At 27.6% G+C, this 72,089-nt stretch overlaps 1 protein-coding gene across 1 annotated transcript; it reads right to left on the bottom strand.

Annotated features, from left to right (window-relative positions):
* Window positions 1-19,568: 19,568 nt before the first annotated feature.
* LOC122510022 (facilitated trehalose transporter Tret1-like) lies at window positions 19,569-32,041 on the bottom strand. The gene is made up of 3 exons (XM_043624409.1): window positions 31,622-32,041; window positions 29,089-29,239; window positions 19,569-22,016 (listed from the first exon to the last, which is right to left on the bottom strand). The coding sequence occupies exons 2-3, from the start codon at window positions 29,156-29,158 to the stop codon at window positions 20,707-20,709; spliced, it is 1,380 nt and encodes a 459-aa protein (XP_043480344.1). The 5' UTR covers window positions 29,159-29,239; window positions 31,622-32,041; the 3' UTR covers window positions 19,569-20,706.
* Between the last annotated feature and the right edge of the window lie 40,048 nt (window positions 32,042-72,089).

The raw sequence follows: 72,089 nt of genomic DNA on the forward strand, positions 1-72,089 counted from the left end.
CACAAATACGGATGAAATCGGTCGTTTATTAAGAGCTCGTTGACGATCGAGACGTTCACGGTCGAAGCGATATCGAGAAGTAGAAGGAGTGCGTGCGCACACGCCAGTGACGTAGAATCAACTACTGTTAGAGTCAAGCGAGATATTCGGCGCGAATATACAATATTCCAACACTCCCTCCCGAGATTGACTCGTTTACAATATAAATAAAAATTATCAATTTTACAAATTTCAAGCTAAAATAATGTATAAGTTTCTCAATTTATTTTAAATATAGTCGTTTCAAGTCCATCCTTTCTCAAATTGAATATTCTGGACACTTCAGCATTGTCGAATTTGATATATGGGTCAATCTCTAGAAATGAACAAATTCAGAATTGAAATTTCATTTTAAAAAAAGTTGAAAATTCACTTTTATTATTAGTCCTTTGGCAAAAGGAGGATCCTAATAAGCCTATAAAATACGTGGTTACAATCTTTATCAACATTATTATTAAAAATTAATGTTTTTTAATCAGAATTTTTGTTGAAAATTTCTCGCAGCTAAATGGGTTTCAAAATTGATGAAAATTAATTAAAACTCGTTACTCAGGGGTTTTAGGGGTCGCCGATTACGAATCCGATGTCAGTTTCTCAAAATCCAAAATGGTGGATCCAATATGGCAGACAATTTCTTCAAAAATTTAACGGATTTGCTTGAAACTCGTTACTCGGGGGTTTTCGGGGTCGCTGATTATGAATTTCAAGATAGTTTTTGAAAATTGAAAATGGCGGATCCAATATGGTGGACACTTTTTTCAAAAATTCATCGGGTATGCTTGAAACTCGTTATTCGGGAGTTTTCGGGGTTGCTGATTACGAATCCGATGTCAGTTTTTGAAAATTCAAAATCCCGAAATCCCCAGAGCGACAAGTTTTAAGCCAATCTAATTAATTATTCATACTAGATCAGCCATTTGCAATTTTCAAAAACAAACATCAAATTCGAATTCAGCGACCCCAAAAACCCCTGAGGAACGAATTTCTATCGAATAGCATCAATCTTCAAATTATCCGCCATATTGGATCCGCCATTTAAAATTTTTTTTAAACTGACCCAAAATTCGTAATCAGCGACCCCGAAAACCCCCTAATAACAAGTTTCAAGCAAATCCGATGAATTTTTCAAAAAGTGTCCGCCATGTTGGATCCGCCATTTTGAATTTTTAAAAACTAATAACAGATTCGTAATCAGCGACCCCGAAAACCACCAAGTAACAAATTTTATGCAAATCTGAGCAGTTTTGAAAAAAAATGTCGGCCATATTGGATCCGCCATTTTGAATTTTCAAAAACTGACATGAGATTCGTAATCAGCAACCCCGAAAACCCCCGAGTAACGAGTTTCAAGCAAATCCGATGAATGTTTTAAAAAATTGTCCGCCATGTTGGATCCGCCATTTTGAATTTTCAAAAATTATTATCATATTCGTAATCAGCAACTCTAAAAACCCCCGAGTAACGATTTTCAGGCGAATCCGATGATTAATAAAGTCTGTAATTTACGTGCTGTGTAATGGAAATATACCATGGGTAACGGAGGGGAGTTTTCTTCCATTATACAGCTTCAAAATGTTATGATTCTAATATAAAAGAAAATAAATATTATAAATAAATTAATGACAGCATTTGTTTTCTTTGTTTTTAAATAAAACAATGTTTTAAAGATTATTAAAAACTAGCAACATATACCTCACTCGCTAACGCTCGTTCGGTTGTATTTAAACTTATTAGTTTTTACTTATTTTTTTTTTTTTATTTGAACTAAGTAAATATTTACTGGACATAAATATTTTAATTTATGGTATCTATTAAATAGTTATTTGAACCAAATACAAATTACTTAAGTCAATTAAATAGAATAATTTAATTTAATAAATATTGCTTTAAATCAATTATAAAAATTACTTGATTAAATAATGCATAGTTTTTAATTAAAATAAATATTTATTTGCATCAATAAAATAATTTTTTTGAAATAACTAAACTTAGAAGGTTAGATTTTGAATGTTAGCCTGATTCTCTGAATAATTAGTAAGAAAAGGGCGAAGATACGTCCATTCTTTTCTTACTAATAGGATTTTCTGTAGGTAATGATCAGAGTGTTTTTTTGAAATTTTTACTGCACTATTCTTACGCATGTCACCGTCACCAATATTGTTACAATATATATTGTAACAATATTGTTACAACAAAGTCTAGACTTTGGGTTTTTGCAAGTCTAGACAATATAGTTGTATAATAATATAAATTTTTCTTTCTAAACCAGAATTTGAACATTTACAAAATTAAAACCTTATAGTGGTTAGAAAATGTAAAAAATTATTAATATTTATAAAAATATAAATTATTTTATTTAAAATCATTGTGTAATAAGACAAAAATTATGAAGTGACATTTACAAAAAATGTCATTGTACATTATACGAAATGTTATTTTTACGTATTCTCTTACTAAACCTTTCATTTTCGTCCGCTATCCTGGATTCGCCATTTTGTATTTTTAAAAAGTGACTTTGGATTCATAATCAGTGGAATTTTACTGAAAATCAGTTGAAAAGTACTAAAATATCAGTCATTCTTCACTGATTATTATTTTATTGTGATTTATTTATTAATATTGTAAATTTCTGTCAAACAAATAATTTTACTAAAAGTCAGTTGAAAATTACACTTACAGTAGTGTTTCATTCAAGCAACACGATCCGAGAAACGAACAAAAAACGATTTTCTTTTTGTTTTGATAACCAAGCTGTCATGTTCGCTCGTCTTATTGAAGTAAATTTTTATAAATGTTTATTTACATTATTCGAAGATAATTAAATCTTAAAAAATTACTATAAAAAAATTCTAATAATATTAGTTTTTAAAAATATTATAATGTTATTTTTCGAAAATAATTGAATTTCTTAAAATAATTCTTATATCCTAATTTACCTTTAAAAATTTTTTTTAAATTTTTGGTAATTCAATTATTTTCAAAATTTGCAATTAAAATTCTTCAAAAAATTGTAACAAAATACTTGAAATAAATTAATTATTTTCAATTAAATTTTGCACAATTTCAACTATTCAAAAAGGTTTCTATTGTAGACATATTTGAAAAATTTAATTGTGTTAAAAAATTATTCAAAGAAATCTAAGTATACTTATTTTTAATTATCTATAACTTAATCTATTGAATTTAGAAAAATTACATCAAGAGGACAAAACTTTGTTCTTTCGTCTACTTTTGAATAATGTTTAGAAAACTAAATTTTTATTAATGTTTATTAAAAAATTATTTTATACCTAAAAATGTTAAATTTTTTTAATTTAGGCATGATTACAATCACAGGCACACAAAAAAAAAGTTGTCTGTTCATTGAACAAGACCTACATGTCTTATAGTATTTTGGCCCCCTGAATACGAATATGAAGTCAGAATTGCTCCAGCACCCTCTGTTTTTTTAAATCGAAAAAACTACCCTTAAGTCTAAAATTCAAGAATTAAAGTAAAAAAAAAATAAAAACACGGCTTTCTTCGGAGTAGAAGAATATATTTGTGCGTTTTCTTCTTTCAACAACTCAAATAATGTCAAAATTGCTCCACCACCCCTGTTTTTTTAAATAGGAGAAACTACCCTTAAATCTAAAATTCAAGAACTAAAGTCAAAGAATGAAATAACCACTTTTTTGCGAAGTAGAAGAATATATTTATGCGTTTTCTTCCTTCAACCACTCAGAAATATTGTCAAAATTGCTCCACCACCCCTGTTTTTTTAAATGGGAGAAACTACCCTTAAATCTAAAATTCAAGAACTAAAGTAAAAAAATATGAAATAACCGGTTTTCTTAGGAGTAGAAGAATATATTTATGCGTTTTCTTCCTTTAACCTCTCAGAAATAATGTCAAAATTGCTCCACCACCCCTGTTTCTTTTAAATGGGAGAAACTACCCTTAAATCTAAAATTCAAGAACTAAAGTCAAAGAATGAAATAACCAGTTTTTTTGCGAAGTCGAAAAATATATTTATGCGTTTTTTTCTTTCAACAATTTAGAAATAATGACGAAATTGCTCCATCACCCTCTGCCCTTAAATCTAAAATTCAAGAATTATAGTAAAAAATGATATAACAGGTTTTTTCCAAAGTAGAAGAATATATTTATGTACTTTTTAAAAAAGCATCAGCATTGCTTCATCACCCTCTTATTGATTTATATTGAAAAAACTACCCCTTTAAGTATGAACCCAGAGTATACTAACAACAATAAAAACAATTAGTTTTAGACAAAAGCATACGTTCCTTTATTTTTGTTCTCATAACTAAAAAGCAGAATCAGAGTTAATTTATCATTATTTGTTGTTGAAAGAAGAAAACGCATAAATATATTCTTCTACTCCGAAGAAAACCGGTTATTTCATTTTTTTTCACTTTAGTTCTTGAATTTTAGATTTAAGGGTACTTTCTTCGATTTAAAAAAAAGTAGGGGTGGTGGAGCAATTTTGACATTATTTGAGTTGTTGAAAGAAGAAAACGCATAAATATATTCTTCTACTCCGAAGAAAGCCGTGTTTTTATTTTTTTTTTACTTTAATTCTTGAATTTTAGACTTAAGGGTAGTTTTTTCGATTTAAAAGAAAACAGAGGGTGATGGAGCAATTCTGACTTCATATTCGTATTCAGGGGGCCAAAATACTATAAGACATGTAGGTCTTGTTCAATGAACAGACAACTTTTTTTTTTTAATAATAAAAATTAAAAATAATTATTTTTAATTTTTATTATTTAAATACACAATTAAAAATAATAATAATACTCCGCAAAAAAGCCCAACTAATAGAAAAATAAAAAAGTAGGTTAATTTTAAATTTAGATCCAACTATTACAATGTTATAGATTTATTAAGTAATATATAACAAGTAATATTATATATATTTCTCTAAATAAAGATGTCTATTGACTTTTTAAAATTGATTTTCTTAAAAATTTCTTTATTAAAAGTATTAATATTTAAATTTTATAGTAATTGCTGTTTTAAAAAATCAATCCGGGAATATTTATTTTTGGTCCAGGAATTTAAAAATAATAATTCACTAGACACCTTGAATTAATTTTTAACTTGATATAATAATTTTAATTCACTAAAATGAATTTAATTTTAGTTTTTAATAGAATTAATAAAAAAGAATTTAAATGTTTTTGGATATCGATTTTTTTCAAAAAATAGGTTATTATTGTATTATTTTTAGTTGTCAGTTATGGGAAAGTCGAGAAGCAGTCGAGAAGTTCGGTCGATGACAATTAGAAAATTAGACGATACGATTTGACAATTAACAAAAGAATAAACAAGATGATCGTTTGAAAACCAAAGACGATAACCAAATAATCGCTCGAAAAAATGAAATTCGCGGATCGAAGTGAAACACTAACTTACAGAAATATAAGTCATTTTTCACTGATTATCCATTTAAAAAATTATTGTTGATGTCTGCCAAACAAATACAGGGTTGCCACGGACCTGGAAAACCTGGGAAACCCGGAATTGTCATGGAATTTTTTTTCAGTCATGGAAAACCTAAAAAATCTGGAATTGTCAGGGAATTTTATAAAGCCTGATACTAAAAGCTCAATTTTTTGTATTTGAGTCGTAAAAATTTCAAGTTTTCAAGTTGACATACAACTTTTTGATTTTAAATTTAGTGCTTACAATTGAAATCAATATGGCATTTCTAAATTTTAGTTTCTTTTGGTCTCTATCTTCCTTTAAATAATTTTTAAATTAATACATTTTAGAAACCCCAAAATGTTATGAAACTGAAGCTACCAACTTTTATGCAATGAAAATTTTTTCTTTTGCTAATTGTTTTTTAATGTAAGAAGCCCTTTAAAAAATTGCAATCGAAAAAAATTGCTTCTGAAGCAAGGAAATAATAATTTAGTTAAAATTTCGGGATATTTGGAAAATCTACGAAAAAATAATTAAAAATCACTAATTTCTAGAGTTGTGCAAAAAGCTCGAGGCTCGAGGCTCGAGCGAGCTTTTTCGAGCTTTTCATTTTTCGAGCCGAGCCGAGCCGAGCCTAATCAGTTCGAGCTCGAGCCGAGTTCGAGCCGAGTCGAGCTTTACAAAAAGCTCGAAAATTTTCGAGTACTCGAGTGACTTCGAGTACCCGAAAATTTCGAGTACTCGAAGTCAGTCGAGTACTCGAATTCAGTCGAGTACTCGAAATTTTCGAGTACTCGAATTCAATCGAGTACTCGACTGATTTCGAGTACTCGATTAAATTCGAGTACTCGTGTAAATTCGAGTGTAAATTAAATGTAAATATTCCAATGTATATAAATTCAGTTTTTCAGGCTGAATGACTACAATAATAGTAAGTAAGTTTTATTATTAAATTCTTAAGAAAAATTAATTAATAATTTTTACTGTACGATATTTCTGTTATTACTTAACATATTTTTCTAATGTTATACTGCGATCTTCACTTGTTTAAACAAATAAATGTTGCTATTTACTAACTCTCAACAAAAAGAACTTAGAACCTTGCAGTTTTTTTCTAATTTTGCAATTAACTAATACGATTGGTATGAAATGGAGATAATCTATGATTGCAACAATTTAGCGATTGTTTAAACAAATAAATGTTGCTATTTACTAACTCTCAACAAAAAGCACTTAGAACCTTGCAGTTTTTTTCTAATTTTGCAATTAACTAATACGATTGGTATGAAATGGATATAATCTATGATTGCAACAATTTAGCGATTGTTTAAACAATTAAATGTTGCTATTTACTGATTCTTGACACTATAACTACATAGAAAGTTTGCAGGATTTTTCTAAGTTTGCAGTTTATCAGGCTGAATGACAATAATAATTTTTTTAAAAAAATGTTTAATTGTTTATATCATAAAATATCTTCTTGCGTCATACTGCTTAGATTAGTTAATTGCAAAATATAAAAACTCCAAGTTTCTAAATGGTTTGTAATACGATTGGTATGAAATGAAGATAATCTATGATTGTAACAATTTTGTATTTCTTCAAACAAATAATTGTTGCTATTTACTTACTCTAACTATAACGGCATAGAATATTGCTGTTTTTCTATTTTAACAATTAAGTATGTAATACGAATGGTATGAAATGAAAGTAATTTATAATTTTAACAATTATTTAAAGAAATAATTGTTGTTATTTACTAAATCTTCACATGAACTACCTTCACAGTTGCAGTTTTTTTTCTATTTTTTCAGTTTATCAGACTTAATAACAACATTTATTTTGTAAAGAAATGCATATTTGTAAAAATCATAAAATATCTTCATTCCATTCTATTCAGCTTAGTAAGTTGCTAATTTTGAAAAAAGTACATGTTTTTAGATGGTTTGTGTTTCGAGTTAGTAAATAGCAACATTTATTTGTTTAAACAATCGCTAAATTGTTGCAATCATAGATTATCTCCATTTCATACCAATCGTATTAGTTAATTGCAAAATTAGAAAAAAACTGCAAGGTTCTAAGTGCTTTTTGTTGAGAGTTAGTAAATAGCAACATTTATTTGTTTAAACAATCGCTAAATTGTTGCAATCATAGATTATCTCCATTTCATACCAATCGTATTAGTTAATTGCAAAATTAGAAAAAAACTGCAAGGTTCTAAGTGCTTTTTGTTGAGAGATAGTAAATAGCAACATTTATTTGTTTAAACAATCGCTAAATTGTTGCAATCATAGATTATCTGCATTTCATACCAATCGTATTAGTTAAAATCCTTTAGAAAAAAAGACATGAGTGAGAAATCTCGAATTTAAATCGAAAATAATCGAAGGTACTCTCGCAGTTATAGCAATGAAAATGAAACATAGAAGGGCACACTCACATTTCCAAATCTAAAGAAATATTAGTACCTTAAAAACTCATACATAGTTAGAACATGGAGCTACAGTCGCTCTTTTCAATATCATTATGAAGTGTCAATTTTTATTTTATTAACTTAACTTTAGAGAAACTAAATAAAAATTTAGGTAATTTTAAATGAGTCACAATAAACAATTTAATATTAAATAAAAGGAACAATTTGAATAGAAAAAAAGAAGAAAGTAAAAAAGTCGACCGCGAAGCGGTCGACGAAGCGCTAGTTATACAAAATAATGCGAGTACTCGAAAAATTCGAGTACTCGACTAGATTCGAGTACTCGAAGTCACTCGAGTACTCGAATTTTTCGAGTACTCGATTTGGTTCGAGTACTCGAATTCACTCGAGTACTCGAAAAATTCGAGTACTCGATTAGATTCGAGTACTCGAAGTCACTCGAGTGCTCGAAAAATTCGAGTACTCGAGTGAATTCGAGTACTCGAACCAAGTCGAGTACTCGAAAAATTCGAGTACTCGACACTTCGAGCCGGCTCGGGCTCGGCTCGGCTCGGCTCGAAAAAATTGCGGCTCGGCTCGGCTCGAGTTTTCGAGCTTTTTGCACATCTCTACTAATTTCCTTGCCTTCCTTAGATCCTCTTACAATTTTTTTAAATGACTTGTCACATTAAAATAAATAATTTGTAAAAGAAAAAATTGCTTATGAGGTGAGGAAATAATAATTTTGTTTAAATAATATATGGATTTTTCGAAAATCTGTGTAAAAAATCAAAATTAATAATTTCCCCGACTTCGATCTTTTAAAATTTTTTAAAAGGCTTCTAACATTAAAATAAATAATTAGCAAAGAAAAAATTGTCATTGAATAAACGTAGGTAACTTCAGTTTCATAAAATGTTATTAAAATGCTTTTTAAAATACTGGAATAATAATTGTGAAAAATTCTAAACTTAACTAAATTTTTAAATTTAAAAAGATTTGCTCCTCATCTTTCTTCGGAGCGTATCTCAAATAACCTTACAAATTTTAACTTAATTTTTTGTTAATAATGAAATTAAAAATTAATAACTTATTTTGTTAACAATTTACTTAAAGGATTTTATACTTTTTGTCGTAATTAGCTAAAAACATACCAAAACAATTTTATTTCTGGTTTGGAATTTTTTAAGAAATGGTCTGGAAAACCTGGAAAAGTCATGGAATTTTAAAATCGATGTCTTGTGGCAACCCTGAAATAAATAAGTAAATACACAAGTAAATAAATAAGTTCCATTACAACACAGACAGCGCAGCATTAGCGAGTGAGGTATTTACGTATATTTAAAAAAATTTCAACAGACACTACGTGCATCAACGAACCTTAAAAAATTCAACAATTTATATTATCAATCGTTTATTAAATCTATACATATATGTGATTTGTGTATATGTAGGAGTTTATATCTGCATATGAGCAGTATACATGTGTATGTAATTTATGAACATGTGTGAGTATACATGTACATGTGATTAGTGTATATGTGTGAGTATACATGTGTGGGTGTTATGCGCGCATGCTTGATATTCATAGAACACTACTGCGCATGCCTGATATTCATAGAACACTACTGCGCATTCCTCACATTGATAGAACACTACTGCGCATGCCTGACATTCATAGAACAATAGTGCGCATGCCTGACATTGATAGAACACTACTGCGCATGCCTGATATTCATAGAACACTACTGCGCATGCCTGATATTTAAAGAACACTACTGCGCATGCGTAATATTGACAGAACACTACTGCGCATGCGTAATATTGACAGAACACTACTGCGCATGCCTAATATTGACAGAACACTACTGCGCATGCGTGGCACTAATAGAACACTACTGCGCATGTGTAATATTGTCAGAACACTACTGCGCATGTGTAATATTGACAGAACACTACTGCGCATGCGTAACAGTGATAGAACACTACTGCGCATGTGTAATATTGACAGAACACTACTGCGCATGCGTAACAGTGATAGAACACTACTGCGCATGCGTAACATTGACAGAACACTACTGCGCATGCGTAACATTGACAGAACACTACTGCGCATGCGTAACATTGACAGAACACTACTGCGCATGCGTAACAGTGATAGAACACTACTGCGCATGCGTAACATTGACAGAACACTACTGCGCATGCGTAACATTGACAGAACACTACTGCGCATGCGTAACATTGACAGAACACTACTGCGCATGCGTGACATTGTGAATATGTATACATTTGTGTTAATATTATTTTTAAAAGATATACATATATATATACGGCTAGGGTCGGTCGGTCGGTCGGTCGGTCGGTCGGTCGTTCTTCAACCTAATATAATAAGAGATTATTATTATTTACGTCCTAAAAACTAAATTTACTGCGGTAACGGAGGGGAGTTTTTATTGTGTCGATGAACACTGACAAACTAAAGATTCTTTTAAAACTATTTGTATTCATTTTGTTTCATCATTTTATGCAATAACCATAACTATACTGACACTACAAAGAGTTTTGATGTATTTATTTCTATTTTATCGTTTTTGTTTATATTTTATAATTATATTTGTGAGCGGTAACGGAGGGGAGTTTTATTTCTGCACAAAACTAATTTAATTCTAGGTAAAAATAACTAACAAATATTTTACTTTATTTTTCATGATTGAATTCGAAATAAAATAATAAGTAGATATTACCGGGCAAAAGATTTTTTTGTATTACAGAATTAATATAATACCTTTTCTATAAATGAAACTTACTTCATGAACGGTAACGGAGGGGAGTTTTTATGCTATATAAACACGTGTATCTTTAAATATTTCAAATTTTCGATTTATTTTTCATAGGATCCGATTAAATCATGATGAATGCTATTATTAGGACGTAAAGATTTTGAAAAATTATTATTATTTATTTTTAAAAATCTAATGTACGTGTCATGTGTCCCGATTGTGAGAATGACCCATATGTAATTTCTGTAAATCTTAGGACACCTTTCGAACAGCTCATCTACCAATCTACCAATCATTATGTCTGAGTTTCATTCAGTAACTGAAAATTATTCAAAATAATTAATTTCGTCATTTAAGTATATTTATTACCATCGTCACATATCGTATACTGTCGTGTATTTCAGTTGTTCATTTAAATTTTTCTTAGAAGAACTGTCGTTTAATAATTTGTTTATTTAAACTGTCTAGAAGAGAAACTGTCTCATATATATTTACACTATCGTACTTAACATATTATTTCATACTTTCTTGATGAACATCCGTCATGTCATATGCCTTAATTTATTTCGCCAATAGTTTTGTACATATCGTTGCAGCTTTATTATCATATTCAACTAGTCATTGTAAATAAAACTTTGTCAAACTTTTTCATCGGGAATTCACTTATCGTTATAATTTTGTTAAAATATTGACTTTCATCAATAGCAATATTCAATCTCAAATTTCAATAAACAATGTAAACTTGATTATTAGTATTTCTAGAGATAATGTCTTGAAAAAGTCGCATTACAAGAATCACATCTGAAAAACATTATTAATTTGTTATTAGCAAAAAACTTATGTTCAAATTATCAAACAGATAGTTTCGTCTACTTATGAAGTTCAAATATAATTTTAATTTCAGTCAAACGTTAAGTTATTCATTTGATCAAGTTCCACTCGTTTCCAGTAAGATTTTAATATAAATTTTATCTTAACTTATAGTTTTATCTACGTGATAGAAAACTAATCAATCGTTATTCTTTAAGAAATATCAAGAGCTTTTTCATAGAATTCTAAACTGTCATTTGTTTCCACGTTTCTTTTGTTCTTGATTTGATAACTGTTTTAATACATTTTTTGATTTTATAAAATTTATTAGCTGATCAGAATTTCGTTCACATCTGCTTCTTGTATAACTGTCATGCTTTTCGTCGTCTCTAAGTCGTATTTTCATATCTAACAGACATTCAGGTTCACATGAGTTTGATTAAGATCGTTATGTGTTATTGTTGTTAACACTGTTCGTATAAAAATTAATATTTAGATACTGTCGCATAAATTTATTTTAAATCATATAAATTTTTATGTTTTAAATACTGGAATTATTGACCTTGCTTTCAATTTAAGAGATCTTAAACTGTCGTATTTTCGATTGAAAAACTCATCTTAAATAAATATTTTGACTTTTTACTATTTTTAACTATCATTAGTTAATCTATTCCCGTGTAGAAATTGCCATGTTATGGCCTACACAATGATCCAAAGATCTGGCCCCTATTTGGGCCATGGTTAAATTTCTACGCGGGTTATAGAATATAATTTATACTTTGTCGTCAAATACAATTGGTTATTAATTCTTCTCAACCAATCGTTTTAATTTTTAGACTCTATCGTTTGTTTAACAGTCAACTGGTTTTCACTAATGTTAAATATAGATGTAAAATAAAATTTCTGTGTCTTATTTTCTGTTCTAATGAACTCGTCTTTTATATTAGATTCTTTAAAACAATCGTAAATTCAAAAAATTTAGTTTTTACTAATTTAAACTATTTTCTGACTATATGAGTCTCGTAATTTTCTCGTGTGAATTTAATATTTATTTATTTATACTTTTGTTCAATTCATCTCCCTTCGTTTCTAATAATAGTTTTTAAGGTTTAGTAAACTGTTCTTTATTTTATCTCCCTCCGTTTTTAATAATTCATCATTGTTTTTCTAAAAATTTACTGTCTTATCAATTTTATTTTAATGAACTAATCATTTAATGACAAATTCATTTATGGAATTGTTCTGCTTTAAGTATTTATTTTATCATCTCTTACTATGAACATTTTTTTTGTTATTGACAAATAATCTAAACATTTGAATCGTTTAATTTCATTTCGTTAAAATAATCGTTTATTATAAATTTACTTAGAGAAATTCGAAAGTTAATTTATTTATCGTATCATTTGGTTAAATCTTTCAAGGATTCTATTTGTCAAGAAATATCTAAATTATCAAACTGTCATATATATTTTTGTATTGTAAAAACTTTTTCGTATAAATTCTTACATATATGTATATATTACAATTTAGAAGACTGTCGTCGAAAATTATTTAGATTTTAGGCTTTTACTTTATTTCTATTATATTCCTCTAACTTTCGTAAATAACCAATAGTCATTTAATCAGTTTGTATACGCTACAATATAGCTTTATTTGTTTTAATAAAATCGTTATGAGAATAATTTAAATTCATCTAGAATATTGTTTATTTACGTTCGTTAATTTTCGCTTTATTATTGTAATGTAAAAATTTGAACTTTTGCAATTGCTGACATTTTGGAAACTTTCGTTAACCATTTTGTCATTGTCCTTTTGTAAAATTTGGCAAAAATGTCATTTTTAGAGTATTAATATAATTTTCAGTTGTTTTCATCAAGTTGTTTGTTGTACAATCGTTATTTCGGCTTTCACTTATTTTTGAGAATTTCGTTATTTTGATTCGCTTTTTTTTGTAATCTACAGTAGTGTCAAAAACAATACGAAGTATCTGAAGTGTTAAACCTATAAAGTTTTGTATATATAAGTTTGATGCAAACAATTCGTTCGTTTTAGGATTAAACTATTCACATAAATATCGTTTAAATAAATCGAAAAACCTGTCTAAAATAACAGTCGAAATGATTACTGTTTCTTTGAAAACAAATTCGTATACTTATATTTTTAAATCAATCTTGTGATTACTTTAGGACAAACTAATCGTTTATTATTATTTTTTTACTATCGAAATAATAAATATTATTTTCGAGACATATCGTTATAATTATTGCTGCATTTATAATCGGACTTTCCTATGGTTAAAGAAATAATTAAAAAAAAAAAGTTATTAATTTGTAAACCTGTGACATTTAAGTTTTTTATAATAATAATATATTTTAAATAAAATAATTAATTCTAAGCAAATCAGGTTTCTGAAAAATTTTAATTCTACTAACTAAGAATACTTCGATTTTTTAAAACCAATTTTGTTAAATAATTATCATGAATCTAATGAAAATAATTTAATTGGGTAAAGAATTTAATTAGAGGTTTAAAAATCGAATTTTTTGTAAATATGTAGATTTATTTAAAATTATTCATTTTTAGAATAACTTTCTCAAAGTAATGAATTATAATTAATTTAGAAAGAATTTTAGTTCAAAACTCAATTTTCAGAAATAATTCAAATTTCAGAAAGTTTTAAACTTTTATGAAAATTTCAATTGCTGTGAAAGAAATTAATAAGTAGGTAATAATTAATTACGTATTTTAAAAATTATTTAGTTTTAAATAAATTTATTGAAAATTTTGAAAAAAATAGATTTCTGAGAAATTTTACTTTAATTTTTTAAAGATAGATTTATTTTTTTTTAAATTTACTTATTACCTAAAAATTTATCAAAACCATCAAAATTTTTTGAAATTGACTTATAATTAAATTTGATAAAGAATAGGGGGAAGAGTGGGGCAAACCGACCCGGTGGGTAAACCCCCAGGTGTCAACATCTCCGAAATGGCGAAATTGTCAAAAGTGTTGTTTAGAAATTTGAAACAACCATGTGTAGTATACCTTATTTTTCAATTTGACATTTTTTACTTTTGTTTGTGCAACGCTGGGAACAAAGTTTTTTTTTAGTTTTTTCTACACTTTTACGAATTTTTTTTTAATTCTGAGAAAATCGTGTAATATTTCCAAATATTAGGTCTTAGGTTTTGAAGGTACACACCTCAGGAATATTTACCACCAAAAACTTTGATGAATTTGCAAAGCGTTTCTTTTTGACAAACATTTATTCTCAAAATGAGCCTGTGGGGCAAACCGGCCATAGGATATTTTCATTGTATCAGAGTTTCATGAAAATTATTATTAATTAGAATGTTTTTTTCATTAAAATATTTACTTTCAATGAAAAATAATTCTCTTCCAATGAGAATTCGACCCTTTAATATTGTTCCCCTGTTAATTTTAAACATTTTTGTTTTGTTATTAAAAAAATTATTTATTTAATTAAAATTCAATCCTGTATTATTATTTAGATTATTACAACCATTGTTCACATGATTCTTTATGTTTGATGTTATTGTAGATTATACAAATGCAATATTATAGATAAAAAACCTAGGTGGCCGGTTTACCCCAGGGGGTGGGTCAAACCGGCCAGGTTGCAAATTTTTTTAAAGTTAACACAGCAACTAAACAATAAAAGATAAAGTATAGGTGTCTCTAGGAAAAAGTTCAGCAATTAAATGATCTTTCGAACAAGCTATTGAAAAATGAAATCGGTTAATTCGTTTAGTCACAAGAGTAAGAAAACCGTTAGTATGGCCGGCTCGCCCCACTCTCCCCTACCTATAATTAGAAATTTTTAAATAATATTTAATTTTCAAAGAATTTTAATTTAATAATTGTTAAATAATTATTGAATTTTACAAAGAGATGAATTTTATTTAAAATTCTAAAAAATTAGATTTTTAAAATTTAAATATTTCAATTCCTTTTTGAAAATAACATTATCACATAGTAACTGGATTTTGATGTTAAAATAGACAACATTTAATTATTAAATTATATTTTTGCTTTTAAAAATTTTATTCTTTTTATAATATTAAAGTCCCATTGAATTCATTTTGCTTCCTCGTGAGGAAGCTTTGTAGTCGTTTAATTTACAAAATTTCTAAAAATCCTTTTAACAAATTTTCTTCTATATAGGACTATGTTATTTGAGACCCTGAACAATTGTCCGGATGTATGTATGGATGTGTGTATGTGTGTGTGTGTGGATCCCGATTTTTGTGAACACGATAACTCGAAGAGGTTTTAACGAATTTGGCTAAAATTTACCAGGTATATTTATCATAAAAATATCTCGAAATGGATTGATAGACTTTAAAAAATTCTCAGAAAAATTTTTTTTTTTTGACTTTTTTCTAAAAAATTTTTTTAAGTTGGTTATTGAAGTTAATATATAATAAAATCTTATTCTTTGCATCAAGACGAATCGATTGGTATATAAAAAGTATAAATTGTATGAGAATTTACAGAGTTAATCACAATTAAAGCTGAAAAATTCGCATTTTTATCAAAAAATGAGTTCTTTCCGCAAAATTATGTTGCCGTATAAGAAAATCTTACTTATTTATTTCTAAAATCTTATTCTTTACACCAAGACGGATCGATTGGTATATATAAAGTATACATTTTACTTAAATTTATAGAATTAAAACCAATTATAGACAAAAAATTTGCACTTTTAATAAAAATTCATTTTTTCTTAAAAATCATGTTGCTGTACAATAGAATGTTATTATTTATTAAAAAATAAATCAAAAATCTTATTCTTTGCATCAAGACGAATCGATTGATGTATATAAAGTATATATTCTATTGAAAATTATAGAATTAATTACAATCAAATTTGAAAAATTCACTTTTTTACTAAAAATTTTTTTGTTTATTTAGATTCATATTACTGTATAAGAAAATTTTATTTTTTTTATTAAGACGAATGCACTTTATTTTATAAATGTTAAATTGTATTAAAAATGATTTAAAAATGAAATATATTTATCGTTAATGCTTCCTCCACGAAGAAGCAAATTTTTTTTGCTGATCGTAAAGAGGAAGCAAAATGTTCATGTAATGAACGTCTGGATTTACAACTTGTTTATTATATAGTTAATCGGAAAAAGTCAAAATTCTGATAAGTCAGAAAAAGTCAAGGAAAAACAAAATCAAATTTATGTATGTCAACCCTGTCTAATTATTAAAAAAATACATTCTTTTATTTATTTAGAGGATTAATTTTACTTACACACGTAAATTCAAAATAATTTTCTAGTGGAGGAAAAATTTCCCTCATATTCATCATTGATCGTTATCATAATTTTGCCATTTTTTACCGACTATGGACTATATATGCGGCAAGTAAAGCGCACATTGTAAAAATATACTATATATAAGGGTGTAAAAATTCTCGTCAGACATTTCCTGTTAAAAAAAAGAATAATAAAAGTCAAACGAATTCATATTTTCTTCTGTTATTTTTTTTTCTATTTTTTTTAAAGAAGAACTTTATGGTCGCTTCGTGATTGCTGCTTTCATATATTTTAGAAAAATATGTTTTTGAACTATAAATGTGTTGAATCTTTTCCATGTGTTATTATTTATGTTTATGATGTCTTCGGTATATTTATGTATTTTGTGTATTTTTGCGCACTCAACCATCATGTTTCTTGTGATTTAGTTCTTCGAGGAGGATTTAAAAATTATTTTAATACTTTATTTTCGAGATTTCTACCTTTTGAAAATTTTCAATTGCAGTTTTTTTTACTTTTATATAAAGATTTTTTTTTTTAATTTTTAATTCAAATTTCTGTTGGGAAAAAATTTCTAACATTTTGTTTAATTTTTTCTTAAAAATTAAATATTAAAATGTTTAATAACTAAACTGTAGATATTTTCCCAAAAATACTGTAAATGAAATGGAAAATGTATTTTTTATGGAGTTTTCTTTCTTTTAATAAAATTGGAAGAAAAGATCCTTTTTAATAATCTAATTATACATTTGGTAAATAATTACTTCCCGGGTAGTTAGAGAAAAAAAGAAATGGTGAATCAATCGGAAGTGGAAGATGGTTGCAATGCGAAAACTGCATGCATCATCGATCCCACCGTCGCCATTACGTTTTATTCGGAAACTTACTCCTTGAAAATTTAGGTCATCCGTTTACATGTTCATTCACGTCAGTGATTCGCCGAAATTGTTATTTTCCAAAATTTATTTATTATTTTCTTTCTTTTACAATACATATGTAAGTAAATTTCACATTTTTCATTCTTTACGTTTTCACAAAATTTGATAAATTTAACCTTATAACAATTTTTTTATTCTTTTATATTTTATATTTGAGTCACGAACAAAGAGACCTAAGAAGAAAAATCTTACAACTTATGTTTGCTTTTTTTAGTGGTAATGCATTAAGAGGGTTAACTCTCAAATCAAACTAATTACCCGCGTGGTTTGACAAAATGTGTCAAAGTATTTCTAATTAGCGAATCCCATGGTTAAAGAATGGCAAAAATAAACATTGATTTTTCATTAAATTAACTAAAATAAACACAAAACCTTTCAATTTTTCTATTTTTGAACCAATTTGAGTTGGTAACAGTTTAACAGTTAAGTTAAGTTTAAATATAAAAAAAATATAATAATGAGGAAATAATATTAAAAAGTATAAAAAACTGTTACCAACTCCAATTGGAGTACAGGCTTAAAGCCTGTAATAATAAAATTGTTTACATTACAGAACAGTATGAAACTAGAATTCCTTATAAGTGACCCCCGAGTAACAAGTTTAAATTAAATTTGATCAAATTTGAAAATTTGTCCACCATATTTTATCCGCCATTTTTAATTTCTAAAAAGTGACTTCATATTCGTTAAAGAGTTAAATTAATGAGTCACAGAATAATTTACCTCGTTTCATGGGCCATAGTCTAAAAATATAAAAAAATAGTTTTTTTTCTTTCTATGTTTTGCCTTACTTTGCCCATGATTTGAAAATATAAAAAATAGCTTTTTTCTTCCTATGGTTCCCATACTTTGTCAAAAATAAAAAAAATGCAAAGTTCTCTCATTACAGGATGGCCACATGTCAGTAAAGTCAGGTAAATGTCAGTAAAACAAAATTTTTGTTAGTAAAGTCAGGGTAATGTCAGGAAAAAAATTTTTTGTCAGGGAAATTTAGAAAATTGAGATTTTTTCGACTTATTTTCAAAAATTCCGACTTTTTCTACTTTTCTTCCAAAAGATTGCAAGAAAATATATTTATTAGTATTAGGTATGTTTTCGTTGCCTGCACTAAGTGTAACTTTTACACCACCTCAAGAGTAGGTGCAGAAAGTGTAGCGAAATGTATGATAAAATTACGTCACATCTGGCAAAGAGAACATCATAGTGTAGGTTAGGTGTTAAAGTGTAAGAAGTTCAGGCAACGAAAACATACCTATTAAATGTAATTCATTTCGATTTTTATAGTGCGAAAAATAAGTATAAACAAATCTTTTAGAAAATAATTTTTGAATCATTTTTCTATTTAAATTTTTGAAATATATACAATTAAAAAGATTTTGAATTATTTAAATTTTGTAAAATTTAATTGAAAATAATTAATTTTTTTCAAGTATTTTGTTAGAATTTTTGAAAATCATCTTTTGAAGAATTTTAATTGCAAATTTTGAAATAAATGAATTATCAAAAATTTTAATGAAAAATCTTTAAACGTAAATTTAAAAATGAAAATAAATGAAAATTAGCTTCTAATTTTTTAAAATTTAGTACTTTCAATTACATATTTTCCAAAATTCAAATACATACAAAAAAATAACATTTTAGAATTATTTTAAACATTTTGGAGTAAAAAATATTACATTAAAATATTATTAAAAAATACTTAATTCTTAGAATTTTTTATCATAATTTTTTAAAATTTAATTATATTCGAATGAATTAAGCAAATAAAAATGTACTTTTTTGGACTTATTAAAATTTCGGAAAAATCATGGTCATATTTACAATTAAAATTCTTCAAAAACTTTTACAATAAAAGTAAGTGAGGTTATGTTATGTTTTTGTGTAAATTTGATATTTTTGTATTTTTATTTTAAAAACCTTGTAAAATTATTACTTCTTATTATAATGTAATTTTAAATCAAAATATCCACTTGACAACATTTGACATGTATTCATGAATGTTATTTTAAATGTAATTTGATTGTAAAAGTTTTTGAAAAACTGTTTACAGTTTTAGAATTTTTGCCTGATGAGGTCCATCGGTTATTAAATTTCATAAATTTTACTCATTTTCCGTAAACTTTTATATTTTCCTGTGAAAAGAATTTTGTCAGGGAAAATAATTTTAATGTTAGTAAATTGTCAGGGAAATTGATAATCTAAAACTTGTGACAACCCTGCATTAGCAATACTTTGACATACTTTGTCAAACTTACAATATTAGTGCCTTATTTCTCATAGTTTATCGCAGTTTAACATCTTTTACTCATACTTTCATTTACAGGCGGGATATGTTTAAATCTTGATTGGATTTAAGACTTGTAATAAAAATTATTTGTCATTTTATAAAATTAAAAAAGAATTATATGCAAGGTAAAAAGATAAAAATAACCTGTAAAATTTAGCTTTTTAGGTCCCTTTTTTCGTGATGAACACATTTTTTATCTTCTAGTATAAAAAAGCGAAAACTTTCTGAAAATTACACAATTTTACTTATACTTATCATAGATGTTAGTATGTTTTTAAAGTGATGCGACAGTTTTATGTAATTTATCAGTTGATGAGATGATGATGATGGTAAAAATTGTCGATGATGAACTATTTATTTAAAAAAACATGACGTCATTCATTGCAAGATTACGAATTATTAAAACTACACATATATTTTCTAATCACAAAAATTTTATGCAAATGTTTGTTCATCAAACACGCTATTATCGTCAATTATTATGATATTGCCTTGGAATATTTTTTTACAATTTTCTCGTTAAACTTGTGAAATTTAACGGTCGTCAATTCCTTAAAAATTAGTTAAGTATATGTAATTAGAAGTAAATTTAATTTACTTTCTAATTTACTTTTGTAAATAAGAAATTTTCTATTTTTTATTGTCAGAAATAGAAAATAATTTTTCCTGAAATGTTCTTGAATAATCTCTTCACTAGGTACTTTTGATTTGTGTTCATCTTTTCTCCAGTAATTCTTGAACCTCCTGCAGTGTTTTGCCCTTTGTTTCGGGAATGAAGAAGCAGTAGACAACTTGCAGGAACATTGTGATGGCGTAAAATCCGAAAACATATTCCGCTGGTAAAATATTCAAAAAGTCTTGATATGTTTTGCTTGATATGAAGGAAAATATTCCGGAAGTGACACTGGTAATTGATGCGGCATATCCTTTAATGTCGGGTGAGAATATTTCACTGATTATTGTACAAGGTACGGATATAATACCAATGCAGATGAAAATTTGAAATATAAAGACAGAAAGAATGGGTAACGATTGAATTTCTCTGGCTTCAAAACCATAATGAATTAGTGATGAATCGACGGAGAGTAAAATTAAAGATACACAAATTCCAGCACTCGAGACTCCTAATAGAATTCTTCTTCCGCATCTGTCTATAGCAAACATACCAAACCATCCGGCAACAATTCCAATACTGTTTACCATAATTACAATCGTTTTCGGCTCCATGATATCAACTTGTGCCTCTCGTAAAATAACTTCCATGTAGAAGGTAATCGTATAAAGTCCACTAATTTGCATGAAAGCGAATAATAAATTGGCTATTATCAATGCCTTCCTGTTTTTTGGTTTACTAAATTCGGCAACAATATTTTTGAAGCTATGCGAAATTTTTGTATTCAAAAATTGCTTAGTGTTCTCTAATTCCAAACTTGAATCAAGTTGTCTATGATACCATTTAATTGCACTCTCGGCCTGATCATAATTTCCCTTTTTCACCAAATAGTGAGGCGATTCGGGTAATAGTAAAAATGTCCCGACAAATATCACCGTTGGTATCATTGAAATAACCGATGTTTGCCACATGGGTAAATAGGCGCCCATTATATTGCCAATTAATGTTCCCAATGGTTGACAATTCATAATAAATGCAACAAGAGCGCCGCGAATTTTTGGATCTGACACCTCGCCAATGTAGAGGGGAAAGCAGACGAAAAAGAAGCCGAAAGAAATTCCTGATAGAAATCTTGAGATATAAATCATGAATACTGAATTTGCGACAGACAATAGTAGCCATCCGATTAATTGTGGAATACCAGCGAAAAAGGCCGTTTTTTTACTGCCGAATATTGCGACACCAATTGCGCCTAAAATTGCACCGAAAATACGACCTAAACTTAATAGAGCGACTATCCATGAACATTCATCGCGACTAGCCCAAAATGGTAAACCTTCCTCGCTTAATTGCGCTACGTAGGGCGATGTCCATCCGCTTATCAAACCAATTCCCAACGATAGTAGTCCAACTGTAAAGAGAAATATTTTTTCAGTAAATGCAAATTTTACAAAATAAAAATCAAATTTTCAAGAATTAATGTTGCTGAAGTCCGCAACGTTTTTAAAAACGAAAACGAGAAAATAATGGTATAGTTTTTTTCTTTTCTATTCTAAATAATGTTATTCTTTAATCATTTTATCTTAAGTAACAACTACTTTCTTAAAAATTAAGATAAAACTGAAAGATACCAACGAAGATTCAACGAAAAAATTTTTTAAAAAAATTTTTTCTAAAAAGTTTAGGATACAAATTTTTTTTTGTTTATATTTAACCCAAGTAAACCCTCCAAACCCTAAAATAAAAAAAAGGTGGGGAAACAGTTGTTCTTATTATTTTTCTTATAGATTTTTAAAAAATCACGAAATTTCAACTAAATTATTGTTTCCTCGCCTCGGTGGTAATTTTGTTCTTTTGATAATTACTTATTCTAATGTCAGAAGTTCTTTTAAAAAATGCAAAGGGTTCCGAGTCGGAAAAACCGTGATTTTGGTATTTTGTCACGGATTTTCCGAAAATCCGAGAATTTCAAGTAAATTAATAATTTCTCGCCTTGGTAGCAATGTTTTTCTTTTGATAATTATTTATTTAAATGTTAATTTAAATGGTCAATTAAAAAAAATTCTAAGTTCTTTTAATGTTAAAAGCCCTTTCAAAAAGATCCAAGTCGAGGAAAGCAGTGAGTTATTTATTTTAATATCAAAAGCCATTGAAAAAAAAATTTCAAGAGAATCCAAGGCGCAGAAAGGAGTGATTTTGATTTTTTTAAAATCAAAATCACTGTTTTCTCCGCCTTGGATCCTCATATAATTTTTTTAAGTGGCTTTTAATATTAAAATAAACAATTAGCAAAAGAAAAAAATTGCTTCCAAGTCGAAGAAACAATAATTTAGTTGAAATTTCGTAACTTTTGAAAACTCAGTGAAAAAAAATCAAAATTACTTCTTCCTCCGATTTGGATCATTTTGCAATTTTTTAAAGGGATTTTAACATTAAAATAAAAAAATAACAAAAAAAATGTCGTCGAATAAAAACATTGGTAACTTCAGTTTCATTACAAAATTATTATTTAAAATGGGTTGCTATAAAAATTTTATTTTTTCCCTGACTTCCAGATAAAATTTTGATACTTTTCGATCCTTTTTTCATCACATAAAACTACTTAGATACTATTTTTAAAAGTAAACAACTAATGGCAATTATTTTATTAAAAAAGCCACTAATAGTAGGGGAAGTGCGCCGGTTGTGGGCACCCCTACGTAAACTTCGACGGCAAGCATACTTTACTGATCTAAGTATTGCAAGTCGTGTTCGTTGACAATACGGACTTTTCGTATTGATAACGAAACAAATATATGCATTTGTGTAATAGCTGTGAGCATAATAAAGAAAATTTGCATTAAATTAATAAAAAAGTAATTTTGTATTGTTTTCGAAGAGCAACATATGGGTGTAGATTCGTTCAGAAAAAAAGGGTTTAATTTTTTTTTTTGCAGTGTTGTCATTATATTTTGTGATTTACCTTCGTGTTTAACCAAAATCCTGCATCACAAAATGTGTTGGTCTTTTTAAAAAATGACTGTCATTCCCGGTTGTGGGGACCTTTATGTTAAGGAGGCTCTACTATCTGACACTGATGTGGACTACTGTCTCATCTATCTAAACTTTCTGCCAAGGAATGTGACAGCCGCAAACTCCATTAAATGCGATGAATATAGTCGTTCAGTGCATTAGAAGTGCGTTATGGTATGCGTACTAGCTACTTCACATGCAAGCATTATGCTTTTGTTAGCGATGAGCATAGTGTGAAAACGTGTCATCATTTTTGTTCTTTATCCCGGCAAAGTCTCTTAAAATAAAGAAACTTTCATTTCTTCTTCATTTGTAATGGTTTCCTTTAATATTTTTTCATTTTTAGCGGATTTTTCAAGGGTGCCCACAACCGGGTACAAAAATTGTTTTGTCAAAAAATTTCTATTTCACTAAATTTCTAATAAAACTTTTTTATTTAAAGGAATCAATTTAATTCCTTCACTGACAGTCACCTTAGACCTCTAGCTTTAAATTCGTACACATATATTTGTATAATATGTACATGGACAAATGTTATGAGGCAAAAACAAAAGGGTGCCCACAACCGGATCACTTCCCTTACCATATTTCAACCCAGATTTTTAATATCAATTTATTTAGTAAGTAACTTAACCCTTAGACACAAAATCCTAAAAATATCGCAAATTACAGTAAAGGAAGAATCGAAATCCATTTATATATTATTATAAATATCAAACTATCTAGATGCAATATCTGATTATAAATAATTATAGAATTAAGAATATTGACGAACATTTTGAGTTAGTCTCTCCATGTTCTCAAGTGAAGAAATAGGACCACTATTTTATAAAAAAAAATTTGTTAATTAAAAAATGTTATTGTGAGAATAATTAAATTCAAAATTTCAGTGGAAACTTTGATCCAATCTTTAATTTACTATTAAAATGAAAAGAAATACTATTTTCGTAAAATTTATTTTTCTATAGAATTTAAAGAAAAATGTGTTTTAGATTTAGAGAATATAAGTTATATTCAATTTTCTTTAAATAATAAAAATGAAATGAAAAAAAAATTGAAAATAATAAATGAAATGTTTTAAAACCCAAATTTTGCAGAACTTTAAATGAAACCTTTCGAATAACTTTAATTTTTCAAAGGAATTTAAAAATTAAAGCTTTTTAAAATTAACTAATTAATAAAAATTTTAATTGTAAGTCTGAAATTAAATAATTTTAGATGCATTTTGGACCCTTTAATGTTGATTTGACACAAACAAACATGAAATCATTTAATTATTTTCCTTATTTTTTTCATAAATACATGAAAAAAATGACGAATCTCTACCGTTAAATTAAATTATAGCCCTCTGAGCAAAAGGATATCCCAGGGATATCCTAGAGATATCTCGCGGGATATTGAGATATCCCAGGGAGATCCCTGGGATATTTGTGACATCTCAGAGATATCCAAATTTCCATCCCATGGGAGACTCGCGCGGGATATCTAAATATTCTCCACACGGGATATGCTACGTGAGAAATAGTAATATGTTGAAAAATAATTAGAGCTTTAAAGAGTTGAAAAACCATTATTAAATTCTAACTAGAATGAGAAAAAAATTAGTTCAAAAATAAAAGATTATTTGACTAATATCAAAGTTATTTGTTTGTGATTTAATAAACATTAGTTGAATTCAATAAAATGTCTTTTTAACGCTAAACATTTATTGTGTGTGGGTTTAAAATAATTGAGGCTCCCAATTCAAGAACCGGTCGGACGCTCGGACGACACGCGCAACTGCCAGTCAGTGAGCAGTGAGCGCCTCTGGGCCACTCACTGCTACCCGACTGGTACTAGCGCGTGTCTTCCGAGCGTCCGACCGGTTCTTGAATTGGGAGCCTTAATTTTGGTCAATTCATATTGTCTATTACTGATAAATCATATGTAAGTTGTAAGCAATAGTTTCAGTTCCATACGAAAAGCAAATGGTGGATCACCGATTTTTCTTAAAGTTTGTAACTTTGTAGTACTTGGGGTACTAAATAACTGTGCCAAACAGTTTTACAAAAAAAAATTGTTTTGCAAGATATTTAGATTTGAAACATCAGAAACTAAAAAAAATGACTTTTTTGAGAATTTTTATTTTGAAAAGTATTGATTCTACAAGAAAAAGTCATTTATTCAAAATTGTAGAGAAAATGTCAATTTTTTATAATATTAAAAAAAAGTTAAGAAAAATCAATTTTTTAATAATTTGTTTAAACAATAATTTTTTATTGTTAAAAAAAGAGCAAAGGACATCATGGAATTTTCTAGAAAAATTATTTTCTCAAAATTTGAACCTTCTTTAATAAGTGGTTAAATTTTTAAAGAAGTGATTTTTGATGTTTTTGAGAAAAAAATTTTTGAAGTTTGCGCTACGAGTTTTTGTGCGTTGCGCTAACTAAGCAGCGCCTATGTCAGTGTATTTTAAAAGATGATTTGACCTTTACTGCTCGTCTCTAATACATTTATTAATTATATACGTATATATTATTATTATAAACAGTTTAACAATATATTTTTAACTTTTTTAAAAACATTATTTTCCTTTTTTAACCCATTAATGGTCATGGGCACAGGAACGCAGGTTTAAAAAGTAACTATTGGGATCCTGGCATATGGTCTAATAATAGTTTTTAACGTTAAAAATTAAAAAAAAAATTTCGGAACAATTTGTTATAAACAAATGGAGAAAAATTGATTTTCATAAAAAACTGATAGCGCCATTCGATTCGACGCAAAAACTACTACAAGAACGTATATAACATAGGTAATTTAAAAAAAAGACATATTATTGTAAAAATGTTATAAACAATTAGCCTGCATTTATACTGTATGAGGTAGAAGAATCGTTTCTTAGGTAAAAATTTTGTTTAAAAAATTTTTAACGTCAAAAACTCTCCTAATTAAACTAATTTTGTTTAAAAAAATTTTTAACTTAAAAAACGATCCTTCTATCTCATACAGTATAAATGCAGGCTAATTGTTTATAACATTTTTACAACAGTATGTCTTTTTTTCAAAATTATGTAATATACGATCTCGTAGTAGTTTTTTGCGTCGAATCGAATAGCGCTATCAGTTTTTTATGAAAATCAATTTTTCTTCATTTGTTTATAACAAATTGTTCCAAAATTTTTTTTTTAATTTTTAACGTTAAAAACTATTATTAGACCATATGCCAGGATCCCAATAGTTACTTTTTATATTATATGCGTTCCTGTGCCCATGACCATTAATGGGTTAAAAAAGGAAAATAATGTTTATAAAAAAGTTAAAAATATATTGTTGAACTGTTTATAATAATAATATATACGTATATAATTAATAAATGTATTAGAGACGAGCAGTAAAGGTCAAATCATCTTTTAAAATACACTGACATAGGCGCTGCTTAGTTAGCGCAACGCACAAAAACTCGTAGCGCAAACTTCAAAAATTTTTTTCTCAAAAACATCAAAAATCACTTCTTTAAAAATTTAACCACTTATTAAAGAAGGTTCAAATTTTGAGAAAATAATTTTTCTAGAAAATTCCATGATGTCCTTTGCTCTTTTTAACAATAAAAAATTGTGACGCATTCCCAAGAAAGGTACCTAAGAAGGAAAAAATTTGAGGTTATGTTTTAAATTTTTTGAGTAAAAATACAGAAAGAGAATTAATTATTAATTAAAAATTGTTGGTTTTCAAGTTTTCATTATATTCAAACTATTCAATTAATATTGGTTTAAAATTCAAATAATTAAAAATGAACTTTTAATCAAGATAAATCTAACTCAAATTAAAAAATAAATAACTAAATTAAATAACTAAAAAATAAATCTAACTTCTTAGGTACCTTTCTTTGGGTGGCGTCACAATTATTGTTTAAACAAATTATTGAAAAATTAATTTTTCTTTACTTTTTTTTAATATTATAAAAAATTGACATTTTCTCTACAATTTTGAATAAATGACTTTTTCTTGTAGAATTAATAGTTTTCGAAATAAAAATTCTCAAAAAAAGTCATTTTTTTCAGTTTCCGATTTTTCAAATCTAAATATCTTGCAAAATAAAATTTTTTTTTGCAAAACTGTTTGGCACAGTTATTTAGTACCCCAAGTACTACAAAGTTACAAACTATAAGAAAAATCGTTGATCCACCATTTGCTTTTCGTATGGAACTGCCCACATACATATAAAATTTTATTTCTTTCTTGTTTAAAGGGAAAAATATACTGGATTTTCAGTAATTAATCTAGTAATTCATGCATTATTTGTTTAGAATGTAGTTAGAATAAATATTTGAATAATTTAATATATTATCTACCAAAAAAAGTAACTAAAAAATCGTACACTTTAAGCTGAGTTTATAAATATATTTATTTTCCACTTTCGTTAATTTAATGCAACAAATATTTAAACAAACTTTTTCTAATTTAAATGCGTTAAATATAATTTCACAGCTCTTTGACACACACTCTTTGATACTTGGAAAGTTTCGTTCATTGTGCATTTCGTTTCCTGCACATGCGCTGACATATCCCACGCGGGATATCCCACACGGGATGACCCACGAAAGAAAACTTTGCATATCCCGTGAATATCCCAGTGATATCCAGTGGATGTCCTTGAGATATCCAAATTTCCGTCCCGTGAGATATCTCATGGGATATCCCTGAGATATCCTAGGGATATCACGGGATGGAAATGGGATAATCGCGGGATATCCCGTGCTGTGAGGGAGAATACTTGGTTGCACTGTTGTTTTCGTTGAAAATTAATATTATTAAAAATTGTTTTTTAAGAATGATTTCCAATTTTCTTATTTTTATTTTTAAATAATTTCATTCTGTAAATATAATATTGATTTGTGTGTTTTTTAATTAAAATTTATAATAATTGAAAAAATTAAGTTAGGGCATTTGAACCATTATGACATTATGGTTTTAGAACACATACTTTGTACAAACTGTGACGTTATAATGGTTTAAATGACCTTAATAAAAAAAATTGTAGTAATTAATTTTAATTTAAGACAAAATCCACTCGGACGTTAAAGACTTTATTATAATTTTAATTTAGTTGTTAATATTTATAATTTTACGTTTTATTATACAATATTGTTGTAACAATGTTTTATTGTAAAATAATTATTTTTCAATTTTGTCTATTGCACGAAAGGAAAATAAATTTGTACACCGTTTAATGCTACATAAACAAACATTATAATCAAAATTTTTCAAATACTAAAAAGAAATAAATTTCTTCAGTTCAACCGTTAAATTTTTTTTAATTAATAAAGAATTATTATTATATTATTTATATATAATATGTATATTATGTAATTAATAATTAATAATAAATTAAAATCTAGTAACTAAAACTTGAAAACAATTTTTCTTCAACACTAAATTAATATTTATGTACTTTTAAATACAAATAAATGGAAAAAAATGTCACTCACCTTCAACAGCAGCAATCCAATATGGTAATTTTGAATATTTGGTTAAGATATTTTCTATTCCTTGCAACATTTTCTTTTTGGATGTCAAATTGTTCCCTTTTTTTCTCCGTTGAAGTTAAGACAAACGTCTGCTTATGCGACCACTGAGAGACTGTAGACATCAATTAAAATGTTTCTATATTTCATAAAGTTTAGGGAACGATAAGATAAGTGTGGTAATGAATTTTCTAATGAGTCTCTATTGCATCATTTCTTTTCGATCTGCATAATTTCTTTTACTTCATTGTTTACGACAACTTGCAATTTTTCCATTTTATTATTATTTCTACAGTTTTCAAGATTACCTCTTTTTTAGTTCAGAAATTCCACGTGAACTGATATCCAAATCCAAAAATTTTGATTTTAAGTGGGGGGGTAAGGGTTTCAGCGTGAAAAAGAACACTGTTTTTGTGAATTTTTTATAGAAATACGGATAAATTAAATTCATTAAAACCTTTTGTACATTATTAAGTATCATTTTAACAATATTTTCCCATTTTTTTAATCGAAAATATCAACAAACAAGCTGGTGACAAAGCTCTTCCAAAAACGTATTTGAAAAAGTCGTTTTGAGAAAAACGCGTTTAACCGCATTACCATTGACTTTGAGTAGTCAGTTTTGTAAGAAAATTATATCAGAAAACATTCGAATATAACATCTCAAAAGCTCAAAATATTTTAGGAAATGTTTTACTATAAAAAAATTTTAAAAATAAAAATCGATTTTTTTCCCTTACCCCCCCCCTTAAGGGACATTGTTTTTATTCAAATTGACATAATTTCTAGAAAAATTCGGTGATTAAAATTTTTATATAGTGAATTTTAAAGAATTTTTTGGCTACTTTTCAAGTCCAAAACCCTTTCTTGAAAGAAAAATTATTAAACCCCTCTTTTTTCAAAAATAAACCAAATTCTTCAATTTTTGCAGAAACTACCTTTTTTTTATTTTTTTAGCATTTTTATTGGAAAGCTGAGATTTTTTTCAGTAAATTATGTAAAGTTAAAAAATGGGATAACAATGGGTTGTCAATAAAATAAATAAAAAGTGTTTAAAATTTTGATTTTTAAAATTTATATAATTTATTGGAAAAAATGATTGCGAAAATTCAATTATTTTTAAAAGTAATAAAGTAATAAAATTATTCGCAAAAATTCAATTATGTTCAAAATTTTTTTAATATTCTTGTCAAAATTTCAATCATCTTTATAATTAATAACATTCTTCCCTGAAATTCGAATATTTTCAAAAATTTTAATAAAATTCTTCGCAAAAATTCAATTATGTATTTTCAAAAATTTTCCTCAATTCAATGATTCTCAATATCTACTATTTTAATTAAATTTTCCAAAAGAATTCAATATTTCACAAAAAGTTCTAATAAAATTCTGCGCAAACATTTTATTATTTTCATAAATAATAAAAATTTCACGCGAATTCAATTATTTAAAAATTTTTTTATAAATTTCTTAGCAATATTTCGATTATTTTCATGAGTAATGAAATTTTTTACAGGGATTCAATTATTTTCATAAATAATAAAATTCTTTTTATAGGAATTGAATTATTTTTAGTACAATTTTAATCAAAATTCCTCGAAAAATGTAATTATTCTTAAAAATTTTATTAAAATTCGCCGAAAGAATTAAATTATTTGAAAATTTGTTGATAAAATTCCTTATAATTCAATTTTGAGAAACATTCAATTATTTTATGAATTGTTTATTTTATTATATAATTGAATTCTCATAGAATTTTCTAATAAAAATGGATTAAAAAATAAATTTCAGTTAAAATTGTAGATAATATTTGAATATTAAAAGCATTATAGGGTTTGAAAATGCTTAAAGAACTTTTTCAAACATTATTAAAAATAATCATTGATTTAAAGAAGAATTTTAGTTAAAAATTCTGGAAAACAATAATTGCACTGAAATGATGAAAATAATTTTGAAGAAGTTACAGTAACAATATTCTTATAATATAAAATAATGATTATAACACACATGATGACACTCAAAAGAAATGCTTTTTTCTCTATTAAAAAGGCAACTGGGCCGTAATTTCGCAGTAATTGGTGCACTTGCCCTAATTTTTTTCTTTAGTGAAAAATTAAAATAAAATATTTGCGTAATTTATTAGTTTTAATAAACTAATATATTTGAGAAGTCTAATGTTCCTTTTAGACATCTTTTATGGGACCTTGTCATTTAGTGGACATCAGAAAAAGATATAAGAAAAGTATTTTGGTAAAAAGGTGTTCCACAGGTTTTAGTAGGGAACATGAAATCGCATTCGTGTGGATAATCGTTTTCTGAAGGTGCCCATTCGTCCGGGAGGAAAACGACAACGACAACGACGACGAGGATGAAGACGACGAGAATTCCAAAGTGTTCTGGCATAAGGAACATCTATCACATTCACACAATGCAAAGACACGTATTTATCGAACATTCGAACATATCTTCAAAGACGAAGAAAGTATTCGTTTCACACCTCACATTAATGTTCATCCGATTACTGCATTCAGACTTTATCGATTCACAATTTTTTCCTTTTCATTTTCTTTTTATAATTTTAAACATTTTTTTAACTCCTTTTATTTATATTACGTGCACAATAAAATATCTTTAGTTTTATAACGTTTCGTACAAAAATATGCTTTTCAAGTTGTTACTTAATAAATTATAATTATTCTGTTCAAATATAAAACACATAATTTTTTTCCATTAAAAATTACGAAAAAATAGTTTTTTATTTAGTTTTCAGTTCTTTTTCTAGACTTAAAAATATTCTTTTCTGGAAACTTCTGTTCCAGTTTAACATTATATAATATAAACTTGAAATGTTTAAGATTTACAGGTTTATGAACTATATAGAAATCATTCGATCGTGCATGAGTTGTCATTTATTTTACATTTCTTATACCGCATGACAGTGCTAAAGTTTTATCTGTTTAAACTTGTATGGTAATGTCAACAATTTGATTACACTACTATATTTATTTATATCTTAATGTCTTTGCGCAAAGATTTTCAAAATTGATTAATACCTAAATAGAAATTTTTTAATTTTTTTTCACCAAAAAGAAAAACAATTCCTTAAAGAAAAAAAAGCAAATATTATAACGAATAACAATTATTTTCAGATAGTTAACTATTAATTATTATAATTATTATTAATAGTTAACTATCTGTAAATAATTGTTATTTGTTATAATATTTGCTTTTTTAATTATTAATAAATAATGAATGAATAGTTAACATTTAATAATAAATAATTAACAATTAACATTGAATAGTAGAAAAATAGTTGACAGTTAATAATAAATGGTTAACAAAAAGTTGACAATTAATACTATATAATAAACAAACAATAAACAATTAATAATAAATGATTAACAAAACTTAAAAGTGAAGCAATAATTAGCAATTAATAACAAATAATAAGAAAAATAGTTAACAATTGGTAATAAATAAAAAGCAAACATTTGAATAATTAATAATGAATAGTAAACAAATAGTTAACAATTACTAATAAATAGTTAACAAATCGTTAATAATAAAATGACATTTATAAGGTGAGAAATATTTTTAATAAATAATAAATAGTAAACAATTAATAATAAATTATTAACAAATAGTTAACAATACATAGTGAAGCAATTGTTAGCAATTAATAGCATAATTAATAACAAATAATTAACAAATAATTAACAAATAGTAATAATAAATAGTACACTACCGTCGGGAATTATCGGTACGGCTGCACGCGCATGGCCCAAAAACATACCAATCTTTAAATCACGATTCTTTTGTAAATACAAATGTCAGAAAATTAACAAATATACCATTCGAAAGATTATTAAATTCTACGATTAATGGTACATAACTGAAAATTTTAATAATTTATACAAAGATTGCAGCAATTGACAAATTTGACAAAAAAAATTTTAAAAATACAATTTTTTTGGAAATTTTTTCAACCCCTGCTCATTTTTTAAAAATTGCAGAAAAAATTTGAAACTTATATAGGTGTGATCATTCAAGTCTCATCTTTAATTTAAGACCAAAAGAATTCAAAAATCTTAATCGGTTAGCGAGATATCGTTATAAACGGACGAGCATTTTCAGCCAAAAACCGTTCAAAATCGACTAATTCAATGCATTTGTCAAAAAACATGCTCGGACGTTTATAAAGATATCTCACGAACCGAATAAGATATTTGAATTCTTTTGGTCTCAAATTAAAGATGAGACTTAAATGATCTCACCTATATAAGTTTCAAATTTTTTCTGAAATTTTTAAAAAATGTGCAGGGGTTGAAAAAATTTCCAAAAAAATTGTATTTTTAAAATTTTTTTGTCAAATTTGTCAATTGCTGCCATCTTTGTATAAATTATTAAAATGTTTAGTTATGAACCATTAATCGTAGAATTTAATAATCTTTCGAATGGTATATTTGTTAATTTTCTGACATTTGTATTTACAAAAAAATCGTGATTTAAAGATTAGTATGTTTTTGGGCCGTGCGTGTGCAGCCGTACCGATAATTCCCGACGGTAGTGTAAGTAAATAATTAATAATAAAATAATAAATATAAAAACAAATAGTTGACAGTTAATAATAAATAGTTAACAAATAATTAATAGTTAAATGACATTAATAAGGTGAGAAATATTAAAAATAAATAATAAATAGTAAACAATTAACAAATAGTTAACAATACTGAATAGTAAGGAAATGATCAACAATTAATAGTAATAATAATATTAATAATTTACTTTAATAGTAATTTAATATTGAAATATTTTTTAACTATTTCCATAAATGTGTAAAAAAAATTTTATTTTTATGTATTTCAGTATAGAAGTATTATTAAAAAAATCTGCCATAATTTAAGAAATCATTAAATATTTACAAAAGTTATTTCTATTTCAACATTACATATTCTAAAAAAATTGAACATTTTTTTCTCGCCTTGTAAATTTCATTTTATTGTCGTATTATGAATGAATGAAAAATTTTCTCATCAAAAAGTTTTTCAGATTGTTTCTATATTTTCTTTTTTTTTTTTGCTTCATGAAACAAAAGTTAAATTGTTTCTTATCTCAAAATGCGAGAAATAATTCTCATCGTTATTTGTAATTAACAATAATTGATTCTGATAATAATTATTCATTTCTAATTTCATTTACAATTTTATTATTTATTTGAATTGGCCTTTTTTATTATTTTTTTAAAATTAGAATTGGAAACAAGTTATACTAATATATTGTAACCAAAAAGATAAGCAATTAATACTTAATAAGATAAACTTTGTTTTATTTTCTTCTAATGAAATCAAATATATACGTGAACTATTGGCTTAATTAACATAATTGATTTTAATTGAACAGTGTATTGTGTTGGCAAATAACCAGCAGCGTGGTAATTAATTAACAATAATTAGAAATCACCAGTATCAATATTCTCAACGCAACTATCACTTATGATATCGCAGTTTATAGATACAGTGAGCTAGAGATTTGAGCATGAAACAATGTATATATGGAAAAAGATGGATATTTAAGGGTAATATCGAGATATTAAAATTTATTATATTTATCCTTTAACATACGAACAACTATCTAAATATTGAAATTTAATATATATATATATATATATATATATATATATATATATAAATATTAAAAAGAAATTCAACACATTGATTTAACTTAAAAATAATAGATTTTTTAAAAGTAAAAAAACAATTTTTTAAATCTATAAAATAATTTTTATAATTTTTACATTTGTTACTTGAATTTTTTACTAAAGTTAAAGTGTATTTTAAATTAAAAACAATAAATGTTAATCTTGCATTATATTAAATGTTCATCAAAAAATGAAAATATTTGTTTTCTAACGCTTCAAGTACAAAAATTATTATAATATTAGGGGAGTGTGTTTAGGTATGAGACGGATTTGTTTTTGACCTATAAATTGTAAATGGGTAAATGAAATTGTAAATAAAATATACCGTTCGAAAAGCAACTTAAATATGCAACTTTTATTCAAAGAAAGTATAGTGTTCAGATGGACTCAAAAAAAGTTATGATCAATTTTACGAGCACATCGCTTTTGTCAAGAAAAATATGTCCAGTTGTGAGACACTTATTAAAAATTGCTAAAATTTAAAAGTTTGACATAAAACGTTATGTTTAGTAGATATAATTAAATATATTAATAATATATATTATTATATACTAAATAATAACATTTATTCACAACTGGACACACTCTCCTAATAATTTATTTTCTTTAAATAAAAATTGTTTGTTTGAAGTAAATATTTATTAAATATTTACTTCAAGTAATCGATTATTTTATTTATAAAATATTTTAATTATATTTCACTGCGCAAAAGGCCAGAATTTTCTGTAAAAAAATTCAAATTTATAAGAATCAGCCTTCAATATGACTAATAATAAATTATGAAGTATGTTATATTCTCTGAATAATTGAAGTATTTATGCTTCTTAATGTTGATTTTTGTACGGCTTCTGGAAACAAAGAGAAAATCCCTTTTGAAAATTCGGTATGTACTACTTTTAAGGAGGCAAAGCTCGTAAAACGAATAAAGGCCATAGAGACAAAAGTACATATGTATAAACTGCAGACAATCCAAATGAGAGAAGCTTATGTCTTAAATGAAAATAATTTTAAATTCCCTTTCAAATTTATTTACTCAAGTGGTTGGAAACTATTATTTCAATTTTTGTTTCCTCTTAAGCATTACTATTATTAGTCAAAAAAAACACAAGCTAGAGCAATGATATTGATCATATTAATGAATAATTATACTAATTTAATTATATTAAGGAAGATCTTTAGCAATTAACAATCAATTTTTTTAAAATAGTAACTTTGTTAAATATGTATTTTAATTATTAGAAATTTCTATTTTTTTGAAAAATCAAAATGTTATAAACAATTTTATAAACAAATTAACAATTGAAGCTAAAAAATATAGTTATACTTCTTCCACCGACTATTATACTGTTTTCTTAACCCCTTGGCTCTGCCCTACAACGGAAAAAGACACATAAGCCACAAACAGGTCCAACGGAGATATTTGAGAAAAACCGTTTGCGTTAAAAACTTCATTTAGAGCTCATTTTTCATTAATAAAAATATCTTTATTAAGGTAAATAGCATGTGCTTTTTCTAATTGTGTAAAAAAAATTAATTATTTAAACAATCTCTGTTAATAAATGCACTTGTGAAGTTTTTTTATCGCAAATACAACGTAAAAAGAACACAAAGTCGCTTGCGGAGTATTTCGCTGTAAAGTCGTCGAGCGGAGCAAAAATGTCCAGCGGAGAACATACACAAAGCACTATAGAATGTATTATAGAATATTATTAATAGGTTTCAAATTAATTCATTATTTAAATTATTTGATTTATATAATTATTGATGCATATTTATATTATCATTTAATTTTTAATTTTATTAATCATAATATTAAAACACACATAATAATAATAACAAATTTTAATTAAAGTTAATTTCTATGTATTATAATTTGAATTTTTTATATTGATAAATCTCATTTCTAATTTAATTTTAATACGTCCAGTTTTAATACTGTAATCAAATTTTAGTTCAATTAAATTTGTTATAATTTTTAAGCAATTTATATTCATTTAATCAATTTCAATTAACTTCCAGGGTGGTCGCAAGTCAGGGAAAAACTGGAAATCAGGGAAAAATCAGGGGATTTTGAAAATAAAATTTTGTCGACACCCTGACTTAGAATTTTGCATCAAATGAAAATTTAATTTATCCAAATTTTAATCATATAAAACAAATTTTCGGAAAATTTTTATTACATCTTGGTCACATATTTCAAAAAATTCTTTACCTTCTCTCTTCATTAGAAAAAAGATACTCTTATCTCTTTAATTAAATATCAAATAATAACAAGTAATAAACAATAACAATTCATATTTTTTGGAGAAATATTTGTATTGCAATTAATCCTTATAAATATTAATTAACATTTTAAATACTTAAAATCACAGAATAATTAATTACCCAATAATTCTACGAGTAAAAACAGAAATTTTTAATTTGTCCATTTTTGGCAACATTATTACTTTCTGTAAATCAGATGAGTAATAAACTGTGTCTACAGATTTACAAGACTGCTCAACGTGTAAAGCATATGTTTCTCGTGACTTTTTAGCGTTAGCTTTATGAATTATCCACGACTGACATGTTGCACATTCGGGAGACAAAGAATCTTTCGAATGTTTATTATCATGAACCTCAAAAGCTTCACATATTTCGCACTCTTCGTGCCCTAATTTTGTAAAAGAAATGTTCATTTCTTGAAGAGCACTGCGGTAAAGTTCATAACAACATAATTGTGATGGATTTTTTGTTAAATAATCTTTATGCATGTCAGTGATGGTCAATTCATTCGACAAGTAACGTCTATTTGGCGCGTGACTACGACGATAGTGAGAATCGTTGGATGGAAAGACTCAATGTGGTTACGAATATTTTCATGCAATATTTCCGATTTTGGATTTTTTGATTTTCCTCGACGATCTTCGATATTCGGTATTAACGTAATGGGATCCATTGATTTCATCGTATTTCTAATAATACTGTCATTATTTGCTTTGTAACCTAATGTCCCTAAGAAAAATAATTTACAAACTTGTTTTTCAAAGCTTTCATCGGAGTTTGACAAATAATAATTATAATTAACGCTGCGGGTAGAATTTGTGTCAATTTTTCGTCGTTTTATTTCAACTGATTTTACATGATTAACTATGAAATTTCTTTTTCCTGTCCATTCTAATTCTAGAAATTTTTTATTTATTCTTTAACTTCAGGGTCAATAATATCCTTACATTTGAATCGACATGAATTTTTACATGGAGCACGAACGCCATTTTTTTCTGAAATTTTATCAGTTGTTTTTTCATCAATTATGACATTTTCTCTACTCTCATTAAATTTTACGTTTTTTTCTAATTGACAGCTATTCATTTCTTGTAACTTGACATTAACTTCATCGTTTATTAAAAAATCTTTATTTTCAAAAGTTGAATTATGAGATTCAGCTTCAGGAAAATTCGTTACTGCAGATACTTCGTTATTTGACCCTGAATAAGACTGGTAGCTAGAAACACTTGCAATGTTATTTTGCACACTGTTATTATTAATATTTTCAGTATTAGAAAAACCGGTCAATAAAAAATTTCCTAAAGCTGGTGTTTCGCTACGTGGTAGTGTTTGATAATTTGAATTACTACAAAATTGTTTATTGAGAGGTTCAAAAGTTGACGTTGAAGCTCTTTGATTGTACAATGGTGAAGGGTTTATAGTCATAAATTTTGATTGATTCGAAAAAGAATTGTTGGAAAATGCTTCAGAAGTATTTTGCATTTAAATTACTTGTATTATTTGTGTTCAAATAAGACTGATTTCTTTCGTCGCTACGAAAAAAATCTTTTGAAAAATAATTTTCGGAAAAGGTTTTATCATAAGTTAGAAAATTTGTTTGATAATCAGAAGAACTGGGAGCCTTGTCCATATTACTATAATATTTTGCATTTTCCTCGTTGAAACCCCTCGCCAAGTTAGATGATGATTCCATTGGTAGTGTCTGATACTCAAAGTAAGAGGAGTCCATATTTATATTATGTATAGTTCCAGGCGGGCCATCCATATTAGGCTTTTTCTTTTTCCCAATTTCATGAATCAAGTATTGCTCAGGAGCACTATTTTCTGAGTGTGTTGCTGAATTTTCTTAATTGAGAGGTTCACCACAGATAATTTTGCCAACAGCCACAAGTGAACCTATGTTTGAGTATTCAGGATTTGCTGAAAGAAATATATAAATTATCACTTCGAGTTTATTAAAATTATTAATAATTAAAATTATTAATAATTAAAATTATTAATAATTAATAATAATTAATAATAATTAATAATTAAATATTTATATAAGTAAATTCATATAAATTAATAATAATAATAAATAAACTTGTTTAAACTAAATACTTCTTACTAACAGGTTATTTTACTTACAATAATTTTCTCCCCACATCGTGTAAATCCAGATTCTGTTGTTATTTTACACTTTTGAAAAATCTTTATTGAAAGTGAAATCAAAAGATGATTGACATACAATTATAATAGATTAACCTAATAAATTTTACTGAAAATTATGTAAAGTTTTATGCTAACTTTAAATTTGGTTTCTTTTTTATTTACAAAAAAATTACCGAGCGTAAGGTTAATAAAAAGTATCAAAGCGGAAATTGTAAATTATATTCGTAATAAAAAAATGACAATAAAAATCCCAAATATATAATACAGTAATATAACCATTATTGTATGAAATAATTAAATGTTAATTACCCTATAATTTATATATTATTCATAATATATATTTATATTATATTCAATAAATTTATATTATTTAATAGATTTACATCATAAACGTTATTAACTATTTTAAAAAACTTGTAAATTTACACTTTATTCTTTCTAAACTTCATTGGAATTCCCATTTTTGTTCTATTATAATTTTTAGTCAAATCGAGACGCATAAAAAAATTTCACTTTATCGAAAAAAATTTAAATCTATTAAAATGTATACACGTCTTTTTTATTTAAAGTATTTTACACATTAAATACGAAATTCAATAAAAAGTTTTTTTAATTTAGTGTACAATAAAAGACTTAAAGAATACAACAAATTTAATAATTACATTGCCAAAATTCTAGACAATTTCATGTATTTTGAAAATGAAATTATTTGAATAAAATTAATTCTTACATACCTGATATTTTTGTAGTAAAATCAGCTAATAGTTATATTAATTATACAATATTATATTATTAATTAAAGAAAATTTCAGGTTAGATCACGTTTTTCTATGACAAGGCGCCATGACACTTATTTCCATGCTTGTGTGTTTACCGCGGCTTATTTCCGAACATTCACGAAACACTGTTCCGAGTTAAACCGATGTCGCTTGCGTATAGTTTCCGCTGGACATCTTTGCTCTACTCACTGAGTTTACAAACTAAAAAAATACATATGCGCCCTTGCAGATGTGGTTTCGCAAACGAAGCCCAGCTCGGCAGTATTTACAATGGAAAAAGAACGCAAACGACTTTGTGTGTATTTTCACACTGTATTTTGTGACGTAGTTCATGCCTTTTGCAGATTCTGGACTACGCAAAGTACCTCATGTGTCTTTTTCCATTGCAATTTCTCATTTTTCGCGAATTCCAATATTTTCAATATTAATTTTTTACAATAAATAATTTAAATTTTTTATTTTAATAACGATAGTTAGATGCAGTTTTTGATTACAAATCCATTGATACCAAAAACTTATTTTTCACCAAAATGTCGCTTACTATGTGTCTTTTTCCGTTGTAGGGCAGGGCTGTCAACGAGATTTCCACTGTTTGGGCCAAAAGTGTGTTGAAAAAATTTTTAATGGATTTTTATGAAACTTGGTACCCTAAGGTTTCTGGGGTCGCTGATTACGAATCTGACATCAGTTTTTCGAAATTCAAAATGGCGGATCCAAGATGGTGGAAATTTTTTCAAAATTCGTCGAATTTGCTTGAAACTTGTTACTCGGATGTTTTAAGGGTCTCTGATTACGAATCTAACATTAGTTTTCCAAAATTCAAAATGTCGGATCCAATAAACGACAACGAAATAAAAAATTGATCAGATTGGCTTAAAACTGAATACTTAGGATTTTCAGGGTAATCAGCGGATTACGAATATGAAATCAGTTTTTCAAAATTCAAAATATCTGGTTCAATATGGCGGAAAATTTTTTGAAATTTATTGAATTTGTTTGAAACTGGTTAATCTGACATCAGTATGATAATTTTTGGTGAAATAAAATTTCGTTAAATACCCTGAAAAACTAATGTCAGATTCGTAATCAGCGACCCTAAAAACCCCCGAGTATGCAGTTTCAAGCCATTATAATTACTTTTTTATTTTGTCGTCCGCCATATTGGATTCGCCACTTTGAATTTTGGAAAATTAATGATAGATTCGTAATCAGCGACCCTAAAAACCCGCGAGTATTCAGTTTCAAGCAAATTCGACGAATTTTGAAAAAATTTCCACCATCTTGGATCCGCCATTTTGAATTTCGAAAAACTGATGTCAGATTCGTAATCAGCGACCCCAGAAACCCCCGAGTATTACGTTCCAAGTCAATCTAATCAATTTTTTTATTTTGTTGTCGGCCATATTGGATCCGCCATTTTGAATTTTGGAAAACTAATGTTAGATTCGTAATCAGCGACCTCGAAAACCCCCGAGTAACCGATTTCAGGAACATTTAAGAAGTTTTTAATCACCTTTTTTGAGTTGCGCATATATGCGTCATGAACACTTTTGACCAGTTTAGTTTTGCGCATATGAGGCATTTTACGTGAAATGTCCTAAGTTGAAATTTCAACTTCTTGAAAAAAATTGAAACTCGAGGAATTTGTTGTTCTATCAAGTAGAAATGTGATCCAAAAAATATTTTTGATTTTTTCGAAAAATTGGAGGGGGTAGAGGGGGGTCAATTTGACCAATTTTGCCAACATCGGCTACTTTGTGAATTTTTTCTGAACATACTTGTAATGGGAAAAATTTTTTAGAATATGTTTCTGAAAGGTTTTTTCGTCCTCTTTCCAATGGTGTATTTTATTTTTTAATATTTTAAAAATTTACCCTAATTTTTGATAATTAATATTTAATTTTCAATTTTCCAAAAATCGGTCCGTTTTTTTTGAAAATAAATTATTGCAAACGAAAGCTGAGGTTTTTTCCTATCGGCATGTAAATTTTCAGAATGCCCTTTTTTTTTGTTTTTGAGTTATTGAATTTCAAAGAATAAATTGCGGCGCGCTGCGTCGCGGTTGCACTGAGCCGCGTGGCAACCCATGGCAACCGGCGTGAGACGAGGCGCCCGGGACGCTGCGCGCCGCAATTTATTCTTTGAAATTCAATAACTCAAAAACAAAAAAAAAGGGCATTCTGAAAATTTACATGCCGATAGGAAAAAACCTCAGCTTTCGTTTGCAATAATTTATTTTCAAAAAAAACGGACCGATTTTTGGAAAATTGAAAATTAAATATTAATTATCAAAAATTAGGGTAAATTTTTAAAATATTAAAAAATAAAATACACCATTGGAAAGAGGACGAAAAAACCTTTCAGAAACATATTCTAAAAAATTTTTCCCATTACAAGTATGTTCAGAAAAAATTCACAAAGTAGCCGATGTTGGCAAAATTGGTCAAATTAACCCCCCTCTACCCCCTCCAATTTTTCGAAAAAATCAAAAATATTTTTTGGATCACATTTCTACTTGATAGAACAACAAATTCCTCGAGTTTCAATTTTTTTCAAGAAGTTGAAATTTCAACTTAGGACATTTCACGTAAAATGCCTCATATATGCGTCAGCGACAGTCAACGGGTTAATGAACCTTTCAGATAAAAATTATTCAGCAAAATTATTTAACAACTTTATAAACAATTTCTATTAAACAAATTCTGAATTAGCAACAAGTGAAGGTGAATAGATTACGCTTTTTCATTCATTATTTTTTTCTAAAGAATTAATGAATCTTGAAACTTATGTTAACCTTCTAATATTTTTAATAAAGTTATAGGTAAACAATAATTGTTTATAACAAAGTACATATTAACAACAATTTAATGTGAAAAAAATCTTTTTTTTACCACTATTGTTAAATAATAAAGAAAATATGTCTGCAATGTGTTTTTCTTACTATATAAAATCTGAGTTATTTTGACCACCATTTTCGAGCCGCAATTTTTAATTTCAAAGAAAAAAAAATTTCTAATAATGCCTTAATAAAAAACCATTCCTTTTTGGACCCGATATTTAGTCATTACACATTTTTCCTGAAGCGATTTTCAATGAAAAATATAGTTTCAAATAAAGAAAATCCCAAAAATGTTGTCATAATTTTTGTTTAAACAATCGTAACTTTTTATTCTTAAATAAAAAGCTAATTTTTCTTGTAGATTCTGAAAAAGGACTAAATGATATGTAAGAAACACAATATGCAAATTTTTTTTGAGCCACCATCTTTAAAACTTTGAAAATGGAAATTTTTATCTGATAACTGACTATAAGTGATTGACTAAAAGTGTATTTTTAAGTAATATATGCTTAAAATTTTAATTTTATTGAGATAAATTTTATATTTGATAGAAATTTCTTACAATTTTTAAAAATAGTTTCGTCTTTGTAAGAAAAATATTTAAAAATTGGAAAAAATTATTTGAAAATCATTAAATTATTACAATTGTCAAAAACTTAAAAAAAATAAAAACATAGGTGGGCAAAAATTACTAATTTCAGGTTAGGACAAAATGAATGAATAAATAATGAAGGAACGACGATTATTATATGTAAAATAATAATTTTTTTCCTTTTTAGAGAAAAATTGATTATCAAAAAATTTGGATGATAACAATTTACATTCGATAAATAGTTTCAAAGTTGTTTCTAAGTATTGAGAAGTGAAAATAAAAATAAATGTTATTCGTAAAGGGAAAAATATATTTTTGAGGTGAGAAAAGAGAGACATCTTTTTGCCTACGTTTTTACGATTCCTTCGAGACAAACACGTGTAAATGTTCTAGACACCTTTCATTTCATTTTTACTTCGTTATACCTTTTGTATTCTCGAAAAGCCAACTTTTGCATTCACTTGCTCTTTTGAATTCCTTTGGAGTGGAAAAATATCAAAACACGAGAAATATATAGAATCTAAAAAGTGTACCGATATAATTTTTTTAGACTATTAAATTTTATTGTCTCGATTATTACACTCGCGGCTATAAATCCTAATGTCAAAATATCGGTTCGAATTGCTTTTTCAAATAATAGTTATAATTACCTTCGAGATAATAAAATTCAAAAATGTTTTGTATATTTAGAACAACAGAATTTATCAGTAACTGAAATTTTTTTAATATTAAATTTATTTTTAATTTTTTTTTATTTCTTTTTTAGCTTCTATAATATTTTTTTCTTTATTTTTCACTTTTATATTTTTTTCTTTATCGTTTAGTTCTTTTCTTTTTTTTGCTTCTTTTCTTTATTTTTTAAATGCTTTTTTATTTTTTTCACTTCTTTACCTAATTTCAGGCTTCACATTTCTCTACTAAATCAACTATTTACTACTTTTTTACAATTTTAATAAAATTCTTCTTAAAGACAAATCAAAAATTATTTATAAAATTATTTGCAACAATTCAATTATTTTTGAAAATTCAATTATTAAAAAAAAATTAATAATATTATTCTTCTCAAACATTCAATTAATATTATGAATAATAAAATTTTCACAAGAATTCAATTATTTGAAATACAATTTTCAAGGAAAATTTTCGAAGGAAATTAATTGTTTGAAATATTTTCAAAAAATTCTTTGAAAGAAATGAATTATTTTCTAAAATTTTGATTACATTTGTTTATGAGTGATAAATTATTATTTGAAATAATTGAATTATTCTTTTAAATTTTATAATGATTCAAAAAAATCCAATTGTTTATTTTTTTTTTTATTTTTAAAAATAATAAAATTCATCAGATTATTTCAATTATTTTTAATAAAATTTGAAATGAATTTCTCGAAAAATGTAAGTATTTTCAAAAATTTTTTTAAAATACTTCAAATCAAATAAATTATTTTCAAAAGTTTGTGGAAAATCTTTAGTCATAATTCAATTATTTTCACAAATAATGAAATTCTTTACTAAGATTCAAATATTATATTATATTATTTCACATGAATTTAATTATTTTTAATAAAAATTTTAAATAAATTCCTCGTAGAATGCAATTATTTTCAAAAGTTTTATTAACATTCTTCGAAAGAAATAAATTATTTTCCATAAAAGTATTTAATTTTAAGAAATAATGAATTATTTATTTTTGTATTTAAATAATTTAATTCTTGTAAAATTTTCTAATAAGAATTGATTTAAAAATGAATATCAGTTAAAATTTTAGATTATAATTGAATATTAATTGAATAATATAATTGAATTCTCGAAAGAATTATATTTATTTAAATTTTCAATTAATTGAAAATTTTATCAAATTTAATTGAAATAAATTGTATTTAAATAATAGTATTTCATAAAAATTTAGAATTGAAAATATTACCAGAATAAGAAAAAAAGTGAATTTTTTTATGGAAATGGGAAAATGTCAGGGAAATACAGAATCAAGTTTTTATTATTTTTGTCATATTTAATTTTTCGATAGCTATATTTTTTAAAGATTTTTTTATTCTTAAAGCTACTTTTTGCTACTTTTTTAAAATTAATTTGGTATTTAGTGCGAAACCTGTAATTTTTAAAACATTTTTCTTCTTGATTTTTTATTTCTTTTTATTATTTGTTTTTATTTTTTATATTGTTTTCACTTGTCTTCCTAATTTTTAAAATATATTTCTTCCGGTTTTATTAATTTGCTTTCTTTATTTTTTAAACATTTTATTTTTTTTCTGTTTTTTAATTTGTTTTTGCAAATTTTAAAAATATTTGTTAAAAATTGTTTAGAAAACTTAGTGAGATGTGTGGTATTTTCTAAAAGTTTGGTAAACAGATGATTAGTTTCTAATGACAAGTTCATCAATTGAATTTAATTAAACGTGCCAACGCAAGCACTTAATTATATTGAAACGAAGGCAAGCAAGGAGATGTTTCCCTCAAAGCCTCGATTCCTATAAGCAAGACTTTGGCAAATATTGAAGTTTGAGAATGGATCGCATAGAATTTCTTGTTTAGACAAACAACAGATCCAAATGGAAAACGAATAATCAAAGTTTAAAAGTCATTTCAAGTTGATTTTTTTACATTTTGTTTTATTATAGTTTCTCTAAAAAATTTGTGCCATTTTTTTGTGAAAATCTATTTTTACAACTCATAATAAAATTACAGACTTATATAAAAAATTGATACAAATGTAATAATAAAAAATAATTTTAATATGAAAAACAGTAATTTTTGCATTATACTAAATGAAACCTTTTCTAAAAATTATTCACAATAATTTTTTATATTTTAATATGCATATTTAAAGCAGCTGTAGTAAATTCCTTAAGGTCGTGTTTACGGGGAGAAAATATTTGCTAAAGGTCAGATGTACCCTGTCAAATTTTCCAGCAGAATAAATATACTAAAAAAATGTGTGAAAAATTTTTCTCCATAAAGATATGATATTATTTCAGAGTTTATATGCTATTCTGTTATTTTATTCTTAACAATCCTTTCATTAAAAACAAGAAGAGAGAGAGAGAAAATATTTTCCACTGAAAAAAATTTCGCGATATTTAAAATTATTCTTTTCAAAAAGTAAAAAAAAGAAAGTAAACAAGAGAGTGAAAATGAGGGTAGAATATATCATTCGTTATATTTATTATTATTGTTTATAATTTCACGTACCATTCGAGAAGCAGTGAATAATTCTTTCTGTTTCCTTCACTCGCAGATTGATATAATTGTAAAGTTACCCTACACTGTTTATTTTACTTTTAACTGAAATTTGATTTAAAAAATAATTTAAGTTTAAAGCTAGTATAGTTTAAATTAAAAAAGGACAAAATTGAAAAAAAATTAAAAGAAAGTTAACACAAAATTTTTGTTTTAATTTTTCCTAATTTACGTATGGAAATAATATTTTATAGAAATATTATCGTAGTGTTTTTGACATTATATAAACCAGACACAATGGAAGTTTTAATATCTTATATGTGGAACTTTTAGTGAAACTGATTCGCTTAGTCGGTCTAACGGGCCAAAAGATTACGGATTTATTCGCTTTTGTATATATCGACTTACGGCGAGAAAATGGCTCGAGTTTAATCGCACGAATGAGATTAACTGAGAAAACTTGAGTTCTCGCAATGCAAGTAAACAATTTTGAGAATAAACATTAGACATTCTTGAGCTGATATACTATATATATACACTCATAGAGAGAGAGCGAGATTACTATAGAAAGTCATTACTGGAAATTACTATTTTGCTACTGAACAATATTCATTATGCTTTACTTATCTCATTTTAAATTTTATTTAAAATTTTTCATTTTTATTCATTTTTTTAAAGTTATTTTTAAAAATATTTAATTAGGGTAAGTCCGGGGATGTTAGTCATAGATTTTTTAAAAAATTGTAAAACTTATAAAAAAGCGATTTTTGTCCAAACTTTTATTGATAATTAAACATTAAACACTTATAACTTTAAAATGATGAAAAATAAAATAAAAAAATATTAAAATTTACATTTTTTAAAAAGTGCATTTGGCCATCAAAAACTTAGTCTATTCTAACATCAAAAATAACAAAAAGCATATAAAGTGCTGCTACTTTATACCAAAATTTTAAACGAAATGTCCTTTTTTGGGGCCCTCTCCTCTACTTATTTTTGGGTTTTAACCTTAACTTATTTTTTAAACGTTCACATTATTTTTTTCGTTTTTTGGTCACATTTTGAACATTTATCATTCAGTGCAATTTTCATGTAGTCAAAAATGTCAAATGCTGCACTGAATCCAATCTTCAATCAATGTCGTTTGATTATAACTTTCGCCACAACCTAGATCTCCATCTCTAGTGTCAATTTAATAAATTTTTTTGTTAACAGAAATTTTTTAATTTGTTTTTTTTTCAATATTTCTTAAGTATCCAAAATTAACATAAAAAATTTTAAACAGCATGCGACTGTTAGAAATTTAATGTTAATTTTTCGACCCTTTTTCTCTTAAAATATTAAATAAATTCACAACTGAAATATAATAAGAAGTGTCAGTGAGATGCAAAAGTTTTAATATTTAAAAAATTAATTATTATTAAAATTTGTACAAAAAGCTAAGCTCAGAGAATAGAATTGTGTTAATAAATAATAATATAACAATAAGAAATTTGAATTTCTCAAAAATTTTTAGAACCATGCAAAAAAACTGAAGAAGGACACTTACTTCTTCATGTTGTTTTTAAACAATATTTATTGCTTACATTTATTTTTAATCATAAAGGAACGAAGAATAACCCATAATAAGTGATATTTTTGACTAATTCTGTAAAATATTTCAACTGTCCATCTCTCTCGAACTCACCTTAGTAGGTAGTATTGTGTGTTTTAAATAGTTAATGAATAAATTCTTTGCAATTATTTAATGTCAAATTATTTTTTTCTGTTTCAGGTGAGCTTTTATTGTATTTTGAATTTTAAATGAATGGAAAAGAAACGAATTGTTTCAATATTGAAGGTAAATAATGATATTGTTAAATTATTTAATTTATTTTATTATTATTCGTTATAATGAATGTGACGAGATTCGAAGAAAGATACCTAAAAAGCAAAAAAATTGTAGGTTATGTTTACAATTTTTTTAATGAAAATATACAAGGGGGATCAACTCTCAATGTAAACACTTATTTTGAAGTCTTCATTATATCTAAAATAACTAATAAAAACTAATTTTAGTTTTACATATGTAATTAAACCGAGTTTTGAATACATATTTAATTTAAGTGAAATTTTGTAATAACCTATTGAAATAATAGTATTTTCAGATTAACCTCGCTTCGGTTTATGATCTATAATTTCATTTATCCAAATTATCAATTATCAAACAGTTAATTATCAATTTCATAATCAATTAATTCATGTAATGGATTAATTTAATATTGTCAAATTTATTAAAATTTTAATTATTTTAACGTATTTAGTTTATTAGAAATAACAATAGGGTAATGTCACCTTGAGTGGACTGCCTGAGCTTTTAAGTTATTTGACAGCGGAAACGTGAAATAAATAGTGCGAATAGCAGCACCGCACTTAGAAACCGAAAGAAATTAAGTTTCGCGATAAACATATACGTTACTGTTTGATGTAACGCGTTTTTAAGATCACAAAACAAAAAAAAAGTCGCTCTTACAATAAGTAAAGTGATTGAGAAGTGTAAAAGTAGTGTAAAATTTAAGTTTTAAAAGGTTACTTATTTTTTTCCTACTACTTTGAACATTCAAATTGATTGTCTTAGTTTAATTAAATGATAATTTTGACTCAAGAAAAAATTTTGGTGGCTGCCATGAAAAGTTGCATGTCACCATGAGTGGACTGCCTGTTTTTCCATTTTAATGTCAGTTTACCATTTTTTGGATATAAATTGACAATAAATTGGTTTGAAACTATGTTTTATGTTCTTTATTAATTTTTTTGTGATATTGATGTGATATGTGCCAAAATTATTAAAAATGGTTTCACTTGCAAACATTGCGACACACACATGGTCTGAAGCTGCATAAGCCTAAATTTTGTATTAATATATCAGAAATATTAAGTACATTAAAGAATTTAGAATAACTTTTGCAATTTTTTAGGAGTGGTCCACTCAAGGTTACACTTTTTTCATTCCTTAAAAATTAGCTTCTTTGTCCGCTTAACAATTATTTTTACATTTTATTTTTAATATGCGAATATTCATTTACAAAAAAGAGGAATTTTTGTTTATATTTGAAAGTTTTTTAACTAAAAGATGAATTTTAACCTTTCTTCTTTGATTGATATTATTCCTCTCAAATTGAAACAAAATTGTACTAGAAACAAGATTTTTAAGTTGTTTTTTGTTTTTCTGAACGCAGCTTCAAACTGTTTAAAAAGTGACATTTAATGGAAAATATAAAAGAGGAAAATCCTCTCAATTAGAAATGAAAACTTTAGTGCCCATATATAAGAGGAAAAAATGCTGCAAAAGAAGAGGAAGTCTAAAATTGAGATTATTTTTTTTCGATGTAAAGCTTGGAATAGAAACCTCCGATTAATTTGCTTTCATATAGAATTTTTTCGAAAAAAAGCTTAGGCGGTCCACTCAAGGTGACATTACCCTATTGATTTCAATCCTCTGAAATATTTAATTGCTTTTAGCTTTATTACTTTTACTAACAAAAAAATTTACACTTTAACCAATCTTAATATTAACTAATTTTAATTTTTATATTTTATTGATGAAAAATTGTAATTTTTTATTATTAAATTATTATTATAATTAATAATAAAAATAATACTATAGTACTATTATTATAATTATCTTCTATGTAAATATGTAGATATAAAATTGTTTACAAAATATGTTAAATTAAATTTTTTTATTGTAAACATTTTAAAACAATTGCTTTTAAAATTAACTTTTTAGAACAGTTCGATATTTAACTATTTGGTATTATTGAAAATGTACGTTATATTAGCTACACAATGAAACAGCATTTTTGTTATTATAAGTAAATGTTATCACTCTTCAATCAGAATTAAGTAACAGGTATGAAAATAGAATACGACAATTTATAGATTTCTATTTTAGTCACATTGTGAAACAATAATAGGAATCTCTTTACACAATTAATGTATTTTTGGAATTTATCGTTAATTAACAATAATTATAACTGTATTAACAATTCGATTGATTTTAATTATTTTCTTGTTAGTGTAAGGTGTCTAATGACGTCGTGAATTTTAAATATATTTGTGTTATAAAATATTATTATTATTAGGTATTATTATTATAATTAATAATACAATAATAATAATAATTATTATTTTTATTGTCTTTATTGTAATTTTTGTTTCTTTTTATAAATTATAAATATAAAATTTTAATCATCTACTTATTATGAATATTTTTATTATTATTATTTTTATTTCTATCACAAAAACTTTTCGTTAATTTTGAATTTAATTTTAAGTCAAGTCGACGTAATTACTTCACAAACATTATTTAAGATTTCTACTCACAGATTAACAGTTCGCTCCTCCAATTCGGCTGCTCCTCCAATAACGTCCAAAAAAAACAAGACTCCTCAGATTTCTTCCGAACGCACAAAAAAAATATTCCATTGAAAGTTACTTTCTACTTATTGCAAATTAAAATCAGTATTTATTAAATATTTTAGTTGTAATAAAAACTTAAACATCAATGATTTACATTGACAGTTGACCCTTTTTTTGTATTTTCATTTCAAAAATTTTAAACATAACCTATAATTTTTTGCTTCTAAGGTCCCTTTCTTCAGATCGCGTCACTATATATATATATATATATAAATATACTAGGGGGGCTTCGCCCCCCTGCGCGCTTCGCGCGCCAACCCCCTATCTCTATTTTTATATTAATTTTAATTTTTATAAATTTAAAGTAATTTTTTCTTAATATCAATGCATCTTAATAAATTGCATACAATACATGACAAAATACACATAGATTTTGACGTAATGTAATAATCGTTATGGACCTTTTTTATATATATGTCAAAAATTAGATTAAACTTTGACATATATTTTGACCCATTTTAACCTATAGGTTAAAAAGGCGTCAAATTTTAAATAGATTTTGACGTATCATAGATACGTTTATTGTCCTTTATTGTCCCTTTTTAAGTTGTAGTTAAATAAAAGTCAAATTACACATAGATTATGACGTAACTAAATGAGGAAGTAAAAATAAAACGTCAAAATTAGGTCAAAATGATAGGTGTAAGAGCAAACACAATTTTAAAATTACCTTACATTGTTAGGTCAGATGCCAAACTTCACGTCATCATTAAGTCTGCGCGCGGAAATTGTTTGACAAATTTTGACGTCTATGTCAAAGCTGCCCTCAAACTTGACCTAAATTTTGAGGGTAGCGGGAATTCTTTGTCAAATTTTGATGTGTAGGTCAAAACTGCCCTCAAAATTGACCTAAATTTTGAGGGTAGCGGAAATTGTTTGTCAAACTTTAACGTCTAGGTCAAAACTGCCCTCAAAATTGACCTTAATTTTAAGGGTAGCGGGAATTCTTTGTCAAATTTTGACGTCTGGGTCAAAACTGCCCTCAAAATTGACCTAAATTTTGAGGGTAGTGGAAATTGTTTGTCAATTTTTGATGGGTAGGTCAAAATTGCCCTTAAAATTGACCTAAATTTTGAGGGTGGCGGGAATTCTTTGTCAAATTTTGACGTCTAGGTCAAAACTGCCCTCAAAATTGACCTAAATTTTGAGGGTAGCGGAAATTCTTTGTCAAATTTTGACGCCTAGGTCAAAACTGCCCTCAAAATTGACCCTTACAGAATCTTGAAACAGCGGCGGCGGCGATATCTTTTTGTAATATAGGTAGATATATATATATATATATATATATATATATATATATATATATATATATATTCTCAGGTAGTCGAACCTTTCCAGGTTTCAAGCAATAAAATTTTATGACACTTCAATACATTTATTTTTCTTTCGAAATACATAATGATGAACAAATAATATTTAACAAAATTATAACCAAAATTAAATTACAAATTAACAATAATTAATTAAACAATTTACAATTAACTCAAAATTAATTCAACTTCTTATTTCATCAGTAACACCCATATTATGCATTTTCATATAACTTATAGATAATTTATTCCTCATAAACGAATTCCAAAATTGAAAAAAAGTTATCAAAAAATTTGTTTTTCTCTCTTTTTAATGGAAATGAAGTTTTTAACACCTCTTTAAGTGAAAAAATGAATTTCTGTTGCAAGTACGCTTTGTAATTGCAAAATTTCCCTCATGGCTCAACTCTGACTCACGCGTCGTTTTGCGTCATAGGAGCACAGAACACAAACGCGTGACAGAAACACCAAAATACTTTACACATTTTCACATATCATCTTATTGAACAATTTCTGTAAACTTATTTTGTCTCTGGCACATTTCTTCTACATTTAGTTCTCTTTTTTTGACACCACAAAAAAGTTTTTGCTGAGCCTATATCACAAATTGGTACGCTGGTCAAGTATAGGTTCGTATACTTAACTGCGACTCATCTGCTACTTCTGACCACAGTTTTTTAAAGCTAAATTTGAAAAAACATACTTTTACCCGCGGCCACAGCCATGTAGTGGCGCTGCACACATCCTGTTTTATTATTTTAAAGCTTCAAATCGCAATATGGGTATTTTTAATATATAAACATAAAAATCTAGGGAAGGGAGGGACTGATCTATTCGAACGAGACGATTTATATAATCACGATTGAACTTCACTTACAGGTTAGTTCGTTTAATAGTTCAATTATATTTCATCGTCTCGTTCTTCTAGATCATATGGTAAATGTTTAAAGCAAACTTGCGATTTGTTTACAAAGGTAAAAAGAAACTAACTTTCTTTTTATTGTCTTCTTCCTTAAAATAGAATACAAAATTAAACTCTTTATTTACTCTTTGTAACATTCTTAATAATAGCTTTCGCAAAATTGGTTTTATCGTATAGAGGCCTCTTATAGAATCTTGCAAAAGCTTCTGACTTCTTTTACCAACCTGCAGTCTGACAAATAGTGTCTATATTAATTCCCTCTCGACAGGCGGCTGATTAAGACGCGTGTCTTGTGCTATGAGCCTTAAAAATTGAGACATCGACACCGCTCTTGTTTAACATTGTTTTTAGCCAACGAGCCAAAGTTTGCGTAGTTGCAGGTCTGAACGGTTTTTTGCAAGTGATAAACAACTCCTCAATTGCGCCCCTTGACTGCGATGTCCTTTCAATGTAAGTTTGTAATACCGAGGCAACGCAAAGCTTTGGGTTGTCCTCGAAAAAAGGAATCACGAGGCACTGTTGAAGTCTATTGACTCGAGATGTTTTAATCCGCTGAGGAATCTTGATTTGAATTACATCTGTAGAAAAAATTATATTTTTTATCAATATTTTCGATAAGGTTTGAACTCTATGTGATGTAATTAGGGCTAATAAAATAAGTAATTTTTGTGATAGGGAATCAAAACTTAATTCTTCATTAGGGTGTAAGGTTAATCATAACGAGGTTTCTGTGGTTTTACAACAGAAACTCCCTTGAAGAATCTTTTAACTAAAGGGTCATTTCCGATTTCTGCCCTTATAATCAGAGAAATTGCCTATCTATACGAATTGAGAGTTCCATAAGAACCAACTTGGTCGTAAATCTTCATAAAAAATTTTAAAACTTGCGATGAGGCTGCTTCGAATGGTGATATATTTTGTTCCTCGCAATGTTTCCACCAGAGTCTGAGAGGCTTCTCGTATTGTTTTAATGTCCCCGTAGATATCGAATTGACCATTATTGGAATCGCCTCTTCTGGAGTCCCTTGTATTCTAAATGCCTCCCCGATACATTCCCGACCACCAAGGTAAGGCTTTTGGCAAGTGGATGAGATTTTCTGAAAGGAGAAGAAAGTAAATTTTCTTGTGGACCAAAGTAAAGAGGCTTATCAGTTAAAAGTTCCAAAAATAAAGGAAACCACGGTTGAGTGGGCCAATACGGAAGAACAACTACTCCCTCTTCTCGGTCTTCAATTATTTTTCTCAGTACTTTTAATATTACTGAGAAAGGAGGAAAGGCGAAGAAGAAATAGTCCACCCAAGAAATTGTGAACGCGTCAATAATTATTGAATTAGAATCTCTATACCACGAAGCAAATCTTTCACATTTATTGTTGTTACTTGACGCAAAAAGATCAATATCGAATATTCAGAAGGTATTTGTAATTGTGGGAAAAATTTCTTGATTTAATTCACATTCTGTTTCGGGGGGTAGAATTCGAGACTCGCTATCTGCTACCGAATTATCTTTTGACTTGATATATGATGCGAAAATCCAAAGGTTTCTCTTTTCGCACCACTGCCATATCAATTTTGCTAGATTGTTTAATTTAGGTTTTTGGATTCCTCCCATACGGTTGACGTATGAAATTGCTGTGGTGTTATCTACACGCAAGAGTACCTGACAGGATCTAAGGTCCTTTGCAAAACATTTTAATGAATTAAAAACCGCTCTTAATTCTAGCAAATTTATATGGTCTTTCTTTTCTTCCGTGTTCCACCAGCCATGAGTTCTTTTATTATTACAGCATGCGCCCCAACCTGTCAATGAAGCGTCAGAAACTATTTCAACCTCAAAAGAAGAAGTTCTAATGGGATTATTTACAAAAGGAATCTTCTCAATCCATCAAGCAAGTTCTATTTTAATATCTGGCGTTCTTTCCATTGAGGCATCAAAATTGTCTTTTGACTAACGAAGAGCAAGATACTTCCGACGCTCCATTAACTTGGTGTAGAGCCATCCATAATTTATTCCCGGACATAATGATACAAGAACTCCAATGCATTGACCAAAGTCTCCAATTTGACATTTCGACTTCGACTGGAATTTTGTTAACATTTTAACAACTTTATCTCTCTTGTCCTGTGGTAATTCTATTCTGAAATCTCGACTGTTGATATTAAAACCCAAAAATCTGCAATGATTAGATGGACTTAAAACCGATTTTTTTGAATTGATTATAAACCCTAACGACTCAAGAATCTTTTTTGTATGAGAAATATTTAATTTACATGCTTGCTCTGATTTGGAAATTAACAAAATATCATCTATATAGATGACAGACTTAAAACCCTGACTTCTTAAAATATGTAGAACCGGCTTCATAAGTTTCGTGAAAACATATGGGCCGTTGAGAGACCGAAGGGTAAACAATTGAATTCAAATAATTTGTTGTCAAATTCGAAACGTAAAATTTTTTTAAAATCTTGTGAAACCGGAACCAACAAAAACGCGTCTTTTAAATCTATGGAGGCAAGGAATCAATTAGGTGTTATTAAATTAATGGCAGTTTTTAAATCCTCTAATTTAAAATGAGGTGGATTAATAAACGCATTTAATTTTTTCAAGTTTAAAATCAATCTTTTTTCTCCATTTGATTTATCAACTAGAAAAATAGAGAAAAAAAATTGTCCCTTACAGGGTTGGCATTCACTTACGCTTCCTTTGTCAATTAGTTTATTTATAGCTGAAAGATAATCATCAAAATCAGAAGATGTTAAATTTGAAACTTTAGGCTTCTCTATCTGAACTGGTTCTTAAATAAAAGGAAGCTGATAGCCCTTGACATATTGGAGAATTGTTTTGTCATTAGTAATTTTTCTCCAGGCTGATTCAAAAAATTTTAATCTACCAGAATGAATACTTACATTTACTGTCGACGTTGTTGTTGAGGAGGATGGGTTCTGTTCTTCCAATATTTCGGCCCGTCCTGTTGAACCCTTTGTTTCTTGTTGAACTTGTTCCTGGGCGGGCCTCTCGGGTTTAATGTTGACGACAAAACTTTAAACGAATGAGCCTTTTTTGGATAAACTTTTGAAGATGATTTAAATCCACTATTGTTTACAGGAGGCTTGTTTTTTTTACTTAGTTCCTCGATTTTGACTGTCGCTTCTATTTAAGCTCGAAAGTCGTCACCAAATAAATACCTAGACGAGGTTAGAAGATCTTCTGTTACGTCCTTAACCAATTTATTAGCGTGAGGCGTAATGAAGGCACGCCTGGTAACAGAGGTATTAAAATGCAGGTCGCATAAAATTCGGCCTACGTCACTTAGAAGGGTTTCCATTTTTTTATCCCTCTCACTAGAATTTAAAATCGTCGTCAATGCAGCAGCTACTGCATAAATTGCCTTAGCCATGTTTTCCTGAGCTGCAGTCTGATATTTTTCTTTTTTCAGGCTAGAATCTGACATGATTAATTTGAGCTCGGGATTCACTTTTGGAACATGAACTGCGTCGAAATATTCCGGCAATGGATATTTATTTAATATTTTCTCGAGATCTTCTCTGGATGTACCCTTTTCTAAAAACAATAACTACAATGAAAGTAATTTCTCGTGTACCTTTATATCAACCGTATTTTTATTATTTTCCAGTTCATCGAGATTTTTTAAAGTTGTTTCACTTAATTGTTTGTCTGTTTCCTCGGCCTCTCTTGGCGTCCCTTTTGAACTTGATTGAACCTCGACGGTCTTACTTGAACCAGAGCGGTCGGTTAAAAAGGAAGTCAAACTGTCATGCGAATTATCTGTCGTTTCTCGCAGATAACGATCAGATATTTTGTATTTGTCAGTCGCTCCTCTCCGGTAGCGATCAGACTTGTTTCTTTGTTTATTCGTCGTTTCTCTCGGAAGACGATTCGGATCTTCTCGGCTACTATAACTTGACTGATAGCATTTTCTTGTTTCCTTTCTACACTCCGACGTGAACGAGATCTCGGTCTATGTCGACGATAGTACGGCGAATAGTCTCTTTTCTCGATATAAGAACGTCTATTACGCTCTCTAGCGTATTCCGGCGATGACGAGGAAAATCTTGAGACGCGACGGCCTCGTGGCACTCTAACCTCACTCGACGTGCGAGAACGCCTCGACCGTTTTACCGAATACTCGCGACTTCTCTATCGATCTGTTCTCCGTTTTCTTTTCCTAATATTTCGGCTGCCCGATCTGGAATCACCTGATGATTCCATTCTATTTTATAAACTATTATTTTACAAAAAAATAACTCGCGAAATATAAAAGCAACACTTGATCAGAAGCACAGAAAAATGCAATGAAACAGGATGTGTGCAGCGCCACTACATGGTTGTGGCCGCGGGTAAAAGTATGTTTTTTCAATTTTAGCTTTAAAAAACTGTGGTCAGAAGTAGCAGATGAGTGTGACTACCATATGGTCTAGAAGAACGAGAGGATGAAATATAATTGAATGTTTTTATGTAAACCCTCGAATCGGAACGTCTCAAGCCCCGATGCGAAATGTGGAACGTCCCGAAGCGAGATTACGCAGAACTTTCAGTTTCTGCCACCAGTTGTTCTCTCACATGCGAGAACAATGTTTGATTGGATTCGGGGCGTCTCAGCACCAGATTCGAAACAACTCAAACGCTTCTTACAATTAGAGACAAATCAAAATTTTTTTTATAAATTTCTTTGAAACAATTCAATTATTTGAAATACAATTTTAATTAGATTATTTGAAATAATTGAATTATTCTTTTAAATTTTTATATAATGATTGAAGAAAATCCAATTGTTTTAAAAAATTTTAATAAAATTCTGCGCAAGAATTAAATTATTTTTAAAAACAATAAAAATTTCTACAGGAATTCAATTATTTTTAAAAATTCAATAAAATTCGTTGTCAGAATTCAACTATTTTTATAAATAATAAAATTCATCAGAGGATTTCAATTATTTCTTAATAAAATTTGAAATGAATTCCTCGAAAAATTTATTTATTTTAAAAAATTTTTATAAAGTTCTTCTAAACCTAACAATTATATTATGTATTTTCAAAAGTTTTTGGAAAATCTTTTTCAATAATTCAATTATTTTCACAAATAATGAAATTCTTTGCTAAAATTTAAATACCCATTATATTAAATTATTTCACATGAATTTAATTATTAATAAAAATGTTGAATGAGTTACTCGTAGAATGCAATTATTTTCAAAAGTTTTATTAAAATTCTTCGAAAGAAATCAATTATTTTCCAAAAAAGTATTTAATTTTAAGAAATAATCAATTATTCGATCAATTATTAATTTTTGTATTTAGGGTAAGTCCGAGGGAGATGGTCATGCGGTAGAGATGGACAGTTGAAATATTTTACAGTATTTGTTAATAAATATAACATATTAGACCGACAGATTGGCTCAGTCGGATAGATGCCTGGCGTTGGTGGTCGTTTAAGGACCAAGGGTATAAGTACCCTTGGTTCGAGCCCACTTGGCTTGGTATTTTTCCGGCACGTGAGTCAATCTGAGCGGGAGGTTTGACGTCGAGGTGTAATGATGTGCACCGTCGATTATTGTCCGGTACACACCATTAGAACTCGACTGTCGATAAATCGGTTGTACTCAGGAGAGGTTTTCTACAGTTTCCCTCTTCTCTGGCGAGAAAACCCATTGACGGGTGGTCCAGGCGGAATGCGAGTACTCCTAATAAAGTCGGCTGTAGACGCAAATTAGGTTAATATATAGAAAAATTTCTAAAGTAGAATGGTTATGCTTAATCCAAAAAAAGTATTTCTCGGGGACTCTTGTCGAAGTGTGTAAGGCCAATAGGGCAGGAGTATAAACAAAAAAAAAAAAAAATATATATAACATATTATGGTTTATTCTTCAACCTTTTGTGACTACTAATAAATGTAAACAACAAATTGTTGAAAAATAATGAAAATGTAAGCGTAATCCTTCTACATTTTTTTTGCATGGGTCCAAAATAATTTGAGAATTTTAGATTTCTTATTGCTATATTGTTATTTTTTAACTGATTTTTTAATTTAAAGTTTTATTGGGTAGTCCACGCTTCGATATACACAAAAAATGAATGGACAAATTATTTTATTTATTTAATATTTTATGTTAACTTTTGTCATGTATTTTTGTGTGAGATGGCCATTAATGACTTTTATTTAACATTTTTATGTTAATGTTAGATACTTAAGAAATATTAAAGAAAAACAAATTGAAAATGTCCAAGAGCAAAATTGATCTAATTGACATTAGAGATGGAGATATATTTGTAGGTTGAGTCGAAAATTAGAATCAAACGACATTGATTGAAGATTGTATTTGAAATTTGTGGCTACATAAAAACTGCACTGAATACACTGAGAAAACTAGAGAGTCAAATTCAGAGGTTCAAAAAGTGTATGTTTCCTTTGCTTATGAAGAGAGTTAAATAGTCCTTCTAAAATATATTTTGAATTGTTAATGGAAATCTACTTGTATATTCTCTCCCATTACATCTGAGGGTTAAAAGTTGCGCAGAAAATGTGTACGATCTGATGCGCGCGAAATTATTTTTCTGACATTTTATGTATTTAACTTAGGGGTTACGTTGCCATATTTATTCATTTCGCGCCGGATAAGGAAGGGATTTCTCAAGATGGTTAATTTGTCCCTCTGTTATAAACTCATTTTCCCTCTAAGAGAAATGGCACGAATATCTGTCAATGGTGTATTTGACCATTTAGATTGTTATCCAATAGCTAACTCTCAAATATGAACGATTTGTCCCTCCAGATGTTAAGTCCAATCCTCCAGTTTTCTCAGTGTACTATGATTAAATGTTCAAAATGAATTTGAACGATTAAAAATTAAGTTTAAGCTAAAAGTAAAACATTATAAGCATTGGCCATCTCACCAGACATTCCGGGAGAGATGGCCAAATGCACTTTTTACAAAATATAAATTTTGAGATTGTTCTCATAAAAATATTTTATTTTATTTTTCGTTACTTTAAAGTTAAGTGTTCAATGTTTAATTATCAATAAAAGTTTAGACATAAATCGCTTTTTTATAATTTTTACAGTACTTTAAAAAAACTATGGCCATCCCCCTCGGTCCGAGGGGGATGGTTAGTTGAAAGTATGAAAAATTCAAATTTTCAAAGTTTTTAATTTGTAACTTCTTTAAAATTCAATTATTTCTAAAAATGTATGCATAATGCTTTCAATATATTCAATTATTATCTAAAATTGAAAATAGCATTCATTTTTAAATCAATTTTTATTAGAAAACTTTACAAGAATAATCAAGAATAATCAAGAATAATATTGTAAAGTTTTCTAATAAAAATTGATTTAAAAATGAATGCTATTTACAATTTTAGATAATTGAATATATTAAAAGTATTATGTATACGGGACGCATGATTATTCCCCAAATGTCATTTTTCCGAAATGTCATTTTACCGAACTGCACTTTTGCGAATAGTCATTTTTGCGAATAGTCATTTTTGCGAATTGTCACTTTTGAGAATCGACATTTTTACGAATTGTCATTTTTGCGAAAAGACATTTTTACGAATTATCATTTGTGCGAAAAGCTATTTTTGCGAATTGTAATTTTTGCAAAAGGTCATTTTTGAGAAATGTCATTTTTTGCGAATTGTCACTTTTGCGAATCGCCATTCTTACGAATTGTCACTTTTGCGAAAAGTAATTTTTGCGAATTATCATTTTTCCGAAAAATACAATAGCAAACTTGTATGTATATATAGATTTACTATAGCAATTTTCGGAAAAATGACAATTCGCAAAAATGACCTGTCGCAAAAGTGACAATTCGTAAAAATGGCGATTCACAAAAGTGAAAATTCGCAAAAATGACCTTTCGCAAAAATGACAATTCGCAAAAATGGCGATTCGCAAAAGTGACAATTCGTAAAAATGACATTTCGCAAAAATGACTAATCGTAAAAATCACATTTAACAAAAATGGCTTTTCGCAAAAATGACACTTTTAAAAATATCTTTTCGTAAAAATCTCGATTCGCAAAAGTGACAATTCGCAAAAATGCCAATTTGCAAAAATGGCTTTTCGCCTACAATGACAATTCGTAAAAATGACTTTTTGCAAAAATTACTATTAGCGAAAATGGCTTTTCGTAAAAATGACTATTCGCAAAAATGACATTTCGTAAAAATGGCTTTTCGCAAAAATGACTATTCGCAAAAGTGCAGTTCGGTAAAATGACATTTCGTAAAAATGACATTTGGGGAATAATCATGCGTCCCCTTTTAACTAACAATTCTGTAAAATTAATTTTTTTGAAACAGTTTAATTTAATTTTTTAAAACTATTTAAATGCAGTTTAACTGTATAATTATAATTATCTACCGAAGTTTTTATTTTCTAATACACATTTAATTGAAGAATTTTCGAAATTGAATTTTAAACAGAAGTGTAATATGTAAAATAATATGTTCTACTTTTTCCTTTTTAGCTTTCTAATATAGAGAGTCCCTTTCAGGTCCCTTTCTCTAATTTCCAAACTCTTTCCTAAACCCACTTTCTAATATTCCCTTTCAAATCAAAATGACCTTTTTTTAAAGGTATATAAACAGGCAATGTAGAAAATAAAAATCAGTCGTTGTAAAACATTTGTTACGGCAAAGACCTCGTCTCCAAATAAAGTTATTTTCACGAAAATATATTATTTGTTTATTATTTGACGAAACCGTCACATAATTTGGCGATCCTGCCAGGATACGAGTTCGAAGTTGTTTAAAATTTCTACGGAATTTTTATACAAGTTTCACATAACCGTATCTGGATTTCGAACCAGACATATTTCAAGCAAAAGTAGGGACTGAACTAAGTAGGTTTCTATATTACGTAAGCTTGGAATACAAAAAGAAGAATCAAAAAGGGCATCCACGGACACCCAACAGGAAAACGTGCGACACCAAAGGACTCCACCCGTCTTCTACGTAACGCATGAGGCGCAAGGTCTTTTACGAAAAACCTAAGGAGAAATTTAACATCTTAGAGAATAGTATTAAAACCTTAAACATGGAAAACACAAAACGGGTAGAAGAGATAAAAACACTAGCAAAACATTACAATTTAATAGAAACCGAAGATGAAAGTAATAATTCACATAAGTCAAAAGAAAATAATACACAACAAGACGACATGAGATTAACCGAAGAAATCAATAATACTCTCTTACCAGCAAAGGATATTATAGGAACTATTGATATTCTAAACGGAAAGGATGATTGTGGCGTTGAAGATTATATCAAACTAGTTAAAAAAGCACGCGACAGATGTTCACAGGAAAAAATATTACTAGATCTAATACAATCTCAGAAAATAATAGATCAAGCAAAAGGAGCAATAAGGTTTATGCCCATTAATGATTACACAGACCTTTGCACAGCTTTACGACAAGGGGTTGGCACATTCAATTCAGTAGAGACATGTAGATGTAAATTAGAATCAGTTAGACAAATGAATACCGAATCAACACAAAACTATAATATGAGATTTCGTCAATATTTCAACAAACTAACTTACGCAATCCAAATTGAACACTCGAACGATACCTCCCGACGACTAGCTCTACAGAGCGAGGAGAAATCAGCAATAAAAAGATATATCATGAACCTAAGAGAAGAAATAGGTTCTCAAGTACGACCACTAAGGCCGACTTCATTACGACAAGCACAGCAAGACGCAATGGAGTCAGAAATTTGGTACAGAGAAAAAAATATGATGAAAGCAAGAGTACCAACTACTTTACCTCCAAGGAACAATAAACCTACTTCTAACCTACCTCTCTCCAAACCTATCCAAAATAAATATCCATCAATTAACTATCCTCCAAACCATTCAATGCCTCTAAACAATAGAATGCAATTATTTTGCAAACATTGTAAAAAGATGGGTCACACCGAATCACAATGTTACTCAAAACAAAATTTTCCACGAAACCTTCAAACAAATCGACCTCCGGAACGAGTGAATCAGATTCAAACAGAAACCGAAGAAGAAGAATTACAAGAAAACAACTTAGAGCCTCAAGAACAAACAACGGACACAGAGTGTCAACAATATCAGGAAGATTATATTCAATTCGAGGAAAATTTATGGGAACAAAACGACCAGTAAAACTATTAATTGATAGTGGCCCATCCCTTAATCTTATAAAAAAAGGTATGCTTCATAAAGAACATCCTACAAGTAAAATTACACCGAATTTTCTATGGGAAACAATAAACATCGAATGGAACAAATGGTTAAATTAACGTTTTAAGAAAAAGAACACGATTTCGTAGTAGTACCTGATGACTTCCCGTTACCAGAAGATGGAATAATTGGAAACCCTTTCCTTCGATCATTTCAGTTCAAATTAACTAATGATAATTTGCAATTAGATAATGAAGTGTATGAATTAGAAGATGATGGCATTTTAATACCAAGCCATTCCGTAAAATTAGTTACATTAAACATGAAACGAAATACAGGAGATATTTTAATAGAAAATAATCCTTATGTACCTGATTCAATCTACACTATCCGAAGCTTACAAATTATTGTCCCTATAACTAACGAATCGTATGAAAATATTAAACTTACCAATAATGACTTCCAATATAAATATATTATCACAAATTTAAAACATCAAGAAGAACGGTTAAAATATATTACACAAAAAGAAATTGGAAAAAGATTAAAAACTCTAAAAGAAAATATTAGACTTAGTCATATTGGAAATCCATTAAGAGAATGAATTGAGAAAACAGTAATGAATTATCATGACATCTTTACATTACCCGGAGATCCCTTACCTTGTACCAACCTTGTATCCCACAAAATAATATTAAAAGATGAAAAACCAATTAACATCCGACAGTATCGACATCCCGAATGTCATAAAACAGAGATATTAGACCAAACAGAAGATCTTTTATCTGAAAAAGTCTTATCTCACAGTTCTTCACTATTTAACGCACCACTTTGGGTAGTACCGAAAAAACGAGATGCTTCAGGGAAAGTAAAATGGCGACTAGTAGTAGATTTCCGAAAATTAAACGAAAAAACTGATCAAGATTCATATCCCCTCCCATTGGTCGAAGATTTAATTGATGGCTTTGGAAAAGCTAAATTCTTCTCAGCTTTCGATCTTAGTTCAGGATTTCATCAAATTCCTATGGACGAGGACTCAAAAAAGTTCACTGCTTTTTTAACACCGAGAGGTCATTTCCATTACAACAGAATGCCATTTGGTTTAAAGAACGCACCAGCTACCTTCCAGAGAATGATGGACACAGTATTACGAGATTTAATTGGAACAGTATGTTTCGTTTACCTTGACGATATTATTGTATTTGGAAACACCATACAAGAACACAATACAAATTTAATCACATTATTCGAAAGATTAAGGAAAACCGGTTTAAAATTGCAACCAGACAAGTGCGAATTCTTGAGACCAGAATTAGAATTTTTAGGACACATAATCACAAAAGATGGAGTGAAACCTAATCCAAATAAAACAAATGCCATTAAGAACTTTAAACAACCAAAAAACCCAACAGAAGTCAAATCATTCCTTGGGTTAGGTGGTTATTATAGAAAATTTATCAAACACTTCTCTACAATTGCCAAACCATTGACAAACCTTACTAAAGATAATCAACTTTTCATTTGGTCCTCAGAATGTGAAAAAAGCTTTAGAACAATCTAAAATCTTCTCTGCACAGCGCCAGTTCTTAAATATCCAGATTATCAAGAAGAATTTGTTTTAACAACTGATGCAAGTAACGTTGGTTTAGAAGCCATATTACCACAAAAAGGACATCCTGTCTGTTACATATCCCGAACTTTAAATAAACCTGAATTAAATTACACCACTACAGAAAAAGAACTTTTGGCAATAGTATGGGCAGTAAAAAGATTACGACAATACCTATTAGGAAAGAGATTCAAAGTCGAAACCGACCACAAAGCTCTTAAATGGTTATTCAATGTGCAAGATCCTTCTTTCAGACTTTTAAGATGGAGACTTAGGCTAGAAGAATACGAGTTCGACATAGAACACAAAAAAGGAAAGGAAAATGTAGCAGTCGACACAATGTCAAGAATGTTCCCTATCGTTTTAAATGAAGATACATCAATACAAACAAATGAAGAAAATCAACCAATAGCTTACAGATTGAGGAACCAAGAATTTAAAGAAGAAACAGAAATTACGCAGCAATATTCAAATTGGAAAATAAACCGTAGACCAACAAAATTAAAAACTAAAGCTATCGCAAATGGTAAAAATTGAATCGAAATAAGTAAAGAAAATATTTTTTCTCTATTAAGAATTCAATTGCCAGACTTTAATGAAGAACTATGGGTAAAATTGCTATACACTAAAATAAAAGATTTTACAACAAATAAAAATTGGAAATTATTTAAATTCCATATAGAAGATCCTTCGATTACTAATATTGAGAAACTACACATCAGCGATATGCTAGATTTTATATTGCAAACAAAATTTGAAGAGAAAGAGTTTTTTTTTGTGTGATAGACCTGATAAAGTATTAAGCCAAGAAGACAAAGAGAACTTATTAAAAGAAGCCCATGGAAACATAGCCTGTGGTCACTTTGGAGAAAACAAAACAATTCATAGACTGCGAGAACAAACGTCATGGGAAGATATGGAAAGTGATGCTATCGAATTCAAAAAAAGGTGTCGAACTTGCCAACAAGAAAAATTAACTAGAATCCGCGCGAAAGCAAAAGCAGTAATACCAGACATACCAGTAGAACCTAACGACAAAATTGCCATGGATATAGTAGGACCATTAGGTGAAACCCAATCTGGAAACAACTATATACTATCAATTCAAGATGTTCTAACCAAATATATTATACTAATTCCATTAAAAGAAACCAGTAGTGAAACCATAATAACAAAACTTTTAGATCATTATATTTATATTTTCTCTGCCCCCAAACATATATTAACTGATCAGGAGGCGAATTTTATCTCAGAACTTGTACAAAAGTTTAAGAATTTATTCCGTATCGAACATATAAAAACAACGGCCTTTCACCCTCAGAGCAATGGAGCTTTAGAAAGAACACACGGTACTATTAAAGAATTATTAAAAACCTACATGGCTGATAATGAAACCGAATGGGATCTAAATCTTAATTTAGTTTGTCTAGCATATAACACAGCAGTACATGAGAGTACAGGATTAACACCTTTTCAAATGACTTTTGGTCGAAAAGCTAATTTGCCGTCAATATTAGCTACGACCAGTTCTCTCACATATCAAGAAATTTTGGACATTTGAAAAAGACGACACGAGCAATACCTTGAAAAAGGAAAAATTGCAATACGAAAAACTCAAGAACGTCTAAAACGATTACAAGATAACAACATTATACGCACAAATCCAATATTTGAACCCGGTGATTTAGTACTATTGCATAACGATAGTAAATCAAACAAATTAGAGAGGGAATGGTTAGGTCCTTATACTGTAATTCAAAAATTAAATGAAGTTAATTATCAAATTCGACTAAATAATTCAAACTACACAGATCACACGAATCGATTAAAAGTTTTTTACGAAAAATATATTTATATTTCCTTATATCAATTTCAGAATGAGGACTACACTATTTTTTATATTCGGAAGTTTGATTTATTCCATCTGTAATGCTAACATTACGTTCACTCCCCTTAATGATGTAACAATTTTTGCCGAACATCTTGGTCCAGCTAAACTATACCACAATACATGGCACTTATATACATCTATCGACACCTCGAAACTTGAACTTAGGTACACAAGTTTAAATAATATGTATAAAACTGTAATTGACATGTGCTCATCAAACTGCCCCGAATCTTTCGAAACCAAAATGTTGGGTGCAAGAATTCATCGACTCGGAACACAAAAACTAACATTAAACAAATTACTAAGACTTACTAGATATAAAAGAGGTTTGATAAATGTAGTTGGTAGTGTATCAAAAGTACTTTTTAGAACATTAACTGAAAATGATTTAGAATATGTCGACTCAGAAATAGATAAATTATATGCAGAAAATAAAATCTTAGCAACAAGTATTTCAAACCAAACTAGAATAATTAAAACATTATTAAACACTGCTTCTAATAACCTTAATGTAATGATGGAACATAGTAAACAAAACTTTGAAAACTATAATAATATGACAGATAAAATAAATGAGAATACTAAAAATATTTTTGTGTCAAATCAAATAATAATGTATAGTATAATATTACAAGAATTAAGTGAAGATGTAAATTTGCTCATCGATGCTATCAATGATGGAAAACATGGAATTATCCACCCTCAAATATTAAAACCAGGAATTTTCATAAACGAGTTAAAAGAATTTGAAGATACACTTAATGTTAAATATCCCATCCCTTTAAAAGAATTTAATTATTAGCATATCATTGATATCAGCGAAGTCGGAATAGTCATACACGAAAACAAATTATTGTATACCATCAAAATTCCAGTTTTAGAAACTGAAGAATTTTTTATTCAACACTTAATTCCTATTCCTCAAAAGAAAGGATTAAATTTTGTAGCACTGATTCCCAGAGACGAATATATCTTTCTTTATGACCAAAAAACTATTTATGTACCAACAGATAAAAACCTTCTAGATAATTGTAAAAAGTATGATCAAACAAGAATATGTCAGCGAAAACAACCTACGTACATAATTTCTGAATCACATACATGCGAAAATCAATTAATCAGATCTAGTATAAAAACATTAGAAGTGCAATTATGTCAAGTTTTAATATTTAAAATAGAATTATTAACAGATATAACACTAGAAAATGATCAAGGATATATTCTCATACCAGAAAAAGAACTTCTGTTAAATATAAATTGTCCTAACTTTAACAAAGATGTAATAATCAACAAAACTACTTTAATTCATTCAAACGAAGATTGCATACTTAATTCAGATTCAATTTTAATAAAACTAAAAAAGGTTCAAAAATTAGTAAAACCTACTTTTTACAGAAAAAATATAACTATGCCACATACGTCAGATGACCTCGACCTTTTACAAAATAGTTTGTTACCTTTAAGAAAACAAATCAACTTCGAAACTTTGTCTGATTCAAGTAAAACACTCGACGATATAGATAATTATTTAAATAAAATTTTGTTGCCCTCAAAATGATATAACCAATAATATTACTCCACATGTTGTAACTTATGTACATACTACGCCGAATGCACCTCTGCAAGATAATGATACACTTAGCGAAAGACTAGTAGAACAGCGTTTAATTAAATTTCGCAGAAAAAATTAGGTTCTTCCAGGTGAAAGAACTATCTAGCGTAGGGGGTGTAATATGTAAAATAATATGTTCTACTTTTTCCTTTTTAACTTTCTAATATAGAGAGTCCCTTTCAGGTCTCTTTCTCTAATTTCCAAACTCTTTCCTAAACCCACTTTCTAATATTCCCTTTCAAATCAAAATGACCTTTTTTTTAAGGTATATAAACAGGCAATGTAGAAAATAAAAATCGTCGTTGTAAAACATTTGTTACGGAAAAGACCTCGTCTCCAAATAAAGTTATTTTCACGAAAATATATTATTTGTTTATTATTTGACGAAACCGTCACAAAAGGATGTGAAAATTCTCAAAGAACTTTTTCAAAAATTATTAAAAATAATTGATTTAAAGAAGAATTTTAGTTAAAAATTCTAGAAAATAATAATTAAATTGAAATGATGGAATTTGATTTTGAACAATTTACAATAACACTATTCTTATAATATAAAATAATAATTTAAGTAGTTGGGAATCTTTAATTATTACAAAACATGAAGAAATAATATATCTTGATTCTTGTAAGTTGTTGAATTTCGAAAAGATATGAAGTTGGATTTTTTTAGTATCTAATCATTTTTAGAGTAAATCAGAAAGAACATTCTTCAGAGTCAGGGAAAAATTAAAAATTTTATTTGTAAATCAGGGAAAAGTCAGGGAAATTATTGTGGAAATTATTAATATACAAAATTAAATTTTTGTGTTAACCTTGTTTATATAATAAACTATCTTTTGGTTAATGAAAAATTTCTGATTGACATATTTTTATAAGAAAACCTTTATTTTTAGAAAAAAGGAGTAAATAAAAGTTGCGAAAGAGAAAAAGAAAATATTTTGAATTTGTTTTTGTCGGCGTCAAATTCACGGTATCCATTGACAATAATATTTATCATTGCCACAGTTTAACTTCCTCGTAATGTTATAAGATGTCACTTCTTTTGGGTGAGCTTAACTGCTTTACATTCTTGACAGTTGCCTGTGATTGCGTCAGCATCACTTATCTCTCTTTCTCTCAAGAAAGAGAAAGATATATATCGTTTTGTATTACCTTAACATTGGTTTTCACTTCTCTTTATTAAATTTCCATACTTGCTGTAAAATTAAATAAGCAACCCAACCAACTTTGTGAATATTTCCGTTTGAAGTAAAAGTTTTCTTAGTTATTTCTACATACACGAATTCTATATGTGTTGAATTTTTTTTACCACTGTAAATTCAATTTCAAACTTAGCTGCTTTTGAATGTTCAATAAAAAAATTTTTTCGAATTAAAGATGGAATATTTTATTGTTTTATTTTGAATTATTATCTTAAAACACTTTTTGTTTTGTACTTTTCGTTGAAGAAAAATTAAATCTGAGTTCAAAAAATATTGATTTAAATGTAATTAAAGTCGAAATTATTTATTAATGAATTGAGTTTAAAAATAATATGATTAATTTATAATTAATTCAATAATTTTAACTTTATTATTATTATTAATTAAATTTGGCTTTAGGTAAAATTATAAATTTTCTTGTTTTGAATTTAATTAATTACATTATTATAAATAAAAATAATTGTCGTTGATGATCAGTATGTTTGTAACAATCATTATTTGAATTTTTTATATGTAGCTGATCGTTTTGTTTGTCAGAAAGAAGATAACAAACTTTCATATCTATTTTTCGAATGTTTTAAAATTTCCTTATTTAATGTGAATAAAATAAACTAGAAAAAATTGTCAAATATGAAAACAAGTTGTAAATTGTTTTTTTTAATTATTTAAAATTTGTTAAAAAGAAGGGGGGGATAAATCTTTATTGAAGATATTTTTTTACTCGTGGTAAAAGAAATTTCGTCCTCTTATAAATTTTTTTTATTTCGTATCTTGAAACTCGTATAGCTTGAATGATCAGTTTTTTTCAAGAATCTGAAGAGCTCTTCAGATATTTACGACAGTGACGCCTAACTGTAGAAGGCTTTTTCGTTTTCTCTCGTAGGGCACCAAGTCTCGAGTGCAACTCTTGAAAACTCGTTCGAAACTAGTGGAGAAAACTTTGTTGGTGATACGTTGATGCACTTTGGCTCTAGTTTGTGATATTGAGCAATTACCAATTCTTGCGCTTCTTTATTGCGCGAGACTCGCGTTTTCTTAAGAAGAGAGAAAAAAAATTTCAACTATTATCATTTAATATAAATTTTATATGCAGCTATTATTTTTTTCCTCTGTTATTATATATGAACCAAGTGCGAAAATAAGAACGACTCAAAATTATTCTATTTTTTAATTAACTAATTAATTTTTTAAAAATTAAATTGCATATGTCCTTATATTATAAACGTAGTATTACAAACATTTATAAAACAATGAAGCTGAAGCTGGCACCCAGTTTTCAGCAACCAGTTAATTTTTTAAAATTTTGTGTTGGCCAAAGAAAACCAACGTCAGACACACAAAAGTCTCGAAAGGAATGCAAAAAATTCAATTAATATTCAATAATAAAATAAATATCATTCGCAAATACAAATAATATATGATTATTATTTATATAATTATTATAATATTATATAAATAATAAATAATTCTAGTTCAAAAGAAATATTAACAATATAATAATATAAATAGATAAATTATATTTTTTTAGGATAAAATAAGTTTAAAAATTTGTAAAAAAATTTCTACTTTTTTGCCTGCCTAAAAATAAGTGGTCCACTATTTTTTCTTATACTTCGGGGAGCAGAATAAACTAGAAAAAGCATATTTGGTTAGAAGACGAGAACATTGGTTAGCAAAAAATCAAATTTTAGTGAAAAAAATTGGAAAATATTTTTTAAAAAATTTCTATTTTTTTCCTTGACTAAAAATAAGTAGTGCACTATTTTTTCTTATGCTTCTGGAAGTTGAATAAAGTAGAAAATGCATATTTGTATTTGCTAAAGATATTTATTTTATTATTGAATATTAATTGAATTGCTTGCATTCCGTTAGAGCCTCTTGTGTGTCTGACGTTGGTTTTCTTTTGTTTTATTGCCAACACAAAATTTTTAAAAATTATCTGGTCGCTGATAACTGCACTGTAAAAAATTTAGGGAGTTAACGGACTCGGAAGTTGGGAGTTAAATTTTTCGAGTTAAAAATCAACTCCAAAAGAGAGTTAATTTCTAACTCCCTTCATTCAACACCCACGCGAGTTATTTTTTCCATGGGGAGTTAGCATTTGGGTGTTAAATTTTAACTCTTTTTATTTAACTCCCCTGGCATTAACTCTCCAATAGGTGCGACTTTTATAGAATCCCCTGGGGAGTTAAAATTTAACTCCCTTTTTTTACAGTGTGGGTGCTAGCTTCAGCTAGCACGATTATATTATT

This window comes from Leptopilina heterotoma, unplaced genomic scaffold (genome assembly GCF_015476425.1).
Source record: "Leptopilina heterotoma isolate Lh14 unplaced genomic scaffold, ASM1547642v1 Lhet_65, whole genome shotgun sequence".
NCBI lineage: Eukaryota > Metazoa > Arthropoda > Insecta > Hymenoptera > Figitidae > Leptopilina > Leptopilina heterotoma.

Bases quoted from the DNA above. Each gene is read 5' to 3' on its own strand.
- LOC122510022 (XM_043624409.1), bottom strand. From the start codon at position 29,158: ATGTTGCAAGGAATAGAAAATATCTTAACCAAATATTCAAAATTACCA. The intron at 22,017-29,088 runs GTGAGTGACATT...TTCTCTTTACAG, and splicing joins TTGGATTGCTGCTGTTGAAG to TTGGACTACTATCGTTGGGA.